This window comes from Carassius auratus, chromosome 21 (genome assembly GCF_003368295.1).
Source record: "Carassius auratus strain Wakin chromosome 21, ASM336829v1, whole genome shotgun sequence".
Taxonomy (NCBI): Eukaryota; Metazoa; Chordata; class Actinopteri; order Cypriniformes; family Cyprinidae; genus Carassius; species Carassius auratus.
The window spans coordinates 25,956,302-26,027,428 of record NC_039263.1 but is presented as its reverse complement, the minus strand read 5'-3'; the positions used below and the strand labels follow the sequence as shown (position 1 = coordinate 26,027,428).

Sequence of the window (71,127 nt, the reverse complement as noted above, 5' to 3'; positions counted from 1 at the left end):
ATGTAAAAACATTTTTTAAAGACTTTATTTTATTTCATTTCTCAAATTGAAAAATGTTTTACTAGTTAAAAATTAAAGCATGTAAATTCTGAGGAACAATTCAAGAACATGCAAGAATATGTGCCATTTATTAATTGTTAACAGTAATCTTTTGCAAAATTTCCTCTATAATTTTATAACACTGTGAGGCTTTGGCCACTTTGTAGGTTAAAGTCATTTTTCAGTTTACAAATGTATTTTCATCATTTTAATGCAATCATAGTCATTACGTGATCAGACATAAGGTTTAAACTGAATGAGCTAGTTGTTTTGCAGTAATTATTTATTTGCTGTTTTAAAAACACCGAGTACTGTAACAGAAGAAATGCTGCTTTTGAATTGGTTTTATTACTGATGCCTCAAATAGAGATGTATAGAAAATGTATTTCTATTGTAAAAAATGCAAATATCAAGAAATTAATGTGTTCTTGTTCTACAATTCACAACATTAGTGGAACTTGATTTTATATGAAGAATTATTTTTCATATTTAGGAAAAAAGCTTGTGTCAGCTGTCTTCTCTGAGCAGCGGTCTTGTGATCACCGGTCTCAGTATAATAAAGGTGAGATATTTCAACAGCAGTAGAGCAGTTTTTGACTCAATCATGTGCTATGCTTTATTTGCAATTTCAAATAATTTATTGCAGTTCAAGAATACCTGTGACCGTATTTCCGTATTTGTAACTGTGTTTCTTTTCACATATCTAAGAGTACACTTCACATCCTAGAACCCATAAAATGTATGATGCTACCTTAAATGTTTAATAGTTTTATTATATTTATTAATAATATTTAAAATAAACAGCGCTTATTGACTTCAATGACTTCTTTATTGACACTTTGAAAAACATGTTTCTATTGTAATTTTTACATTTCTTAAACTTAGTTTTTCTTTTTAAACTAATTAAAAATGCAGATTTGACAGAACTACACACCCATCTGATGCCTACCTGTTTTAATTCATGATCCCCCCGGATACTTCTACAACTAACCCGCCTTGGTAAGTTCCCATAGTTAGTGACACCATTTTAGAAAACATGCCTGTGTATTTGCTGGTATATTACTGAGATACATTTATAAATATTAATGTTGATTACATACCTAGTTCAATCAAAAATGAAAAATGTGCCATTTAATCTCCCTCCTGTCAATCTATTCCATAAAAAACTGTGCATCTTCATGACACGAATGAAGATATTTATCCCAAATCTCTGACACCCAAGAAACCATCAAATCAATCCATATGAATGGAGCCAATTAATCTACTTTTTGGGCCAAACTGTTCAATGAATTGTAAGGAGCAGTTTCAGTTATATTTCCACTTGAACTCCGTTAGGCATGGTCTGATGAACTGTTCTTGATCCAGAACTCTTAGCTGAACACACTGAACGTGCTGTAGAAAGCCTAGATGGTAGTCACTGCTCAGGGTTCGTCGTTTGTTTTTGCCTAGCCACCAGTTTCTCTGCAGCTGGGCAACATGCTATTTGAGTTAAGTAAACTAGGTAATATTAAAATCAAAAGTAATATTTAATCTTTCGTAACGTGGGTGCTATTTACATCAGGTTCGATATCTTAACTATTGCATTACTAAGGCAACGACTGACACATTTATGTTGCATTCAAAAGAGCTCTGTTGACAGCCCAACAGTGAAAAATTAAACCATATCCATATTAGCACAGAATGGAATGGTTAAGCATTGAGAATTAAGAATGGTTTGGCCTGACAGTGGAAAAGAGGCTCAAATCTTCGAAAGAGACGTAATTGCTATATGATCACGTGTCTAAAATTTTGGGTAAATAGACATTCAGTTAAAGGACAGAAATTTATTTAACTGAAAATGTCTTTATTTGTGTTCTGAAAATAACTAAAAGTCATGGGTGAGTAAATGATGATGTGAATTTAAAGTTTGGGTGAACTAACCCAATGTTATGGCAGTGTAGGCAAGACAGAAAACACTGAAAACTGATCATCCACATTTCCATGCTAATATTGTTTTTATTTGGTTTTATACAGGTGTCTGATGCTGATGCAGTCTGGGCACTAGTATCTGTTGGCTTGCTGACTATCACTGACGATGAAGTACTTCTCCAAATCTTGACCCAGTGTCTTCTGCCATCATTGTTCAGGGTAGTACTGCAAAGAATAGTCTCCAGGGTCTGCCTCCAACATTTGCTTCCCGACCACCAAGTGCTACGTTTGCATCACTACATGTGGGTTACCCTGATACTGTGAAGAGCACCTACAATATGATGCTTGACTTGGGACAGAAAAAAAAACATTGGCAACTTGTGTGGCCAACTCATTGCCGTATTTAAAATCATTGTACTGCTACCTCCATTGTTTAACATAACTAAAAGCAGATTGTTTTTGCTTTGTTTCAAAATTTTTGTAATACGAGTTAAAACTACATTGAAAAAAATATATCATCTTTAACTTTGAACTGTCACTACATTTGATTTAGGGTAATGTGTGTGAAGAATAGAACATTAAAGGCAATTGGTCAACTAGATTTCTGTTCAAGTAAATACAACTTAGAAATTCCAAGTTGCAGGAAATGTTTCTTGATTTAGCTAAATTTAAATTAGTTGTTTGAAATACGTACATAGTATAATGTACTTAATTTAGTTGTTGAAAATAGTAATTCTGAGTTACACGTTTACAACACTTATAAATAAACCTTTGTTAGTACAAATTACTATTCTTATTTCACTTGTTTTTTTCAAGGCAATCGGTTTGCATGCTTTTTTTTAAATAAGGTTTACTCATTATAATTTACAGTGCAGACAACCTCCCTGCTCAGTGCACACTAGTGAGATAAAATCAAAACACTGTAATTGTAATAAAGTACTGTTACTATACTGTACTACACTGTGTGATTCTTTCAGCTCTCTCTCCAGTGCTAGGATGCATTTTTAAAGCAGTCACCTGTGCTCCTGTTCATAATTTCCTGAGATGCTACTGAATGCTTGCTTATGGATAATTGTGTGTAATTTGAGTTCATACTGTGACAACAGAGTTAACTATTTGATGTGTTTGTGTTTTATGAATGATACTTTGGAGAAATCATTAAAAAAATTGTAATGTGTGTGTATATATGAATTATATATGAATATTATAGAATATTATAATTTCTAAACTACTAAATTATTAAAACATTACATGATTGAAGTGTTTACTCATGGCCCATGGTCCATTGTTAATTTCGAATTTGGCCTTTGGATTTAACTATTAGTGCATTAAGCCATTTTTCAATTTATGTTTTCTGGTGGACAAAACACTTAAACCTATACAAATGTTGTCTTTTTGGTTTATACTGTCCTTATCTTGGTGCCATTAGTTATATATGATGCTTACAAGAAAGCTGTGAATTGGTTGTTCCTGGATGTTGTTCTACATGTGCACTTCTAAATAACATTGTAAGTTCATTGATTAGATATACTGCAGTTTAATTTTAATTTTACTCATCATAGTTTCGTCAGCATCCTGAAGATTATGAAATATTTGGGGATTTGGAGGAGCTAATTGTTATAACATGCAGGTTTTTCTTTCTTTTTGCTCCCAACAAAAAAAAACGGGAAAAAAAAAAACAACTACAACACTAAACGCATTTGACAAAATCACACACACAAATGGGAAAAAAAAAAGATATTAAAAATGACAAGGCGCTTGATGTCACGTAGCTTCTCACGCGAGAAGGGGGGCGACGAAAGTGTCGCGCTTCTTATCACACGTCTTTGGTCACGGCAAGGTACGCGACGATCGACACGATGATTGCTTAGTTTGCAAATCAAATGCATAAACCACACCCCATACAGAACTGTCAGATTCAAACAGCTTTCGCGCGTCGGCTGGCCCTGAGCCAGAGACGGACGCGCTCAGCGTCATATGTTGGCGCTGCCATCTCAATTAGAGCTAGGTTACCGGTTCATGACGAAGGATTACAAGACTCACAACTCAGACATTATCTGGCGTTTAGCCTGCACTCTCAAACAAGAGAGCAGCGGCCTTTTTATTAGTGATTGCACACCTGTGTATGTTTACTCCACCCACTTCTTGATTACAGTCAATTAGAGAACATATACAAATTACATAAGTCAACACCCCCACTTGTTCTTAAATTGACAGAATATAAACACAGTGCATCACATACATGCATTTAGATAAATATTCATACTCCAAATAAAAAACACAGAAATTTATCCATTTTAGCTTTAGACACAGATTTTGTTAAAATGTCTGCCACCATATCAACTGTAGGACAATAATGAAGAATTATTTTGCCATCATTCAGTACAGATCGAACAAAATGATACCTGATGTCAATATGCTTACTCCTTTGTCGACACACCGGATTCTTTGTAAGTGCAATAGCACCCTGATTGTCCTCAAAAATAGTCACTGGTGAATATTCAAGTACATTGTCCATTCCATTGATTAGATTGGTCAGATACAAGCTTTCTTGCGCAGTAGCTGATAAAGCCATATATTCGGCTTCACATGTGGATAAAGCAACAGTTTGTTGTTTCTTAGACTTCCAAGAAATAACAGGCCCATTCTTAGACAAACTGAAACAGTATCCAGTAATACTATGCCTGTCATTCAAGTCTGCTGCCCAGTCTGCGTCGCTATAAGCCACAAGTTCAAGATCTACATCACTTCTATTATAACATAATTCCAAGTCTGCTGTACCTTTCAAATACCTCAACACATGTTTAGCAGCCACCCAATGTTGTTCTTTTGGTGCCCTTAGATATTGTGACAATTTACTAACGATGAAGCTCAAATCAGAACGAGTACTTGTCATCATATAGATTAAACTGCCAATCACTTCTCGATACCTCTTTAGGTCGACAGGTTCACCATCATTGTCAAATTTTACTTTCATTTCACATGGGGTTGTTCTTGGTTTGCAGTGAGTCATATCAAATCTCTCCAAAATTTTTTAAATGTATCTTTCCTGATTCATTTTTACTTTACCATGTTCTTGCGTAAAGTCAATGCCTAAGAAATGTTGAAGTTTTCCTAGATCTTTAATTCTGAATTTAATTCCCAACATTTCCTTCACATCTCTGAGTATTTGATCATTACTCGCTGCAATGAGAAGATCATCAACCCAAATAATCAGTATGACTCTTTCTTTATCAGTTTGTTTACTGTAAACACAATAATCTGCTGAATTTTGAACAAAGTCATTTTCAGTTAAGAAATCATGCAACATCTTGTTCCAATTTCATCCTGATTGTTTCAGACCATACAGTGATTTATTGAGCTTACATACCAATTCTTCTCCTGTTTTTGACTCAACTTCAAATCCTTCAGGTTGCTTCATATAAATTTCACAATCTATAGGAGCATGCAGATATGCAGTTTTAAATCCATCTGATGTAAATTCAAATCATATTGAGCTGCAAGCTGCATTAAAACACGCACTGAAGTCATATCGGCAGTAGGTGAAAAGGTCTCATTATAATGCAATAGTCAATAGTCAATGGCTGATCTGCATCATCTTTAACTTCATAATCATAATCTGCAAAGTACTGAGGGGGTCTTCTTTCTCTTTTTGGATATCTAGTACCTGGATCACTCTCTTTTTCACCCTTTGCACTGACTTCACCTTCAACTTTCATTTCTTGTGGAACTACTTTAGCCCTGTCTAGTTTTGGTAATAAGGTTTCAACCTCCTTCCGGTATTGCAAATATTCATCCACATCCTCCACTGTCTGAGTATCCCTTTCATTTGTACTTTTTGTGACAAACTTCACCAGTCTACTCTTAAGTACTCTCCCTGTGTCTGGATAGAAAACAAGATAAGCAGGGCTATTTTTGTCATAACCAACAAATATACCCTTGTCACATCGCACATCCAACTTTTTCTTTACTTTTACTTGTATGCATAGCACTCTAACCCAAACGCTCTCATTTTGGATAGATCAGGCTTCTTTCCAGTTATCAGGTAGTATGGAGTTTGTCCCAGACGTCTATTATAACATCTGTTTCTAATTATAGCAGTGGTTTGTACCACATATGTCCACAACTCCTTTGGTAATTTACTCTCAATGAGCATACATCTTGCCATTTCAAACAAAGTCCTCCAAGCTCTTTCAGCTGTCCCATTTTGATGGGGTGAATAAGGAGCTGAGGTTTCATGTCTAATGGCATTCTTGCGGAGCAATGACTGAAATACGGAAGATGTAAATTCTGTTCCATTATCTGATCTTATACATGTAATCTTACCATACGGTGTAATATCAGCAATGAATTTCTCGGTGGCTACGGCAGTGTCACTTTTGTTCTTCAAAAAATAGGTAAAGACAGCTCCTGAATAGTCATCTGTGAATGCTAAGGCAAATCTGAAACCATCTTTTCCTGCTGGTTCTATAGGACCAGCCAGATCTGCATGAACAAGTGCAAACACATCTTTTGCCTTCTCATCTGGATCTCTATTTCTGTTCTGAGCAAATTTGCCTTTTACACACACTTCACATTTCAAATTGGATCTGTCAATTTTACCTCTAATTTTCATCCCTTCTGTAACATTCTCCAACTTTAACACATCCTCATAATTACAATGACCCAGTATTTCATGCCATGTCTGAATATCATAGCACGCGTTACACTCATCAATCTCATTAACAACAGTACTCAAATAAAACAATCTGTCATACATATGAATATCAAAAATTGTACCATTTTTGTGAATGAGTCGGTTCTGTCCCTCTTTGAAGATTACTGTTGCTCCGTGTGAAATTGCCGCTTTGACAGAAAAGATGTCTTGAGAAAATGATGGCACATAAAGTGCCTCCGTCAACATCATGTCCACAATGCGACCATTACTATTTCTCAAACGCAATTTAGCGGTACCCTTCTTCATCGCGATTCCACTGGCCCGTTTTCCATCAGCCAGCTCCAGAATGTGGCTCTGTGGCTTGAAACTTAAATCGAAATCAACGAACTTCTCAATGTCCGTAACGATATGTTTAGTAGCTCCAGAATCCACCATGAGACCTTTCATTTCCACGCCACCATCTGGGACTTTATTCACCTGCTCCACCATAAACGCAAATGTGTGATCCTCCTCTTCGTCCACCGTTTGCTTCACTTTATCCCGCTTTCTTCGACGACAATGCACGTCTATATGTGAGGTGCTTTTACAGAAACTACACCATTCCGGGCGCAATTGTAACAGGTGAGTCTCATACACCAATTATCCCTTCCTTTAATTTTCATTATGCTGTCCTCTCCCGAACTAGCAATGCCGAACTTCTCGGTGCTTTCATAGCTCCTCAGTTTCGCTTTAAAGTCAGCAAATGTTAGTTTTTCATCACTCTGCGTAATAAAAATAGAGAATGGTTTGAAAGTATCGGGCAAACCCTTTAGAATCATGGCAGTCAATAAATCATCGCTCAAAGTCTCTCCCGCATTCCGCAATGCTGTAATTGCAGTCTCTGAACGAATAATGTAATCTGTAACGGTTTCATTTACACCTTTCTGAAGAGATGTCAAATCCGTATACAAACTTATCACACGTGGCTTCCCCTTACCAGCGTAGTGATCTCTCAAAATCTGTAATGCCTTTCTGCCATCATCCGCAGCCTCTCTCATCACAAGCGACATACTCTTATCATCTAATAATTGGATCAGAACTGCATATACCTCTTCATTTTTACTGTCGTCTCTCTCCTCCGCACCCTCATCATTCACGGCCGGTGCTTCACTCAATATGATGGATTTCAAACCCAGAAGACGCAAATGTGCCAGGAACTTGGTTTCCCATAGTTCGTAATTATTTTCCTCTCCGTCGAAACATAAACGATTCCATCGGTTCCCAAACTCTTTACTGGGCCCATAACCTGTTGGCGCTGCCATCTCAATTAGAGCTAGGTTACCGGTTCATGACGATGGATTACAAGACTCACAACTCAGACATTATCTGGCGTTTAGCCTGCACACTCAAACAAGAGAGCAGCGGCCTTTTTATTAGTGATTGCACACCTGTGATCCACCCACTTCTTGATTACAGTCAATTAGAGAACATATACAATTACATAAGTCAACAGAAACCTTCTCTGCCCTCAAGGTTTTTTCATAGAAACATCTATTTAATACATTTCTCCCAACTTATGTTTGTGAAGGGAATGGTGGGTCCACCACTTCCCTCAAATATACGCATACAGCACTTCATGTTTTGCCATTTCATCCACGTTAACATGGGCGGGGAAAAGAGTATTGTCTCGTTCTTTCATGATGTTGTGTTTCCAAGCAATAACATTGTCAAATGTGTTAAATCAGAAGGGTGTATTAAAGATTACAAAGAAATGACAGGACATCGTATGACAAAAGGTGGTTACATAAAATAAAAACAGTACAAATGGATAACGTTACCTCTAAATTCTCATTTTGTGTCAAACTGAATATGTAGCAGAATTTGGTAAAATAGTTATCTTAAATAGTATAATCTTAAATCGCGCCCCGGTGTGTTCACAAACGCGTCACCAGCACCGACACTTTCCACGCACGCTATTGGATAGATACAGACGGTTGGTCTGGGAACGCCCCCGGGAACGCCCCGTCACGTGATGTGAATTTAGCCCGGAAAACAATGCCTTGGCGACAATTGAAATAAACGGGACAATCACGCTGAAGAGTTGCTGTGTCGTTTTCTGTACCTCCAATAAACTAACAAATTATGAAATGAAGTTCTACATCCTTCCTAATAAACATACAGAGCCGGAAAGGATGACAAAATGGCTACAAGCAATAAATTGTGAGGATGATCAAGGGAAGTTGTGGAGTCCCAAGACTAAGCATGTGTGTGTGTGGAGTCGGCATTCATCACAGGCAGGCTATATTAACATCGTGTTCATTATTAACGTTATCATAACTGTGTAAGGTTGTTTCAGAAAGTGTAATGCATATATAATTAGCCTTATCATTCTACCTTAAGCAAAACTAACGTTAGCCTAGTGTCGAACATAAACCCACTTAAAAAAGCATGTGGACATGTAACAACTTAGTTTTGTGAAATAACTTTTACACTTTCATTCATAAATTCACCCCGTCTGTGTTTGCGAAACGACTGAAACGCGGAAGCCAGTCAATAATAGAACTTCCTGTATAAAGCAGAACGTCACGGGATTTGGCTATTTTTGAATGAATACATCTACATTAGGGCTGTAAAATGATTCAAATATCGATATGGACTAATGTATATGAATATTAAAGTTAAAAGAGACTACAATTGTACTACGTGTCTCTGGAAATGAGTGCTCAATATGTGCATTTTGCCATTCAGATACACACGATGCTAGCAGTGTTTTCCCCCACGCCGGCCACGCCCCCAGCTATGACTAGATGACGACTGTATCTATGAGGGCAACAAATACGTCAATCAGGTCGGACCCGCACGTAGCTGCTTGCTCTATTCGCAGGGAAAATAACCTGAAAAAAGTTACCAATATTATAGTACTGGACAAAGTGTGTGAGTGGCAACAATTTTTATTTGCTTTGTTGATAAACGTAGCGGTTACATATAAAAAACGGGGTTATCCTTCAACACAGATGGTTTGAAAACACGAAATCTCCTCTCGGCCCACAGCATTAACAAGGATATGTATGTATGTATATGTATATGTGTGTGTGTGTTAAGTGAAGTATTTTATATTTGGATATGCAATATCTGTACCTGAAAACGGTGCTATTTATGATCATATTTTCTTATTTTATTGCTGACTGTTCACTTGTCTTCATTAATGTTTGATCTTAATAGTTAGTTTTTTGTGGTATTGAAATTGGAATTGTGAAATGAGATTGCAGCTTATTTACAAAGAAAACAATAGCAATTTTATTTTTATGTATTTATTTTTGGCAGGGAAAGTAGTTTTGAACCCTAGCATTGAGCTCTGCATTTGAATATATAAGCCAGTAGCCTATACTTCAAGGATTTTTAAAGGCCTTTGATTATGTTAAGAAAAAATTAAAATAAAACACTACACAACGTTCTTTAATTACTCTTTTATTTTATTGTAGATCAGTGGTCTTTATAAATCACATTTACTGTAGATCATGGTCTTAATACTAGCCTACTATAAGCAGCCAACAGGTCCGAGGTAATTTGTGTAAATTAATAAAAAAAAACGTTATGTTGATGCACTATTAGATTAATAAGAAGCACATCAATTAAGACCTTAAGATATTTAAAATTAAGCCTGATAAAATCATTTGCATTTTCATATATTTCATATATTTTTACCATGCACAAACATTACAAACTAAACCTCCAGGGTCCTAGAACTGTGGTCCTGAAACTGTCCCATTTAAAATGGTCTAGACACGCCCCCTGTATGTCAGACATGCACAGCCCACAGCGTCAACCACTTCTAAAACACTCCGCAGAGACAGGGGTAATGGTCAGTAGAAGCGAAAGTATGGAAGAGATACACAGGAAATCTGCAGGTGAACATTCAGGTCAGTTAATGTTGTTAAACTAGAGGTGGGGGACTCGAGGCACATGACTTGACTCGTGTCAGACTTAAGTTGAAAATTTTAGGACTTGAGACTTGCTCTCAGCGCGCGCATTGTTGTGGAAACGAGCTAATCACTACTGTTTGCCGAAAGCATAGCACCTGTGTCGCAGATCCATCGTTCAAACTACGTTGGCTTGACTTGTCGTTCGTCGTCGTCTTCTTCGATCTAATGGCGGACTGGAGCCATCACCTACAGTAATTTGGTTTTATTTTCTTTTTTCTTCGACTCGAATTACGCTTTTGAAATGACGTTACGTAGGAGTCGAGTAATAACCGAGCGCCCACCTCGCGCTCTCTCTAGTGAGGCCAATAGAGTTGTGACGTTCGCGAACGAACCGATTCTTTTGAACGGCTCATAAACATGAACGATGGGAGCCGAGTCGCGACTGGAGAGGAGCCGTTCTTTCTATCGTTCTTTTTTCCTATGCGTTTTCATACAAATGAGCTCCGCCAGGAGACAGAACAGTTATAGGGGGAGGCGCGCACCCAGCGCAGGCCAACCCTTTATAGCGTGATGATATTAGTTATTAGTTGTGCATGCATTTACATTGCATTTTGTGTTCATTTAAAACTTATTTTAAAATCATTAAAAATGTTCTTTTGTGATACTGTACTTGTATAGAAATGTTTCACTAAAAGCTGTTTTCCACAGACATTCATTGCAGCCCACTTTGTTATTGTTCATTGACTTGAAGGGGCTGATGTCCTATTTGCAAAGTTTACAGTAGTAATAGTATGTAGTATGTAGACATTTCCATTTTATTTATTCTAATTTTATCTACTTAAAAAAAAAAATAGTTTTCTATCAAAATGTTCTTGTGTGATAACAATGTTCTTGTGTGGAAGTGTTTGTAGTAAAAGCTGTTTTGCACAGAAATTCATTGCAGCCGGCTTTGTTTTTTATGTTTATTTGTGAGTAGGTATTGTATGAATAACATAAGTCAACGTAGTTTTACACACACACACACACACACACACACACACACACACACACACACACACACACACACACACACACTTTGTACTAAAGGCAAATCAAAATAATGATGTCACTGTCTAAGCAGAGGGATTTGTGCAACCCTATGGAATATAGTCGACACATGAGAAATGAGGTAATAATCAATATTTCAGAATAATTCAAACTCAGATATTGGTGTGTGATATCTGAGCTTTAATTATTTGACTACAAATCTCACCTCATAATACCTCCCAGTGATTATTTCCAGGATAAACTGAGATGCTCCCAAGCTGGCTTCTTAAAACTGACTAAATATTTAAAAAGAGCCAAAAGAGCCATTCTTTTGAACGGCTCTTTGAAAGGAACGGATCGCGAAGATCCGGATCCCCTCAAAGAGCCATAAATCCCATCACTAGAGGCCAATACGGAAGTGACAAAAACTGCAATTCATCGGCTGGCAGCAAAAGGGAGTCAGTCCCATACAGGGTCGGCGCCACGAGGGGGGCCCCAGGGGGCCTGGCCCGGCCACCTAGGTTACTGTGCCCCCTCACCTCTAGTCAGCACACCACCCTCAGGCCGGCGACACACTGGATGCGTGGCGCAAGCATCCCAGAAGCGTGGCGTGTCGGTTTTTAATTCGGCTCCCATGTTAACAGGTTAGAGCTTATAGACCCCCTGCGTGAGACGCGCGGCTCAACTCGTGCATGCTAGAAATAGAACCGACGCCTATTTTTACCGGGACACGCGCGCGTGTTGGAAGTGTTTCCAGGCAAAATCTAATATGAAAATGTTTATATGTCATTTTGTACACAAATACATATGAATTCATGATATTTTGATATTTGAAAGTCTATAGGTTGACAAATTCAGATATAAATGTAATTAAAAAAAATAAATGAATAATTATCGATTTTCAAATATTGCACCTGTCAAACAATCTATTTCGCCGTCAGTACTTTTGACGGTGTCCTTTATCAGTAGGCGTAGGTGTAGGTGTGTAAAAAAAGTTGATATTGTTGTCATGAAGACAAGAGCCTGGTCCGTCAACGGTCTCCCTCCACAGCAGCAGCGCGCCAGCGCTACGTCACTGCTTGCCACCCTAGGTTCTTTTCTTGCTCAATCCTGCCAATATCACTCTGCAAGGAGAGGATAAAGACCTTTTAACTGAGATGAAACTTGTATCTTCACCTGCCGAATGTGTGCGCAATCTCCGCAGCGAAGATGAATTCTGCATTTCTCTGTGACAGTTACAGCAATCACTAAAAATACACCTGTTTCAGCAAAACGGAGGCGACAGGTAAACAAGAACCTGACTGAATATGTAGTTGAAGAAACAACTGGAGCCAACATCATTGATAAAGTTGAGCTACGCAGGCTGTACTTCAGTGCTTTGGATCAGTGGCGTAGCCACCTAAAAATAGATACAGAATTATTTTTTATAGTCTTAATAAAAATGTTTAATTAACTTGGATATTGTTGTTTACTTAGAAAATATAAATATTTCTAAAATCAACCCTTTTACGCGTAAGTTCAAATATTTTAAATGACCCCCTGTTTCCATGGCGACGCGTCATGATTGTCACGTGACACAGCAGCCAAAAGAACTAAGAGATGTATCGCTATTCGTTTTATTTATTTTTTCTTTTTTATTAAAATATATATGCAAACTTGCTTAACATGTCAACTATCTGATATTCCGATTCTTCTTGATCTATAATCTCTATATTTTGCTGCTTCCATAGACATATGTGTGTATTTTACAAACTACCAATGTATTATTTTACTAGTGATTATGCATATTTAAATATATGAAACCAAAATAAACATTATGTGGTTGAAAACACTGCATATAAATTGTGATAAATGACAAGCTCTGAGCGCGTCCGTCTCTGGCTCAGTGCCAGCCAACGCGGGAAAGCTGTTTGAATCTGGCAGTTCTGTGACGCCACTGAACATTCTTAATCATAACCTCAGGGGCACAGAAATAAGAATCCAGTAGGCCTATATGGTACAATAGATGCTAAAAATGTTAAAATGTAATTTACTTTTTTAAGTTATTTTTGTTAAAATATATCTGCTGTGGAGGTATGCCCCCCCCAGTGACACAACGAGGCCCCCTCGTTTCGTATGTCCTGGCGCCGATCCTGGTCCCATAGACTCCCCATGTTAAAATGCCCAACTTTACAGCAGGAAAAAACATGTTTACAGCCTGGTTAAAAAAATGATTTTGGTTTAAATCGCTAATTTTGCCCTTCATGACAACTGTGAGGGGGTGAATTTTTTTTATAACTCATCCGTTTAAATTATATGAAGACTTAAATTTCTGCATAATTAAGGGCGTAGCCACTTGAGTGACAGGTGGATTGCTGCTGCTGACACTGCCGTCTAGTGATTGGCATTTCGGCTCTTTTTCGTGAGCCGGCTCAAGTAGGTATCGCTGCAGCCCGGAGACCTCCAAGTGGGAGGAGCTTTTGCCGCAAGTGGGCTGGACTTCACGGAGAGCTCCAAGTGGGAGGAACTTTTGCCGCTAGTGGGCGGGACTTTACAAATGGGCGGGGTTTACGCGGAAATTTCACATTCCGTCATTGCCGGGGTGCGTGCGAATGAGGACGGCATAAAGTAGCGATACTAATGAAAAACAGATATTGTTTTTCATTGTAGTTTACATTTTATTAACAAGAGGTTAATAATTTTGTGACAGCTGCAAACATTCAAGTATATTAAATTATATAAATTTTATAATTATATCAGTATCAAGAAAATGAATGAGTAATTTAGAGCAATAAAATGTTTACTGTATGTTAATGTTTTTCTTTAATGCAAGTTTGAAATCTGAGGGAGAAATTATATTGTTTAGATTGTTACAACCCCGTTGGCTCTAGGTGAAACAACATTACAAAAAGCCACACGTGGAAGTAAATTTACAAATAAACATTTAATTTAAAAAAGAAAAAAAAAGAAAAAAAAAATCTAAATAGTAATACAAGAATTAATAATAATAAAAAACATTCCAAGACTTGAGAGGAAAATATTATTGGTACCAAAGTCCAATTTAAGACACTCTTTTCTCCATCTCCTTTTTATCACCAACTCAATCACAGGTAACACTCCACACCATTAAAAATTTAAGTTTTATTTGTTATATGACATGCAAAAAGCAGTGAAATGTAGGTCTGGCATACTCTTTTTAGACTGTGCAAAAAAAATAAAATAATGAAACAACAGGAAAAAATATACTGTATAAAATATACACAATATACTGTATTAAACTACTACACAGATGATTTGTAGAGAAGCTACACAGAAACTGCTACACAGATGATGTGCAGAGATGTAGACAATGTGCAGTGAGGAGGAGTTGCATAGTTAGGTTGTCAAAAAAGCAGTGTGCAGAGAGTTATTGGGTAGCCCTAAACAACCGGTCTATAAAGTTCAGTGTGTTTAATGTCCATGATTAGTAGTCTGATAGCATGAGGGAAGAAACTCCTCCTGAGCCTCTCCTTCTTTGCCATCAGACTGCAGAAGCGTCTGTCTGACTGTAGCAGATGACACAGTGGATTCCCAGGGTGGGTGGGGTCTTTAAGGATCTAAACAGCCTTAGATTTACATCTTCTGGTGTGGATGTCTTGCAGAGAGGGGAGAGATGTTCTGGACATGTGCTCAGCTACTCTTTGCAGGGCATTTGAAGGTATTTGAAGCTGCTCACTCTCTCCACTGTGGTCCCGTTAATGATGATTGGAGTAGATCCGCTGCTGCCTCAAATAGAAGAGTTATTGTAAAATATTATTACAATTTACAATATGACTGTTTCTACTGCATTTCTGAACAAATAAATGTAGGGCTGGTGAGCATCAGACTTCAAAACCATTACAAAATCTGTCCAACCCCAAACAGTCCTGTAGAACAGATATTTAAGGAACCTGAGGTTTTAACCTGCTTGATTTTTATCAGCATTGGAACACTTTGCTGCTGCTTTCACTCTAAGGCTATGGATTATATTTTTACTGGAATGAAGTGTCATTAGTCACTAAACATTCAGTCCAATGACATCGTAAAATAATTCACTGTTGACAAGTTAACATTAACTAAAGTACAATGCACATTTATGTGAGATGTCCACAGAATGTAATGTCATTTACATTCCAACATTTGTCATTTAGGACAGTCTCTGACCTTACTCCTGGAGCAATTTTAGGGACAAGCACTGTTGCAAATGTCCACCTTTAAAGTAACATAATTTATCCACACAAAGACCCACATACACACACATTAGTCAAAATTCTTCAGACACAATAAATGACACATCTTGATGCATAGAAAGAACAAAAACAGTTTACAGGAAGGTGATCCTTTGGGTTTGCAGAGAGAGGCGGTAACTAGGTCACTGAAATATAACTTTTGGCCACCCAGACTTGAACTTTCTGTAACACAATGTTTACACATAATGTTTTTGTTTGTTTGTGTTTCCTACAATGACAAAATTAATTCTATACCTGTTGATATGTAATGCATGGTAGTGGACACTGCAGTTATCCTCATATATCCACTGTTATGATTATTAAATTGAAAAATTAATTTGGTAATTAAACCAAATGTTTCAGTTGCATTACATTATTTGAATTAACGTTACACGTAAAAATAGATAACATTTTAAAAATATAAAAAAGGTTTTGAAACAATGACCAGCTTTGTTGAAGTCAAGCATAATCAGTTAGGAGTTTTAACTAAGACTCATTCTTATGGAACACTGTACTAAATCTATTAATAGTTATTGATCGCTTAAATATCAGTGCAGTTATAATACATAGGCCTACATATTTTACGTAACGTTAGTCACAATATGCTTATGGTCTTCAGTGTCCATAATCTGCAGCGTAAATCCTAAATATGTATTGCAGAAATATTTAGCACAAAAGGGTAACAGACAAAATAAAGATGTAATTTATCTGTGCTGCTAATGCTGTTTTAACGTGATCTCGATATAATCGTATATATGAGTTTTGAATGTAAAAACTGCACATGAATGTCCTCCCATTTTCAAACTTGAATGCAATGAGCTTGTAATCATGATTTAACTACGTCAAGACTAAAACATCTACCGCCAAGATACTGCACTTTTTCACAACTTGTAATACGTTGTACAACTCTAAACTTACCCCTTCAAATTCCTCTTTCTTGACGCTGAAAAGCCTTGGGAAGTTGACGTCGTCTTTTTTTTTTCTTTCTTTTTTCTTTTTTTTTTTTTTTGGTGGTGGTGGGGGGGGGGATTCGCAGCGTGCATTAACCCTCTGACATTAAATAAACCAATCAAAAGGCTCTGGAGGTTTGTACAGCCCACTTGGAGCTGAAGTCCCACCCATTTGGAGCTGACCCGCCCATTTGGAGCTGGCTCCGACCTCCGTTTATACCCATCTCAGTCGGCTCGTTTGACTCAGCTCACTGAAAAGAGCCGGCTCTTTTGGCTCACAAACGGCTCTTTAAAAAACAATAATGTTTTGAATTTGATAGGTGTGAAAACAATTCTAATTAAATTATTAAATGAAATCATACTCACAATTTCTCACAATTTCTTTAAAAATTAATTGATTTGTTATGAAAAAAGAATAGGTTAATATTAAACATTTGCATTTAAATTACAACTTTTGAATGTATAGAAACAGCAACATTACAAACAAATACAAACTGAATATGAAAAACATAATAGAACCCATATTAAAGAAAAATAAATAACTGAAAGGATTAAACTGGTCCCTCTTTTTTGGCATGTTACATAGTCAGCATGAACTATCTCACTAGTTATGTTTTGTATAACTAGCATGAACACACACAATGCTGATCATATTTTTATTTTATGAGAGATTTGCATTCGGAAATGCAAGCTGCCTTACTTTCGAGGGGCTGATGATCATTTCAATGATTCCAAATGCGGCTGTGCTTCCGACTCATTTTCCTGCTTTTGTTTTGTTTTCAAAAGCTGTTGTGTTTTTCCTCTCATCTCCTCCGTGTTTGACTGTGTGTGTGTGTGTGTGTGTGTGTGATGGCTTGGCCCCTCCCTCATCCCGTATAATTGGTTGACACCTTGTTTATGATTGACAGGAACAGAATGTGAGGCTGATCAGACATTCGAAATATAATATTTTTTTTTTTTGTTCTTTGAATGGGTGATGTCACAGACTCTACGTCCATGTTTTATACAGTCTATGGTAATAACGAGTAATTAATTTGCTTTATTTGTTCTGCAATACATTATACATATACATGCTGATCCCAAAATCAACTATTTCACAATTTCTTATAAATAATATTTCTTATTTAATACTGATAGGCTTACCACAATTGAAAAAAAGATGGGTTTTTAAAAAAACTGTGATGTAGCCTACTGTTGTTGACTCTATAGACCTGCACTCAGCGCAACCAAGTGCGGCGCAGAACAATATTTGATGGGTGAATAGGGATGCGGGCAGCAAGATATTATATGTGCTGGTTGCGGGAAAATAAAAAATTAAAATTGCGGGACTTCCGCAAAGTGGAAATATATAACAAAATAAAATTAATAGAAACAAATAAACCTTTATTTATAAAATACTAAAATAAAATAGACTTTGCGGAATGGGAAGACCATGGACAGCGACGTGTAATTCCAGTAGAAAATAACGAGATATTTAAAGGTCATGTTGGATGGATTAGAAGCACACAAACCGTATGATGTCCTCCAGTGGTGGAAAAGACCATGTCAAGAGTTTCGAGGAGCGTCTCGCTGCAGCCTGCGGTGGACATCCAACCCAGCCCACATCCAAGTGTGGCGTCACAGACCAAGCCCATGTCAAATATGTCACATTCTCATTCATTTTGAAACCGGAAGAAGCATCGATAAGAAGATAATTTGTATTGTTTGCCAACTGCTAAAAAAGAAGCTGTTGTCTGCCGTGTCGGTAAGTAAAAAATCTTTGGTCTTTACTAACACTTAAAACGTTGACAACTTTAAGAATGTGTGTGTCGTTTGTGTGCATGTTCATAAACAACAGTAAGTATTTTTAATTTCAACTTCACACAGGTACGTTATTGCTTAGCTAGCAAAATATATACTTATATGTGTGTGGGGGGGAGGGGGGAGATGAGTGTTTTTATGTTGGGGGGAGGTCTGTCTATCCACACATGTACAGTACAGACCAAAAGTTTGGACACACCTTCTCATTCAAAGAGTTTTCTTTATTTTCATGACTATGAGAATTGTAGAGTCACACTGAAGGCATCAAGAGCTATTTGAGCAAGAAGGAGAGTGATGGGGTGCTGCTCCAGATGACCTGGCCTCCACAGTCACCCGACCTGAACCCAATCCAGATGGTTTAGGGGTGAGCTGGACCGCAGACAGAAGGCAAAAGGTCCAATAAGTGCTAAGCATCTCTCGGGGAACTCCTTCAAGACTGTTGAAGACCATTTCAGGTGACTACCTCTTGAAGCTCATCAAGAGAAGCCAAGAGTGTGCAAAGCAGTAATCAAAGCAAAAGGTGGCTACTTTGAAGAACCTACAATATGACATATTTTCAGCTTCACACTTTTTTGTTATGTATATAATTCCACATATAATTCCACATGTGTTAATTCATAGTTTTGATGCCTTCAGTGTGAATCTACAATTTTCATAGTCATGAAAATAAAGAAAACTCTTTGAATGAGAAGGTGTGTCCAAACTTTTGGTCTGTACTGCATGTATGTATGTATTCGGGGCATGTATGCATACATACGCGTACACACACACACACACACATACACAAATACATACATATAGATAGATAGAGAGACAGATAGAAGGTACACATCTTACAACATGAATAAATTATGAATCAATGTGCAATATTTTTTATTCCCTGCCCCCCACACATAACACTCATCTCACCCGATCAGACACACACACTTCATCCCTCTCACACATAAGTACTTACCTTGTCTTGCTGGATAACTCTGTGTATGTCACAAATTATCTTTGTATTCTTCTATATTAATGGAAAGATCACATAATGTTTGTTTGTCATGTTTTACAGCATTCTACACATTTTCAGTCCAAGCCTGATGCAGGGCAGTTCTCCCGGTTAAGGGGTCCCTGCTGCAGTTTCACCAGTAAGGAAAATTACTTGTTACAATTCACTTGAAGGACCACGTAAGCCATGCAGTGGTGCATGGAGGTATGGTGAGAGCATTTCTTTAGATATTGATTCATTTTTGTGGTTTAAATCATAAATATGTTTATGTAGAATAATGAGGTAAATAATTTTTTGTGTAAGCATATACTCCCAACACATATGTATTCTCTATTTGTAACAGGAGTGCCAAGAGGACATAAAGTGGAAGTTTGTAAGGGACATTGGTCCAGCGTGGTACAGAGTCCTCTTGGGTTATTCTGTTGGGAGGTGACAGAGCCTGCCTTTATCCAGATGGACAGTAAAAATCAACAGAATGCCATCAAAAACTACCTGGAGGGAGAATATATTAAAGCAAGGAAACTCTTGGTGTGTACTGCATGTCAAGAACTGTTTATCTGATCATTCAGCTGTTCATTCAGCTGCTCAGACTTTATAATATTTGGAGCATACCTTTTGTTAAACACAACCAGTCCAAGATTTTTTATGTTTTTAAAGAAGTCTCTTCTGCTCATCAAGCCTGCATTTATTTAATCCGAAGTACAGCAAAAACAGTCCAATTTTAAAATATTTGTATAATATTTTTGCTATTTAAAATAAAAATTTTCTATATTTTTATTGAAATTAAATTTACTTCTGTGATTTCAAAGGTGACTTACTCCAGTCACATGATCCTTCAGAAATCATTCTAATATGCTGATTTGATGCTCAAAAAACATTTTATTATTATTATTATTATTATTATTATTATTATTTTGTTAATACACTGAAAACTGGAGTTATGATGCAGAAAATTCAGCTTTGATACATGAATAAACTGCATTTTTAAAATGCATTCAAATAGAAAGAAGTTCTTTTAAATTGTATAAATATTTCACATTACTGTTTTTGCTGTATTTTGGATAAAATAAATGCTAACTTGGTGAGCAGAAGAGATTTAAAGAGCCAGTAAGATGAAAATTCTAAGCTTCCTATCACTGTTTATAAGTCCTGTACAATAGGTTTAAATCCATCCAAGGTTAAAAAACATTGTAATTTTGTCAAAATATCATTTTAAAATTACCTCAATTCTCAGAGATCCCCAAACGGTTCGCGCGAAGCTGTTCAAAAGATTCAGTTTCCTTAAACCCCACCTTTCAGTAGCATACTGTGTTCTGATTGGTCAACTAACATAGTCAGGTTTGATTGGTTGTTCTGCACACACCTCCACGGTAAACTATGCGTTAGCATCTGTTTGGGGTGAATTATGTCTTATTCCTCTCACCGCGAAGCAAACAGTAAAATAAAAAACTTGAACAGTCTCGCTGCTTTTTCTTCTGTGTGTGTGTATTCAAGCTGCGCGCTTCAGTTTGAATCTGAATAGAGCGTTCAGCGCGGGGGCGTGGTCACATTAGATATAATGAAGGGAGACGTGAAAAACAGACATCGCGTTGTTTTCATATGGATTACTTTATCACAGAATATCTGTTTTCGGCAGCACTTGTTTAGTTTTAAAGTAGACATGTCAAGCTTTCTATAGATATCTCTCTCATGTCTCTTCGTTGAGTATTCACGGAGTTACACTTCATTTTAATGACGTGTTTGTACATGACGATCAGCGCAGACAAAGGCTGCAGACAGCACACATACTGATAAGACGCTCGGGAGAAAACAAACACATAACTTCATAATCATACTTCGCGTTTCGGAGATGCTCGTTGTTCTAAATATAGTTGGTAATGAACCCTCTTTTATAGCCAAACGCTTTGAAAGTCCCGCTGTACTCACCGAGATTAGAAAAGCAGTCATCAGTGAAATGTTGTGAACACAACAAAAGTGATTTGTTGTACTGCTCTGGTATTGTGGTGAAAATGAATTTTAGCCATTGGTTCTTCTGATCTTCATTCTTTGGCAGTGAAAAAAAACAAAATTGCCTTTACAATTAAAAACACACTGTCTCCTCGACATGATGCTCTCACACCAAGCAGATCGTCTGTGTCTGTGTGTGTGTGGGGTGGGGGGGGGGGGTCAGGTCAAGACGGTAAGCGGAGATTATTATGCAAAGTGTTCTAGTGACGTACATAGAGATGGGCAAAAGATTTGAAATCTATAACGACTTGTTTCAGCGATTCAGAGTCGACTCCTTACTTTAGAAGCCAATAACTTTATAAATCGTGTACTTTTTGGTTTAATTACTTTGCACATTGTTTACACTGATGGACAGCTACATTATACACTAATACAGGTAATTTTTGATTTCCCATCTGTGTGGCTCTTTAAAAAAATTAAATAAATCTTTTGACTGGAGGTGTATATTATTTTTTTGTAAAATTGTTTATGTTATTATTTTTATAAAATAGTAAATATAAAAATACCAAATGAAACAATGGATGATACGTGACATTTATGTCATCAAGCTCAGTTTGAGTCTGCGCAGTACGCTGGACCCCCAGGAAGTGTCTGCTTCTAATCGACTTCACTTGTCTCTGTTGAATCCAATGGGGTCGCTGTGTCCATTTCTTTTACTGTCTATGACCGCAGACTGCAGCGAGCCCTACTTGAGAGCTTCCGAGATTAAGCAAAGTAACACACCATGTGCTTTGCATTCCAGCTTCCAGCGCACCATCAGAGAGGGTTTTCAGTATTTGCGGTCACATACTGGAGCAGAGACAGATTAATCTGATGCCCTCATCAGTGAACGACATGCTATTCCTGGACGGGCACATTAAGTAGTTGCACAGATTTTTTTATTAATTCAGTTTATTTTTATTTATTTATTTATTTTGCTAAATATTTAAAATTGGTCTTTTGTTATTGAGAAAAAAATATTTGTTTAATGTTGCTTATAGCAACAGTGTGTGTGTGTTGCTTATAGCAAAAAAGGCAATAGGCTTATATTATAGCTACTTAAGCAGTAGGCCCTAGGCTAATTTTCCTTTAAACATGAAATAAATCCAGGTTTATTATTATTATATAATTGATTAGGCTATATGCTACTATAGCCTAATTATTATAGGTATATATTTTTTATTTACATTTCTCACTTTTTTTACTGTATTTCTATGTTCTAAGTTCCTTGTTTGTGTTCATCCATTAAATTAAACGCAAATAAAACAAAACATTTGTTTCTTTTCCGTTTTTTTTTTTAAATATATATTCAACAGGGGAGCAAGTAAAAAAAAAGGCAGGCAGAATATTCAATGTATAAAAAAAAACTTGTACGTTTACCTGCAGGATTTTGTGGGTGGGAGCGAGACGAATCTTGATGGTTTGCGGGCGGGAGTGGGAGAAAATAACAGATTTTTGCAGGAGCGGGACAAAATCTTGCGGTAGGGGAACAAAAAAATCCATCCTGCGCAGGGATGCATTTCCCATACAATGATTAAACTCGTTGATTAACCACTATAGTACGATGCATTGTTATGGAAACGAGCGAGCTAGTCACAACTGTTTTCCGAAACCATAGCACCTGTGTCACAGATCCATCGTTCAAATTACGTTGGTTTGAGCCATCGTTCTTCTTCTTCGATCTAATGGCGGACTGGAGCCGTGAGCACATACCACCACCTACAGTAATTTGGTTTTATTTTCTGTCTGAGTGACATTTCTAGCTGGATGAATGACCATCACCTTCAGCTTAACCTTATGAAGACAGAACTCCTGGTGATTCCAGCTAACCCATTGCTTCATCACAACTTCTCTATACAGCTGGGCTCGTCAACCATAACTCCTTCGAGGACAGCCAGAAACCTAGTAGTTGTGATGGATCATCAGTTAAGCTTCACTGACCACATTGCTACAACGACCCGGTCCTGCAGGTTTGCCTTATACAACATTAGGAAGATTAGACCCTTCCTGTCAGAGCAAGCCACCCAACTTCTTGTCCAAACTCTTGTTCTCTCCAGACTGGACTATTGTAATGCTCTCCTGGCAGGCCTTCCTGCATGTACTGTCGAGCCTCTGCAAATGATCCAGAATGCAGCAGTGAGGGTTGTCTTCAATGAGCCAAAAAAAGCCTCCCAGAAGTTTGTGCTCTGCAAGTGAACGACGCCTTGTGGTGCCATCCCAAAGAAGTTCAAAATCACTCTCACAGACCTTTTCCTGGACTGTGCCCAATTCGTATAGCTGAGTCTTTACTCATTTTCAAGAAACATCTAAAGACTTATCTTTTTCGTCAGCACTTAACCAACTAATACTAGCACTTTTGCTTTTCTAGTCTTTTCATTTATATATATATAAAAAAACCTGTCTATGTTCTGTACTAGTCTAACTGAGACTTGTGTTTAGTTAATTGATTGATCCCCACCTGTCTCCAGTTCCCTCATTACCTCCTGTGTGCTCAAATACCCTGTCTGTTCAGTTCTTCCTCGTCTGTGATTAATGCTGTTAAGTTAACCTGATGTAATGATGTTAATGTGTTGTATATTGTCTGTTATCTCCTTCGATGTTCAGTAAACTCCTCATTTGATCAAGATCCTCCTCGAGCGCTTTATTCCTAAGTTAGCATACACCCTTACTGTAACATGTGGACACCTGATGCTTATTTTGCTATTTTTTTCCTATTTTAGTCTCCTTGCCATTCAGTTATGTGTTAATGAAAATGACATGAAAACCCAATTTTTCAAAGCATGAAATTGCAGTTCTTTTGGAGGAGGTGGAAAATAATAAGCCATTTAGCTACACTCTAGAAAACTCTGGGTTGTTTGTTCAACCCAAATGCTGGGTTGAGACCGCTGCATAGGATTTTGGATTGTTTTAACCCAAGTTTGGATTGAAAATTGGTCTGGATTATAACCCAGCGGCGATGGGTTAGGAACGCGGACGTGAAGGAGAGCACGCACGTCATGTTTAGATCATATGTGCGATATCCTGTGCGAGAAGCTGCCATTTTATCAGCGTGAAAGAAGCTAGAAGCAAGTGAAAGACATTATGCTAAGTAAAGATTCAAAATGTAAAGTTATCGTTTATTGTTTACACTGTTGTATGGAAGGCGGTAACAAAAGAGTTTAATGTTATATAAAAACAGCCTTAACAGCCTCTTTTAACATTACTGAACGAAAGAGGTGCTGTTAACATAACATCCGTGATGTCATATGTCTTATGTCATATTTACTAGGGCTGGGTAAAAAAATTGATTTTTCGATTAATCGTTTTTTAAAATGTGGTCGATTCAAAATCGATTCTCAAAGGCCATGAATCGATTTTTTTTCCATATTTATTTCCGCAGACATTGAATGTAAGATTAGCGTTAATCTAATTACAAATATTCTCCACTAGATGTCACCCTCTTATGTGCCTTTTGCGATGTTACCAACGAACCTATCATTTATTCATTCAGTTTAAAGCAGTGGTTCCGTTACGAATTCAAATGGCTCACCATATAGTGAACACATTTTCTGCAATGTGCGTCAGGTCATGCTCCCGTTCGCGTCTTACAGACTGCATCTTAAAGCTTCTTATACTTTTCCGCTATGGACCGCTATGCAGGCTTGATGTAAACATCGCCATCGGAGAGTGTGTACCGAGTCTGAGCAGACAACCGCGCGGACAGGTGCGCGTGGTCAGTTGTCTTCAAAAGCACAATTACACATGTTCAGGCAGTGTGAAGAAGCCCATTGCTAATCGAACCAATCGCGCCGGGCTCGGGCTTGTGCAGTAAATGAGCGGTCATGTAATGTGTTTCGATTAGCGCGAGAAATATGCGAAAATGTATGCTGAGTAGTTGAAACGGAGGCTTGCTTCTAACGATTACGTTTTGGTAGCACCAGCAACTAAAGCAAAGTCTGAGGTTTGGAAAAGTTTTGACCTTGTTTATAATGAGAATAATGAGTGAATAATGACGCACCATCAGTGAGCGCAGGAGCGCGCTGAAGACATCTACAGTGGATTCAATCATTTTCCTCTCAAAACACTTAGGCCTTACCTAATCTTGGTGAGTAAATGTTTTACAAATAATAACTAAATATTGTTTGAGTCTTAAATGCATAATGTAGACAGAGTAGGCTATATAAGCTAATGTTGGCATTATTATTTTATTATGTCAGCTGCTATGGCGAAGCAAATCCGGCAGAGCCTTTATCTTAATTCATTTCGTTATTGCCAAATACCCATCTTAATTTATAATTTATCTTAAAGGGGGGGTGAAATGCTCGTTTTCACTCAATATCCTGTTAATCTTGAGTACCTATAGAGTAGTACTGCATCCTTCATAACTCCAAAAAGTCTTTAGTTTTATTATATTCATAAGAGAAAGATAGTCTGTACCGATTTTTCCCGGAAAAACACGAGTGCCTGGAGGCGTGACGTGTGGGCGGAGCTAAAGAATCACGCGTGCCAGTAGGCTTTTGTGTTGAGCACGTCTGGAAGCTGTGACACTGTGAGGACAAAACCAACCAAAACAAACCACAGCTAACAGTCAGATTCAGCGTATATTTATGATCCAGAATCAGATCCAGAGGCTGAAATTGAGAGCAGCATCAGCAATCAGTCTCTATGTGGTATGTACTGTATATATTTGCTTAGCGGTTTTGGAAAATGACTAAGTTCCACTTTCTTTGTCGTCTTTTTTTTTTCTTTTAAGCTGTAGATGTGGAAAGTGCAGTTTGATGACAACATCGCATGTTGTTTACTTGATGTGCTTACGCGCCGATAGCTAAGTTAACAACACAGAGATATTTGAAGCAGTTTTACTCACCGCATGCGGTTCCAACACACGATCGTGACCCTTTTTCGTTGGGACTGCATTATCCTTAAGAAATAAGCGATGTGCAAATCCATGGGTCAAATTGGACCATGTTGTAAAACAAGCATCTTCGAAATGCAGGGAACAAACAAAAACACTTGCACAACTCCGTTGATGCTCTGTAAAAATAAACTCCATCCACTGGTCCCTTAATGCTGTTTCTCTTTTGGTAATCTGTGCAGGGTTGTCTTGCCCTGGCAACCAAAAACACACTTCTTTTGTGACATTTCGCGTCGCTCTGATCAGTGAAGTCTGTTGTGCTCTCAGTGCTCTGCTATACGGGAGCGTGCTCTTCCGGCAGAAGTGCCTCAGGACCCATATAAGGAAATTCCGCTCCATCTAACGTCACACAGAGCCATACTCGAAAAAACTTTCCGATACTTGTGACAAACCGGAAGTAGTATTTTTGGAACAGAAATACTCCTTCAAACATACAACTTAATTTTTGAAACTTTGTCCATGTTTAGCATGAGAATCCAACTCTTTAACAGTGTAAAAAACTCAGTATGCATGAAATAGCATTTCACCCCCCCCCCCTTTAATAATTATTTTTAAGAAAGACTTGTTTTTATTGGTGCGTTGGCCTATTTATATGCTAAATGAGCCTATACCTAGGCCTATTTATAGAGTGCTGAGATGTTACGATGTTACAGAGGACTTATTTTATTTCTTTTTTCAAACTTCCATGTGGCCTATTACGTTAGTCATGTATAAATTATGTTAAACCATGTATAAATGACTCATTCCTGACAAAAAGCAAAAGAGCTGTGTGCTGCATACATTTGAATAAAGTCGGGTTGTAAATGGGTTTGGGCTTTTAAAAAGCTGTCAATCAAAATGTAAGTGTCGGGCTTAACTTTTAAGGCCCGATTACAGCTCTAATAGAAAATCGAAATCGAATCGATTTGAGAGCTTGTGAATTGAAATCGAATCGATCTGGAACATCTGAATCGATACCCAGGCCTAATATTTACAAGATTTACAATATTTACAAGATTTCACAAATCCTGCACTTTTTGAGGTGTTAATAGACGGTTGTGGTTACGGTTAGGATCATGTTAATTTGTTATCTTATTTTTCGCGGTTAAACTGAATGTACGTTAGTCCCCTTAAGGAAACGGCATTGTGTAGTAAAGACTTGCATGATTATTTTGATGCTGTTGAAGTGGTAAATGTTAAAAGTATGTTTTGCATGTAATAATTCAGACTTGTTGAGCTCGTGTCTTCATTGTCCTCTCACTGAGAGTTAAAGACACAGAAGCTGTTTCTGTGAGAGTCACAGACTGAGTGAGGAGTCTTCTTCAGAAGAGAGGGACAGACGGGCTTAAGGCAAGTAAACTTAATAATTTCATGTCAAGTCTGCTTTATTGTCAATTCCACATGTACAGTACATACATACAGTATGTACATACTGGTTCATAGTTCAGTGGTGCCTGGGGCAGAAGAGGGGAGGGGGGGCAAGTTCGGGAGGGAGTTCAGCTTCCTGACAGCCTGGTGGATGAAGCTGTCCTTCAGTCTGCTGGTCCTGGCCTGGAGACTCCGCAGTCTCCTCCCTGATGGTAGCAGGCTGAAGAAGCTGTGTGATGGGTGGGTGGGATCACCTGCAATGCAGAGGGCTTTATGAGAGAGAGACGGGTTCTGTAAATGTCCTGGAGGGAGGGGAGAGAGACAACAATGATCTTCTCAGCTGCTCTCACTATGCGTTGCAGGCGCCATACCACACAGTGATGCAGCTCGTCAGGAGGCTCTCGATGGTGCCTCTGTAGAAGGTGTACATGATGGGGGGTGGGGCTCTGGCTCTCCTCAGTTTGCGGAGGAAGTAGAGATGCTGTTGTGATTTCTTGGCCAGTGCTGCGGTGTTTTCAGTCCAGGAGAGGTCCTCTGTGATGTGCACACCCAGGAACTTGGTGCTGCTCACTCTCTCCACAGTCGCACCGTTGATGGTCAGAGGAACGTGCTGAGAGTGCGCTCTCCTGAAGTCTACAACAATCTCCTTTGTCTTCTTCACGTTCAGAGAGAGATTTTTGTTATCGGTTATCAGGTTTAGTTTTTTTACTAAGAGTAAAATAATGTTTGTTTTTTGTAGATGTTAAAAGCCAGAGACATGGGAGAGCATCATTCTTTTGAGATTTTATGTAAGTTATTTTTAGAAAATAAATGTTTCTGTTGTCTCTGTCTTGTTCTTCATTCATTATATGTTGCACAGGGCGTGCAAAATAAGGAGACGTACAGCGAGTACCGAACAAACTTTGAGCTTTACTGGCAAACGTGCAGCAGTATTCACGTCACATACAACTGGCGCCAAGCCCATAATCCAACAGCAACTTGCTGTCATGCCGTAAATCAGTGTCGCAAATATTCAGTGCTTACGTGAATATTACATCCCATTTCTTTTAAAGAAAAGCAAAACAAAACATTATACATATGTACCATACAGTACATATTCAAACTACTCAAACAGTACTCTATCATAAATAGAGGTCGTTGCATTTCACGAAACATCTCCATACATCTGACCCTTAACATAGCACATCATGTAACAATATTTAGGAACAAAATGTCTATGATTCTCAGACAGCCCATACCAGATCTTAGATTCCATTTTCTCTCATAGGGGCAGTGATCTGCCTACACCCCAGACGAATTACAAATCACAAATCAAGAATTTCAGGTAGGAGCTGTTTGTTGGTTGTTGGCAGTATGGATCGCAGTCTGCGACTCATGAGAAGCTGGGCAGGCGATTTGAAGTTGTCAGCAGGTGTATTCCTATACTCTAACAAACTGAGATAGGGATCTTTCCTGTCCATCTTGGCTTTTGTTAAGATTGACTTTGCGATCTGCACAGTCTTCTCAGCCAAGCCATTGCTCTGTGGAGAATGGGGGCTAGTGGTGGTGTGGGTGAAACCCCATGTCTTTGCAAAGTCTTCAAACTCCTTGCCTCGATATTGTGGACCGTTGTCAGAAACTTTTTTTTCTGGATGCCATGTCTCGCGAAGATGACTTTGAGTTTGCTGATGACAGTGGCAGCTGTGGTCGTGTTGAGTTTGTCCAATTAAAAAAAATGGCTATAATAGTCTTCTGTAACCATGCATTCTTCGTTGTTCCAGGTAAGGAGGTCTGAAGCGATTAACTGCCACGGTCTGGTTGGTATTTTGTGAGAAATCATAGGCTCCTTGGTGTTTGAACAACGTCGCTCCAGGCAAGTATCACATCACATCTGAGAATGATTCCGTTTGTCAATGACAGTTCATCTCGGAAATTCCAGAAGTCATTGCGGGGCATTTTCTCCTTTCTCCGGACCATCCATCCAGAATCACCTGTCTTAGCTGGACAAGCTGGCTGTCTGACTCAGTCTCGGCACGGATCTGTTGCAGCTTTGCATCACTAACAGGTAAGCTTTTGTTAACCATGTGAATCTGCATGTCCATTCCTTCGCTTAGACTGTCATGCCCTGTCATGTCTCGATGAACTTTCTAGAGAGGGTATCCGCAACAGGAATCTCCTTTCCTGGCCGGTGTGTGATGGTGATGTCATATTTCTGGATTTGTAGGATCATCCTTTGAAGTCGCGGCGGAGCTGTGGCTACTGGTTTTTTCATCACTGATTCAAGCGGCTTGTGATCGGACTCCAATATGACTTTCCGGCCATACACGTACTGATGAAAGCGCTTACAGCCGAATAAGACCGCTTAGAATTCCTTCTCTATTTGAGCGTAGCTAACTTCACATAGCTGAGCGGCTTCCCGTCCTGCAATAGGACAGCACCGAGGCCATATTTCGATGCGTCCACTTGAAGGTGCAGTTCTTTCTGTGGGTCATAGTATGCAAGAACTGGTCCCGGTTCCTTAGTTATGAGATCTTTCATTTTTTGGAATGCGGTGTCGTGCTGTTAATCCCATATGAAATCACTGGGCTGTTTGAGGAGTTGCCGAAGTGGTGCATTAATGTTCGATAAACAGAGTGCAAACTTGGACAGGTAATTTACCATTCCCAGGACTGTTTCGAGCTCCGCTTTGGTCTTTGGTGGCTCCATGTGCTTGATTGCTGAGACCTTTTCAGGGTCTGGTTTGACTCCTTAAGCCAATAAACAGTGACTGAAATAGCGAACTTCAGTAGCACTCACAATGCTTTTCTCAGGGTTGAGCTTCACACCTTTCTCACGAGACCTTTGCAACATTGCGTGTAAGTTGTCGTCATGTTCCATTTTGGTCTGTCCATAAACCAGAATGTCATCAACGATTGCAATGACACCATTTAGACCTTCGTATATCTCATCGATTTTGCGCTCATCCTGAGCTGAAATTATGCCAAATGGAAGATGCCGAAATCTGTATCGTCCAAATACAGTGTTGCATGTCGTCAGCTTGGAAGATTCTTCTGTAAGTTTTATTGCCCAGTCTTCCCACGGGACTGTAAGTTCGATCAAGATTATCTTCCTTGCCTCCTCAGATCATAAAACCATGTCTGGCCTCAGCAGTGTTTGCACAACCTGGGGGAAGACTAGTTTCTTTCCCAGGTCCACCCCCATCTCCCAGGATTGTGCTGCTTGCAAGAGGCTATTTTTTTATCTTCTTTGGGGCTGCTGGTTCCTCCCCTTCTCTGATTGAACTGAATGCATGTCCTCGGCTTTGTACTGGTCTGGCGCTTTTTCTGCCTCTCCCGCTCCAAGATGTCAGCCAGTGAAAAGAGAACCTTGTCGTGGTGCCACCTGTATCTTCCTTGGCTAAGGGCTGTTTTGCATCCTGCCAGTATGTGCGCCATTGTTCCCCTCCCTCCGCATAGCCTACACGATGGGTCCTCCCTCATACCCCATCTGTGGAGGTTTTTTGGTGATGGAAGGGTGTCGTACACTGAACGGAGCAGGAAGGAGATACGAAAGGGCTCCAGTCTCCAGATCTCAGGCCATGTGATCTTCCACTTCGGCAGGTCCCACTTCGTCCAGGCACCTTGTACACCTGCGCCTTTCTTCCTCCAGGTGTCAGACCTCGGCTTGAATCATGTCCCTCCTCTGCCTTGGGTCGGCTTTTCCCCACTGCTGGAAGTGGGTGGATCCGAATCCTTGCCCCCCTACGCATGGGTTCCCGATGATGTCCTTCAACTTCAATGCACTTTCGGCTTGTGCCACTGATGTGTCAGCCACCCACTTGCGTCGTGGTCTCGTAGTGACACCTGCTCTCCTGACTTTTTCATCAGTGGATAGGGGCAGCTGTACCTGACCAGACCTGGTGTATAGCCCTACTGACGTGAAGCTTGGTGGGATTCCGAGCCACTTGCGAAGGTGTTTGTTCACTCGCCTCTCGACTCCTTCCACTGCTGTCATAGTTACTTCGTAGATTGTCAGTAGCCACATAAGCCGTGGTAGCTGGCCGTGCTGGAGTGTTTCCCTGTCTTTGTTTCTGCACAACAGCGCACATGTCCCTTTTACTGCGAGCATTTGACCGCCATATCCTGTGAGGCTGTGCTTAGTTGGTGTGAGCTTGCTCTGAGCTTGTAGTTTATTAAATGTATGCAATGGAATTACATTTACCTGTGCTCCTGTGTCCAATTTGAAACTAACTTCATTTTTTTCTTTTCCCAACAGTATGTCTGCAACTGCTTGTTCAGTGTCACGTGACTTTTGCAAGACCGTATCCACGAAAAACTCTGTATTTGGGTCTTCCTAATCATAAGAGGTCTCATTTTTCACTGCATGTACATTCCTTTTGGAAGCAGAGCGACAGACTTTGGTGAAGTGTTGCAAATATTCTGTGCTTAAGTTAATATTACAGTCTCCTGCCTGTTTAGTCCACATTTTGATGCAACAACAGTGTGATTACGTGCTCATATTTAATTAAAACCATTAATGTCTGTGTTTTTTATTGCAGAACCCAAACCAACTTTGGAGTTGTCTGATTTGGAGAATCATCATTCTTGGTCTTCCCTCTTAAAGGAATAATTCACACAAAAAATAACTTACTTGCCCTCATGTCATTCCAAACCTAGACGTTTGTCTGACTGTACAACACAAATGAATATATTTTAAATTTTCAAAAAAAAATTGTTTATCCATTTATAGTCTAAATAATCAGTATTTTCAAGCCTCATAAATACAGAGTTATTGTAGAAGTAATTAATTCCGATATTTATATATGAATAAATCTTAAATTATATGATAGTGCACATGTATTTTCAAAATAACATATTGGTCTCCCAGACTAGCAACGGAGGACAAAAATTAAGAGAATATTAAATATATTTATTTGTGTTACAAAAATGAGCAGAGTTTGTGTGGGTCTGGAACAACATGGGGGGAGTAAATTATGACCATTTTCATTATTTGGTGAACTAACCCTTAGAAGAGCAGTCCTCCACGTACATGAACATTTGTGAGGTATGTGAATGTCATGTCTGTTTTAATGTTTCAGTAAAGAAGCTTTCTAAAAGCAGTATATTTATTCAAACAATATGACATGCCCTCACACTAGTGCTGCTGTTATAGCCTTTCTGGAGCTCTGTGGTAGACCGAGACATTAAACAACCACACAAAGTGTTTATTTACCTATCCTTACGGATGTGAATACACCTCTATCTGAAAATGGATAGAGTTCAATTAAATGTTTTCTTTTCAAAAGTGTTTCTCTTTCTAGGCCACTGATGAAGAGCAGGCGGTGACTGGGATGAAAGCTGGTCAAAGAAGAGAACGTTCTTTCCTCTAAACTGATGCAGCACTGGTTTTAAAGGAGGACGCTGCACTGGATGTAGAAGATGTCAAAAACTGTGCTGATTGGGCTTATTCATGACTACATCAATTATGCTAAAGATATCATGAAAGTTGACATTGATGCATTATCTGTATTCATGGACTATGAAAAAAACTGTAAGTGTATAATTTGTCAAAACAATGTTAAATGCTTGTTCTGTGTTGTTTAGTAGAAATGGAGATTACACTCTGTCATTCATACACCTGCTCACATTCTTTCACACACACGTCTGTTAAATGTTATAATATCAGTGTTAAATCTGTGGTTTATTTGTGTACTGTCGTGCCAGAATAGTTTAAGAACTTAACTGATTGTACATTTATTGTAGTGTTTTCGCATATTTTTATACAATATATAAAATATAACAAAGTTCAGTTTGATCTTTAAAGTTATATTTAAGAAATGTTCAATGCTTTAAGAATCCGGTAGCTGTTAATGCCATACTTTTCTGCATTTCTTCTTACATGCATGTAACTTTTTTTTTACTTTTCTCTTGTTTTTAATAAATATTTACCTTTCGATGGTTATTATTTGTGTGTATAAATGATTTTTAAAATAAAAACTATTTCTAGGGATTATACTTAGCTCAATTTGGGTTCATTTTAGCTTAGCAATGTAGTGTTTCCCACATCCTTGCACTCATTTCGTGGCGGGACTCCGCGAGTTCATTTTCGTCCAGCAGGAGGCGCTAAACGGGAGAGGTAGAGGTTTCTCTGGTAACGGCTGCACATCAGCGATGAGCTCACAAACGCTGCCTTATCAAGTATTACATGCAATATGAAATCAAGCATTTTCTAAATACAGTCGGTTTCCTTCTGAAATACAGTGATAAAAAACACCTGCTCTGGTTTTTGAAACCCTGCAATGTAGTAATTTTAAACCATAAAAAAATAACCCAGCACTAGGTTGCCAAAATAACCCAAATTGGGTGGTTTTCAACCCAGCAGTTTTTAGAGCGTATATAGCTGTTTTCAAAACTGAAAAACAGCATTACAATGGCTGACAAAAATAAAATTTGGCCAGGAATGAATAAAATGTTGCTGGTAGGGGTGCTCCGATCACGATCGGCCGATCGTTAATGCGCATCTCGTCAGTAAAGCCGGTTTTCTAATCAGCGGTTAATTCCATCAGGTGCCTGATTTCACATAGAGCAGCTGTTACTACACAGAGCCTTTGTTAACTGAGAAGATGCGCAAATCCACTTCATTTTCAGCGTTTATTGGCGCATCTTCTCAGTTAACAAAGGCTCTGTGTAGTAACAGCTGCTCTATGTGAAATCAGGCACCTGATGGAATTAACCGCTGATTAGAAAACCGGCTTTACTGACGAGATGCGCATTAACGATCGGCCGATCGTGATCGGAGCACCCCTAGTTGCTGGCTATGTATGAATGAAGCTAAGAAGTCAGGAATAAGTGGAGGGACTTTGCAAGTGTGACAAAACGGAGGGCTGTACAACATAAGAGGGAAGCAAACAAAACTGATGGGGCATCAATTCAGTTGCTCCTCTCCCTACAGAGGAAGAGAAAGCTTTGACCATCCAGGAGCCTGATGCATTGGAAGGGATCCTTGGATGTATAGATACATGTGCAACCAGACCTTTGCCTTCAAAATTCAGGCCCCCTCCAGCCTGGCCCTTCAAAATCACCAAAGGGTCCTCCTTATCTATTACTCTCTTCCCCTGATTCACCTCCATCTGAGTCCCCTGACAAAGAAGGTGATGCTGAAGTCAGGCAGTGTTTATAAATGCCTTCATTATATATATATATATATATATATATATATATATATGTATGTATGTATATATGCTCAAGTGATAGAGCATTGCGTTAGCAAGCACAAGGTTGTGGGTTTGATTCCCAAAGTGGTGGGCATAGATAATTTTTTTTTAAATCTAGATTAATCTCACTGTGATCTTGAAATTAATCTAGATTAAAATGACTCATTCGAATTCTGCCGAAGTCATTCAGAATATGTGTGTTACCCACATAAAATTGACAAACAGTAAGTCTTTAAGAAGGGGTTTATCAAGCTAGGTGGTGCATTAGAAAAGAGGCTCATCTCCTGTTTCCAAAATGCATCACAAACTGCTTGAAAAAGCTGTAAACTAATTCCACGTTGAACAAGGTGCAAACAACCGTTCGCCTGTTTCACACATACTCCGTCTGCAGTGCGTATGTGTTGTATATTGTTTTACGCACCCATGTTAACGGATTCCAGTTGCGTTCCAGGAGCGTTGCGTCTGCAGCAGTGCAGCGATCGTTTACGTACCGAGTAGCGAACTGCAAACATGTCCTGTGTGAAAGCACATCGAGTCCATGCTGCACCACATACGGACTGCATACACACTGAAGACGGAGTATGTGTGAAACAGGCGTGAGCCGTAGCTGGGGTCAGCGGGACCCGGTGAAGGTTGTACCAGTGGGCCCTGTTTGAAATTGTTTAATTTGTATGTTCATTTATTTTTATTTGTTTGTGCTATTTACACAATGTTTAAGTTTTTTTCAAGTTTGTTGGTGTCAAGGTACAGAAACCAAATAATTAAATGTAAAATAGCCCTGGATAGTCTTTAATGTTAAAATGAAATATACAATCAACCCTACATTTATTCACCTTCAACAATTCTCACATTATTACAGTTTTGCTATATATATAAAAAATTATACCTGGTGTCTGAATAATTTTTGGTTTGACTGTTAAAACTACAAAGTAATTCAGCAGTGAGTGATTTTCATTTTCATTTTCTTGGATTAACATTACAGCAGCCAGTCGCTAAATTAGGCACGGTCCCTTTAAGAGACGATGAACATATCCAATATAATACACATCCCATTTTTTTCATCAACTGTTTACTTTAACTTAAGAAATAACTGACAGTTTTTTCGAACATAATTTCCAAGGTGGATATTTTGAGAAATTTTTTATATGTATTTGTCAGCCCAAGAGCAAAAATAAGCAAATTCGATGTTCAAGTGTTTTGAGAGACGCCTCTTTCTGCGTGAGCCCTGAACACCAGAACACTGCGAGTACTGAATTGGGCTCTTTCACGTCTTTTTGTTTGTTCAAACTGCGATTTGTATTTGTTTGTTCAGGTGCAGGAGGGACTTCGAGGAGAACTTTGCAGAAGAGAGTGTCGCTGTCCGTGATACGCGGCTCTCTCTCTCGTGCGCACCGAACACAGCGCGCAAGTTACCAGCTACTCTGTTCAGCTTTTTTTTTATCGCCCGATAAGAGTCTCATGTTAATGCAGCATGTTAATGCCGATAACGGCCCACCACTAATATATATATATATATATATATATATATATATATATATATATATATATATATATATATCCCTTCATGAAATTCCTCAGGCCTCCACTGGCTTCACTCCCTTCGAACTGGTCTTCGGCCGACAGCCCCGCGGTCTGCTCGACGTGGTCCGAGAGGCCTAGGAGCAACAGCCGGCGGTACACTGGACCACCATCGAACACGTGTGTGAGATGTGGGAACGGATTGACAGAGCTGGACCGTTTGGGAAGGGCCCGTCATATCCACTCTCAGCCTCACCAAGGGCTACTGGCAGGTCCACTTGATGGATCAGGCAAAACCCAAAATGGCCTTCTCTACCTCAAGCGGCCACTGACAGTACCGGGTCCTTCCTTTCGGTTTTTATTTGAGCGCACCAGTCGTCCGTGAGGGGCTGGTGCGCTGTTTTGTGTTTATTTTAAATTATTTAAATCTTTATTTGATTGTGTGCCGGTTCCCGCCTCCTTCTTCCGGATGATTAGGAAGTTTAATATTATTACATCCTTATTCATACCTTAATTTATTTGGGTAGTGTACAGTCAATTACTATAAAAAAACTGTGATTTGACTATTAACATTTAATATAAGTGAAAATCAATAAACAAAAGCAATCAATTGTAGTATTAAAATAACTAAAAACCGATCTACCAATCTAAAAGTTATAACTTTTTAAATACTACTTATATACATTTCACAAATATTTAAGATCAAAAAGTAGAGTATAATAATGATTCTAACATAAAACTAAGCCAAACATAAAAAGAAAAAAAATTATGTTTAAATGATCTGGGTTACCACTGATGAAGATTCTCCAGCCTTTATTTAATTGTTTGTTAAAATATTTTAATAATACAATTATATCTTTTTAATTATAGGACATTATTTAACAGTAGACATTAGTCCTGATTGCAGTTGCAGTTATATACTGGAATCAGAAATACATAGCAATAATAATATATTTACTGCTAAGTAAAGTAGCATGTTCTCTTTCTTAGAGTCTGAAGAAGCTCCTGATTCGCAGGAGCTGAGGATTGTGCTGCTTGGAGTATCTGGAGCTGGAAAGAGTTCAACAGCAAATGCAATACTGGGTCGAGAGGCATTTGAAGAGACCAGAACCAGAGAGAGTGAGAAACAGAGAGGAAGAGTAGAAGACATAAACATCTCCATCATAGACAGTCCAGGATTCTTCAACACTCATCTGACTGATGAAGAGATGAAGAAACAGATGTTGAAGAGTTTGGATCTCTCTGATCCCGGTCCTCACGTGTTCCTGCTCATCATCAACCTGGAGACATTCAGAGAGGAGCAAAAGAACATTGTGGAGCAAACTCAGGAGAACTTTGGAGAAGAAGTTTTGAAGTTCACCATGGTGCTGTTTGTCGGCCGGGAAAAATTATCCACCAAAGAATGGGTTCGAATCACTGACAGCGAATATATGAAAGAGCTGCTGAACTACTTTGAGGGAAGATTACATGCAATAAACAGTAAAAATGAATGTGATCCCTGCCATATCAAAAAGCTCATTAAGTGTATTGATGAAATGGTGAAGAATAATGGAGGACAATACTACAGAAATGAGACCTACAAGAACAATCAGAGAAAACTCAGAGAAGACAATGAGACGAAACAAGAAGATTCCCGTAAGGCAAAAGAAGACTTTAGACAATCCGAAGAGACAGATTATAAACTCCTGAGTGATGAGGATGCTACTGTCCAAAAGGATCCCAGAAAACAAATAGAAGGTCAAAAAGAGAGCAAAGGAATGACACTTGAGTTTGCTAGAAAAATGGAACTAGACAATCGCTTAGTCGGTAAATATTGAGCTATTTTGGGGTTCATTCCTCATCTTGATAGATTATTAGTTAAAAGGGCTAATGATTAATTTGTAACCCATAGTGTGCATTACACAGTTTTAATTGCAAGGCATGGAGGCAAAGCTGTAGATAATCCCAATTATACTATCGTAATATGACAGCATGGACAAGTTAAATCTGCCATTAATGTTTGCAGCACAAATGTTTAATGAAATTGTTTTTGTAGGTTACTTTGGCTATGGGTCATTAGATTGAGCATTCTGCACTCTTTAAATGAGACACTGTGTGATACGATTACATTTATTTTAATTAATTTGCATTAATTAATGAGTAAGAAAAATAGAATTGCATGTATGATTCACCTGCATTTCTATTAATGAGTATTAATGGAATAATAGTGATTGCTTCTTTTAATTAGTGATATTTTATGATTAAAGCCGCAGGTCAGCAATAGCATGCTGTGTAGGCTGTGTCTTAATATACTGTAGACTTATTCACATTTATAACTGTTATTAAACTAAATGAAACAGCCATTTTAACACACACAACAGAACTGAGTAAATTTGAGTATTTTAAGAAATCAATATTGAATATGGTGTTCACCAGATCTTTGAAGCAAGATTTCAAAGATTTCCAAATTGTTTCATTTTAAAGTGTTCTTAACGTATGTTTCTCTCAGATCTAAGGATTGTTCTGCTGGGTAAAACGGGATCAGGAAAGAGTTCAGCAGGAAACACCTTCATCGGCAGCTTTGAGTTTGAGCAACGTCTTTCCTTGACGTCTGTTACTAGAGAGTGTAAAAAACATCTGACAATGGTGGAGGGCAGAAACATCTCAGTGATCGACACTCCAGGACTGTATGATACATCAACAAGTGAAGAAGAACTGCAGGCTGAGATTGAGAAGTGCATCTACATGTCAGCTCCTGGTCCTCATGCATTTCTGCTGGTCATCAGACTAGACGATAGATTCACAGAGGAACAAAAAAACACATTGAAATGGATTCAGAAAAACTTTGGCGAAGGAGCTGCTCGTTACACCATCATTCTGTTCACTCACGCTGATGTCCTAAAGAATAAAAAATTAGATGAGTATGTGAAAGAGAGTCCAGCTCATCAGATGCTGATTGACAGCAGCAGTGGCAGATTCCACTCATTTAACAATGAAGACATGAGGAATCGCTCTCAGGTCACTGAACTTCTGGTGAAGATAGAGAAGATGGTGGAGGAGAATGGAGGAAAGCACTACACCAGTGAGATTTATGAAAAAGCCCAGAAAAAAATTGAACGGGAGGCTTGGAAACAACAAATGAGAGATTGTAGGAAAAAAGCACTTACATACATAGGTGTAGGTACAGTAGGAGCATTAACAGCAGCAGCACTAGTAGCAGGAGGAGTTCAAGATGTACAAGCAGCAGGAGGACCAGCAGCAGTTGCAGCAAAGGCAATAGACTCAGCAGTAAAAGTAAAAATGAACATAAAGAAAGTTTTTTCTGGTTAGACATCAAAAGCCAGATCCCCCCCCCCCCCCCCCCCCCATGCCTTATTTCTGTGCAGGAGCCAGGTGAAGGTGATCTCCTGGAATGAAGGATGCTCGTTTGGGGAGTGGTCTTGTCGAAGTTTAAAAGCCTCATCGAGCTCAAGGGAAAAGAGTGCGTGGTTCTTTTGTTGTTTGGGGCTTTAGCTAATAGTTGGTTGTTTCTAAGCTTTGCTGTTGTTCAGTTGTGAATGAGTGTAAAACCTTTCTGCTTAATTCTTTGCCTTGCTGTTAACTTGTAAACATTGTTACATGGATATAGAGCCTTTGTTTCTTTCTGTATTTATTTTGATACCAATTGTGGAAACGTATCTTCTGATTTCAATATATACATTATAACATACAAAAACTGGAAGTTCTAGGGAGTGGGTGCCCTCTTTTTATTATTTTTGAATCATTTTCTCCTGTGTAAAACTAGAGAGGGAGTAAGGGAATTATATTGTTGTTTATTTACTTTTTATTTCTGTAAGGTAAGTGTAGACTTGGTCGCAATAGTTAGAGGCATTTTTTGTATTTTCAATTGTATTTTCTTTGGGATTTTCATCCACTCCTGAAGACTTAATACTTCCTTGTTTGTGTTACATCAAATAAATTGTTGAATCAGTTATGTTGTTTACTTTTTTTTTTACTTTAATGTTGCTTTCCCCTATCCTAGACTAGGTGGAAGGTAACAACTGTATGAAGAAAATAACCGTATTTAAAGACCATAGCAATTTCATCACCTCCAGCACACTTCTCCCCATATTAACGCTACACTGTAAAACTAAACACAGTAGTTTTAAAAGTACTGTAAAAAAAGAGTACATTTTTATACTATTATTTTCATTTTTTTTTTTTTTGTTGTTATTCAATTCAAGTTTTTTGTAGAGCACTTTTTACGATACAAATCAATGCAAAGCAACTTTACAGAATATTAAGTTTCTACAATATTTAGTATGTTTATTGACGAAGCAGGACAACCACCTAGAAGTGCATTACAATAGTCCAGTCTAGAGGTCATGAATGCATGAACTAGCTTTTCTGCATCAGAAACAGATAACGTTTCATAGCTTGGTAATGTTTCTAAGATTGGAGAATGCAGTTTTTTTTTTTGTACAACATTTGCAACTGCTTTTTATCACTTAATAAGAAGCATCACAGATTAATTAACACAGACATTTATACGTTGATTTTAAAATGAAAATTATGTTATCTCCAGTTTTTGGAGAGAAAAGTACTAATCCTGTACATAGTTCAGATATAATTATTTGACTTGAGACAACAAAACTGACACTGATACTTATGACTCTGTGAATATTTAAAACCACAAATAAACACCTTCATTCATTGAACAACACTCGTTAAAGCAATTAAACATATGAGTTAAAACAGTTAATAAGGGTGTCAGTCTAGAACACTGTATAAATGCATGGAAGACAGTTTCCTTTTGTGAACAAAAAGAACAGTTTTGATGAACATTCAGGTTAATTACAGGAACAAGAGTGTTCACTGTAATAGCAAAATCTCCAATTCTCTTAGATAATGCTGATTTATACAATACTCTCCTCTAAGGTTTTTCCATCTCTTTCTTTTTTTTTTTTTTTTTGTATTTTTTATTCTTTTATTATGTGTTTTATGTTCTGTCGCTGTCATTCTGTTGTACTGCGGAGCTTCTGTCACGAAAACAAATTCCTCGTATGTGTAAACATACCTGGCAATAAAGCTCATTCTGATTCTGATTCTGAAATGAATCAACCCACACCAAGGTGTATCAATTATTTTATTTAAGGCCTTCTTATTAAAGATTGTCCTGTACATTAGGTTTAAATCCATCCAAGGTTAAAAAACATTGTCATTTTGTCAAAATATCATTTTAAAATTACCTCAATTCTCAGAGATCCCCAAACGGTTCTTGTGAAGCTGTTCAAAAGATTCAGTTTCCTTAAACCCCACCTTTCGGTAGCATACTGTGTTCTGATTGGTCAACTAACATAGGCAGGTTTGATTGGTTGTTCCGCACACACCTCCACGGTAAACTATGCGTTAGCATCTGTTTGGGGTGAATTATGTCTTATTCTTTTTATCGCGAAACAAACAGTAAAATAAAAAACTTGAACAGTCTTGCTGCTTTTTCTTCTGTGTGTGTGTATTCAAGCCGCGCGCTTCAGTTTGAATCTGAATAGCGCGTTCAGCGCGGGGGCGTGGTCACGAAGGGAGACATGAAAAACAGACATCGCGTTGTTTTCGTATGGATTACTTTATCACAGAATATCTGTTTTCGGCAGCACTTGTTTAGTTTTAAAGTAGACATGTCAAGCTTTCTATAGATATCTCTCTCATAGTCATCTCTAGTGACGTACATAGAGATGGGCAAAAGATTTGAATTCTATAATGACTCGTTTCAGCGTTTCAGAGTCGACTCCATACTTTAGAAGCCACCCAGCAAACATTGGTCCGACGGCGACGTCGTGTGGCCGGCCAAAAATAGTCGCGGTAGGACGGCATAAATCGGTAGAAATATGTAACACAGAACATTTCCTTAAAATGCATTCAGATATGTTTGTACACGTTTATAATTCTATGGGGTTTCATGTATAATTGTTTCTTTGACTTTTAGATAAGTGTAGTTCAATATTTACCCGCTTTGTGAATCTGTTGTGAGAGGACGTCACCTAGTGACGTCATTTACACGTGCGTTACACGTCCATCATGACCCTCTGTGAAATCCTTGTGGAATATGCAAAAGCTGTGCTTACACCTTGATTAATACTGCAATAATTAATTAAAGTGCACCAAGTAGTTTTTAAGAGGTTTTAAAGATGTTGTGAGGTCCGTGTACGTTTTGATAGTTTGTTTTCCAATTTGAAATGAAATAAGCAGAAACGAGAAAACGGCCCCTTTATTCGTTTTTCGTTTTTTTGAAAAAAACGAAAACGAGATTTCGGCTTGATTTTTCGTTTTTTAGTTCAGAGGCATAAAACGAATAAATGACTTCAAAATTTGTTTTCCACATGTGGGCGGTCCTAAGACGCCCCCTTCCCCCGATTGGTCAAGCAAATCTGAGCATGTGACGTCATCAGTTGTCGCTCAGGTCTGTTCAACAAAATAATAGTCCTCTAACGTTACTATGGCTACCGATTCTTAAACTGTGCAGGGCAGGTCCTGTTGAGCTTTCTACAGAAGAGATTAACAAATAACTTTGGTGTTGACATAAGTTAACTAGGCCTAATCAATGGGAAATTTTCCTCACCGGCACAACTCTATTCTTAATGTTGGCTACATGTTACAGATTTAATGTTGAGCACATAATGTTAAAGGCTTCTTAAATACCATCACATTCAGTTGAAGAGTCAAGAAGGATGTGTTAATTTATTCAATCTTTCATTAGTTGGTGACCCAGTGTGATTATAATAGCATAAATAAAAACAAATATACATAATAGGCTATGTATGCCAATAGACAAAACACATCTGCTTTTCCTCTTAGATCACTTTACAGTGTGATGGAAATAAACTTTTCTTAAAGCTTGTTGTATATCACCACAGCTTTATTGGCACCCTTCTATATGTGTTGTATACTGTAATAGACAATTGTCCTTTAAAATGATGAGGTTTGGTAAAAAAAAATTGTGTTTTGAAATTTAAATCAACAAGGTAAGAGGCTTCAGGCTGTCTGATGAACTCTGTATGAACAAACACCCAGCTTTGCAGTACAGGTGGCACAGAAACAGCATCTGACCTGGCTTTAGATGTACTTTACACACTGTCTTTTGCAGCTCAAAGGAGGCACTGTGAATTTACATTGTAATTTCATTCTAAGAGGCTATTAAATGTGAAGTGACAACATGAAACACTACTTTTAATATATAAATAAAAAACACCAGCAGTTGGTGGCAAGTAACCCTGATAATGTTTAAATACCAATTTACTCATTTAGGCTCACAATAAGCGGATTACATAATTATACCATGAAAAAAATTAAATAAATATATATGTGTGTGTGTGTGTGTGTGTGTGTGTGTGTGTGTGTGTGTGTGTGTAAAAGCAAGAAGTCCAGTCCTGGCTGTATAATCAAACAATAAAACGAGAAACAATGAATGCCATCAAGAACATTTTTTATTCCACAGGAACTTGATCCAGTTCACTTGTTAAAGGATACTCCACTTTAAAATAATTCTGTCATCATATACTTGCTCTTATGTTTTTTCAATCCTTTATAAATTTCTTTCTACTCTCACTCCAGCCTCTCTCATTGTTAAACCATGGTTTATCACATGATCGACTACTGTAGCCCTAATCTCATTCGAGACCACTCTTCTTGTTCCTTGTCCTCCGTTTCTGACTCGTCCTCTTCCTTCCCTTGCTCCCCTTCCAACTCCTATTAGTCAAACACGTCCTCTTGTACTCTGTCTGCATTGTTTGCATCCATTATCCAAAACCTATTACTTGACCTTTGGCCTATTTATGGCCACTACTAAAGTTATGATTGGTTGTTGTTAAGTAAAGCTACAAGTGTTTGTACATGTGAGGAGTTAGTGTGAGGCGCTGATGAATTAGTGTGGCATTTTGATTGGTTGTGTTTATAAAAGGAAATCAAGAAACTTCCTGTCAGATTTTTGTGTGTTGTATAGAAAAGTGTGTGTTGTGTTTTGCAAAAAGTGTTTAACGAAATTGAAAACTGAATAAAAGGCCAAACATTTGTGTATGGTTTTGCTGATTTAGTGTGTGGTTCTGGTGTCTGAGTGTCTTTGGAAATTGGTTTTAGAAATTGTGTGACAAGTAATAATTTTGTGTGTAAGCAGTTGAAAAAAAAACTGTAAGCATTTTAGAATATTCCCTTGCTTTGATAATAAATTCTTTGCTGACAATATAGTGCAGACACGCAATAATGTGTCAGGTCATCTTCCATGTCCAGTTCCTCCTGGTTCACTAATTGCATCAGTGCCCCTTTCACTGGATAATTCACTCTGTTATTTACTTCAGGACATATTCTTTCAATTGTGTGATTCTGTTTATTTAAAAGGAAAAAAAGGAAAACAATTAGACTAGCACAACAGCTACATACAGTTAAGGAAGTTAGTTTATTACATACAATCTTGGACCTCTAGAGCAGTGGATCTTAAATCTGGTTGCTTTAAGGAGGTATTTCTACCTGATTCTACATATAAATTCTAATGTCGTCGTTGTGACCTACTTCAATCAGTTCGTTGAAACATAAAACAGGGAAAAGCTGTTATAACCTAATTGAGTTACATTGACTTAACATACAATTTCCATTAATGCTTGCTCAGGATGGACACATTCGGCACGTGCACCTGCTCATGAGTTCAATCAAAGTGAAAATCGCAATTGACAGCAATACTCTTCAGCACAATGGTAACCACAAAATTTTATGACAGAAAAAAATTGACAGAGTTGACACCCAATTAGATGTACAGTATCTGGAGTTGACCCTTTTCATTAACCATTTATGACAGTTAATGTGTCTGTCTCCCTTTTGCTATTTTTAGTTCAAGAACGTTTCCTCTAAAAATTGTAATGTTGAAAATCTTTGGATGTAAATTATTCTACAGCGCATTCAGGAAAATCTAACACTTTTGGCAAATATTATTTCATGATAGGCCCTGTTAATTATCGCAGTAAATCTTACAGAGTACAGGCATATGTAATTGAATCAATCGACTGCCAATGTAAATGCCACAGGCCGTGACTGTGTCAGAGTCAAGAATTCCTCCGATTTTGTAAATTACCTTCTATCATCTGTTAAAAGTCCCTTTCCTTATCAAATTACTGAAATTATGTTGATAAGATACATGTTCTTTTGTCTAATTAATATTATTATTATTATTATTAGAAAAGGGGGTTCCTAATGTTTTGGCTCATGGAGGATGCCAAAAGAGAGTGTCTGTGGATCTTTTGCCAAATGCAGTGGAGGCTGCAGGCAGGTATGACCGTGAAGCAAGATCTTCATTGACACCAGTTTCAACTTTTGGGCAGAATCCATTTCAGTCACCAGAGGACCAGGTTGCTGTGGAGAGGCAGTTCTCTATGCACTGTCCTGACATTGCATCTCTTTTTGAACGATGAGGGGGTGGTGTTGGCGCAGTAGATAAGACACATGCCTTTGGTGTGAGAGACCCGGGTTTGAATCCACTGTGAGACACCAATGTGTCCCTGAGCAAGACACTTTACCCCTAGTTGCTCCAGAGGCGTGCAACCTCTGATATATATAGCAATTGTAAGTCACTTTGAATAAAAGCGTCAGCTAAATGTAAATGTAAATGAACGTGTTGTCAATTTCCAACAAGAAGAGTTCCAAAATGCTTTGAAAATACTAATTGATCTTTTTTGAATTCATGCTTAAGAAAGAAATTCATAAAGGATTGAAAAAAACATAAGAGCAAGTATCCTTTAACAAGTGAACTGGATCAAGTTCCTGTGGAATAAAAAATGTTCTTGATGGCATTCATTGTTTCTCGTTTTATTGTTTGATTATACAGCCAGGACTAGACTTCCTGCTTTTACACACACACACACACACACACACACACACACACACACACACACACACACACACACACACACACACACACACACACACACACACACACACACATATAAATATTTATTTTAATTTTTTCATGGTATAATTATGTAATCTGCTTATTGTGAGCCTAAATGAGTAAATTGGTATTTAAACATTATCAGGGTGACTTGCTACCAACTGCTGGTGTTTTTTATTTATATATTAAAAGTAGTGTTTCATGTTGTCACTTCACATTTAATAGCCTCTTAGAATGAAATTACAATGTAAATTCACAGTGCCTCCTTTGAGCTGCAAAAGACAGTGTGTAAAGTACATCTAAAGCCAGGTCAGATGCTGTTTCTGTGCCACCTGTACTGCAAAGCTGGGTGTTTGTTCATACAGAGTTCATCAGACAGCCTGAAGCCTCTTACCTTGTTGATTTAAATTGCAAAACACAATTTTTTTTTACCAAACCTCATCATTTTGCAGGACAATTGTCTATTACATTATACAACACATAAAGAAGGGTGCCAATAAAGCTGTGGTGATATACAACAAGCTTTAAGAAAAGTTTATTTCCATCACACTGTAAAGTGATCTAGAGGAAAAGCAGATGTGTTTTGTCTATTGGCATACATAGCCTATTACGTGTTTTTTTATTTATGCTATTATAATCACACCGGGTCACCAACTAATGAAAGATTGAATAAATTAACACATCCTTCTTGACTCTTCAACTGAATGTGATGGTATTTAAGAAGCCTTTAACATTATGTGCTCAACATTAAATCTGTAACATGTAGCCAACATTAAGAATAGGGTTGTGCCAGTGAGGAAAATTTCCCATTGATTAGTTAACTTATGACAACACCAATGTTATTTGTTAATCTCTTCTGTAGATTTTGATCTTTTTAAGTTGTTATGATATATTGTTAATTAAAAAACAACAGTACAATAGTACAATAATAATAATAAAAAAATCGCGTATAGCCTACTATAATCAAACTAATAAGACGGGTGACATAAAATACCCTATATTATAACAAATAAATAAAATATATTTGGAAATCGCCCTTTAAAACGAAGGCTCGGTTTGTGGTTCACAATTATTTTATTAAAAACAAAGACAAAGTCGCTTATATTAATATATATATATATATATATATATATATATATATATATATATATATATATATATATATATATATATATATATATATATATTGTTAACAGACGTTATATTGCGCTTTTAATTGTCTCCGCTATCGTCCTGTCAATCATACTCGCGGGTCATTTTCAGTAAAAATGTATTTCACCAACATCGGTACCAAGTTCTGACTGCTGACCGAACACTGGTCATTGATCCTCTCCCGCTCGGCGCTGTCTAGCGCAGCTTCAACACACAGATTTAACTCCGCACCGCTAATTAAAACGGGCTGGTGGCAGACTAATATTTAATATTTCTGATGTAAAGATTTCTGTAAAACGCGTAAAGTTGCACAGAAGAAAGCCCAACAGGACCTGCCCTGCACAGTTTAAGAATCGGTAGCCATAGTAACGTTAGAGGACTATTATTTTGCCGAACAGACCTGAGCGACAACTGATGACGTCACATGCTCAGATTTGCTTGACCAATCGGCGGAAGGGGGCGTCTTAGCACCGCCCACATGTGGAAAACGAATTTTGAAGTCATTTATTCGTTTTATGCCTCTGAACTAAAAAACGAAAAATCAAGCCGAAATCTCGTTTTTCGTTTTTATAAAAAAAACGAAAAACGAATAAAGGGGCCGTTTTCTCGTTTCTGCTTATTTCATTTCAAATTGGAAAACAAACTATCAAAACGTACACGAACCTGAATCCAGAGATCATCTAGAGCTGCTTATGTGAAGATCGGTGGCGCGGTGGTTCGTGAGTATCGTCTCGCGGCGCGTCGTCTTTTAGCGCGTGTTCGAAACCCGTGCCAACACAGATTTACTTTATTTTATTTTTTGTTTATCCTACTTACTTCAGCCGGTACGGGCGATCATACATATAACTTGTTATCTCTGCAAGAATATAAAAATCATACAAGGAGCAAGTCTGCGTTTATTAGACACTTAATATCACGTCAGTTTGTGCTTTCAGAATCGGCGAATCTGCCGCCGTCGTTCCAGCACATCTGCATCGGAGACCTAAACAGGAAGTTGGTCACCAGATAACACGGTAACCAGTTAAACCGTAACACCTTTTCGAGGCCATGTCTGAGGTCGGTGTCTGCCAAATTTGACATTGATTGAGGCTAGGGGTGTCCATGGTTAACCGGTTAACCGATTAACCGTTAAAAATTGCGTAACCGAGTGAAACATTTTGCTCGGTTAAGTGACGTCAATGGCGTGCATTGAATTTAGTTGTACATTTTTGCACCACCAGAGACCGCCAGAGCGCTCCCAGACATTTGTAATGTCCACAAGAAGAAGTCATTTTTCTAATATGAAGCGGGCAAAAAAAAGTACAGCGTTGGAGCACTTTAAAATTGAGAGTGACGGGGCAAAATGCAAGTATTGCAATACAGTGCTTAGATATTCTTCAAGTACAACCTCGTTGTTGTAATCTCAACAGCCAACACCCGGGCATCATTAGGCCGGTCAGGACTCACTGGATGCATGGCGATGAGCGAAAGCATCTCAGCTGCGTGGCGTGTCTGTTTTTAATTCGGCTCCCATGTTAACAGGTTAGAGCTTGCCGACTGCCTGCGTGAGACGCGCGGCTCAGGCGCGGCTCGACGCGTGCATGCTAGAAATAGAACTGACGCCTTGTTGGAAGCGTTTCCAGGCAAAATATAATAGGAAAATATGTTTATATGTCATTTTGTACACAAATACATATTAATTCATGACATTTTGATATTTGAAAGTCTATAGGTTGACATAAATTCAGATATAAATGTAATAAAAAAAAATAATTATCGATTTTCAAATATTGTACCTGTCAAACATATCATAGTCATAGCCTTAGCGAGGCGGCCGCGGAGCCTGCTTGTTACCTTCGCTTAAACACGGAAAGTTACATAACCATTACTAGAGCCTGTTCCTTTATAACATAGCCAAAGGTGGGTGTATATTTGCTTTATACATTTTAGGCTTATTCTCAAATACAGATTGTGTTAGTGGGCGGGATTATTAGGTAGTTTTAATAGGACAATTTGACCGGAGAGATTAAATTTTGTCGGACATTTCTTTTTTTAATTTTTTTTGGCCAATGTCTGGAAATTACCGGACAACGGAAACCCTGGCGCACACTATGGTTAACCGATTATTAACCGCTAAGGGCCTCGGTTAACGGTTAATGAAAAACTTGAAAACGTGCAGCCCTAATTGAGGCATAATTGAACAGACCACTGGGAGGTGGGGAAGGGGGGGCACCAGAGGGAGACTGGCACAGAGAATAAAATTGACGACATATGGGCACTTGCAAGGTATTCTTTTGAATTTCGCGAGGCTGCTCTTCTCTGTTTCACTGAATCATGGCTGCACTCAGACGCTCCAGACTCACTTTATGACATCAGTGGTTTTTCACTCATAAGGGCGGATAGAAATGAAAACTCGGGGAAGAGTCGAGGAGGAGGGATTTGTGTTTACTTAAACGAACGATGGTGTCGTCAGTACACAATCAAGCATATGATATGTAACAGAGATTTTGAATTGCTGGGCATTGGATTGAGACCATTTTATATTCCCCGGGAGTTTGGCTGCATTTTGCTATTTGTTGTTTATGTTCCCCCAAGCAGCAAAATACACCATGCCGCTGCATCAATAGCTGACTGTACATAATCAACAACAGCAATTTCCAGATGCTCCTGCTATTGTTCTGGGTGATTTTAACAACTGCAATCTAGAGAAAACTTTGCCAGGATTTCAACAGGTTTTGAAATGTGAAACAAGAAAGGATAACATACTGGATAAATGCTACATTAACCTCCCCAATGTCTATCAATCTAGGAGCAAACCACCAATTTCTAACTCCGACCATAATGTAGTACATCTTATCCCGACGTACGCATCAAAATTAAAAAGTTGTAAACCAGAGAACAAGGTTGTTCGACAGTGGACTGATGCGAGTAGAGAGGAACTGGGAGCTTGTTTTGATTGCACAGACTGGCAAGTGCTGAGGGGGGATACATTGGAAGAAACTTGCACTGTAACAACAGACTATATAAACTTTTGCGTACAGTCTATTATACCTACAAAAATGGTTAAGGTGTATCCCAATAATAAAATGTATGTAACCAAAGACATTAAACAAGTAATGAATTTGAGGAAATTGGCTTTTAAAAATAAAGATAGAAGAGAGCTACCAAAAACAGACAAACAACTGAGAGAAAAATTGAGGAAGGCGAAGGAGGCACACAAGAAACACCTGGAGGAAGCCTTTAAGGCTGGCATCTCACGTAAAATGTGGGATACAATGAAAAGTATGACAGGTATGCAAAGTAAAAATAGGAGACCTATTGTGACAAATGATGAGTTAACCTCTGCTATGGAATTGAACACCTTCTTTACTAGGTCTGAAACCTCTGGGAGTATAGAAAGATGCAGGGAGGTGTTGGAGTCAGTCACGGTGGGCTCTGGGGATAGAGTGACAATTACAGTGGGTCAGGTGGAAAATGTCTTTCGTAAGCTGAATTCACGTAAGGCCACTGGCCCAGCTAACATCAGTGCCTCTATCCTGAAAACTTACTGTAAGGAGCTAGCCCCAGTGTGGCAACACATCTTCCAACAGTCCATGGATACACATACTGTCCCCATTGCCTGGAAGACATCGCACATCATCCCTCTACCAAAGAAATCATGCCCCAAGGAGTGTAATGATTTCAGACCGGTAGCATTAACATCAGTATTAATGAAGTCATTGGAAAAATAATATCCTCAGTACTCACTCAGTCTACACAGGACATACTGGATCCGTTCCAGTTTGCATACAGGCAACTGCGCAGCATGGAGCATGCTGTTGGCACGCTCATGCATTTGGTCTCAAAACACCTGGATGCTCCAAAAATAAAGCCATATGCCAGGGTGCTGTTCATCGACTTCTCATCTGCATTTATTTAATACAATAAAACCGGACATATTGTTATCTAAAATGGCTCACATGGGTATAAACCCATATCTTATTCATTGGTACTGTTCTTTCCTCACTAACAGGCAACAGCTGGTCAGGGTCAATAACACCTATTCCCCCATGGTTACAACCAGCTGCGGTGCCCCACAAGGTTGTGTTAGCTCTCCTTTGCTCTTCACGCTTTATACCAACGATTGTGTTACCTCTGCATCTAACCATCATATCATCAAGTTTTTCGATGATACTGCACTCGTAGCTCTGATAAAGGAGGGAGAGGGGGCCGATCTCTATGTGGAAACGGTGAATAACTTGGTAAAGTGGTGTGATCTAAATGCCCTCATCCTCAATACACAGAAAACTGAGGAGATTGTCTTTGGCACCTCTCAGGAGTGCAACATTACACCATTAATCATTCACAATCAAACCATAAAACAAAAATCATCGTTCAAATATCTTGGAGTGTACGTGGATAGTGACTTTTCCTGGACTTATCATGTAGACTATATCTGCAGCAAAGTACAGCAGAGAATTTATTTTTTAAGGAGACTTAGGTCTTTCGGAGTGAGCAGTGAAATTTTGTTCCTCTGTCCATATCTCTGCTGAATAAATACGGGAGAGTAAAGAAGTGTTAATTCCTACCCAACTTTATTTTTATTTTTATTTATATTTTTATGGATATTGAAGACCACTCTTGCAGGGCAGATGGGCAGATACCTTCATATTAACTATCTATTTTTGTTGTTCCTGATGCTTATATGTTTTTAGTTTGTTTTTGTAGGTTGTTGCATTGTAGTTGTTGGAGCTTGTAATGCAAGACAAATTTCCGTGTACACAGACAATAAAGTGCTATCAATCAATCAATCAATCAGAGATTCACCTTTTTCTCCACTAATTTGGTCTAGGCCTATATTACTTTTGTATTTCTTTTGTATATTAACATGCTTTTAGAAATATTTTATTTGTTATTTATACTAGTAGCCTATTGTGATGATTTTTTCACGACCCAGATTTTTTGGTGCCCCCCAAGCACTTGGTGCCCTACGCGCAGATGCGTGATGTGCGTGTGCGGAGCGCCGGCCCTGTTACAGAAGCCGCACAAACTCATTTCTTGTCATCTTGTCACCTGATCATTAAAAGAAGTATAAAAGTGAAGAATGTTGTTAATGAAGAAAGAAGAAAAAAAAACGTGTGTTTCTGAAGATGTTGATGTTCAGCTAAACTTTCAGGTAAAATGAACACAAGCTCATGCTGCATTAAAGCTGCAGTAGGTAACTTTTGTAAAAACATATTTTTTTACATATTTGTTAAACCTGTCATTATGTCCTGACAGTAGAATATGAGACAGATAATCTGTGAAAAAATCAAGCTCCTCTGGCTCCTCCTAGTGGTCCTATTGAAAAATGTATATAATTAGCGAGTACACCATGAATCCATTTTCCAAACCGTGTTTTTGGCTTGTCCTGAATCACTAGGGTGGACTTATAATAAGTGTTTATATTCGGACTATTTTAGATTGCTTCGGGGGTACCGCGGCGGAGTAACCCAGTACCTTTGTGATTCTTCATAGACATAAACAGAGAGAAGTAGTTCCGGCTACAATGTTCTTCCGCAAGACGCAAGCAGTTCTGTTTATTAACCGCTAGAGCGTCAAAAGTTCCCTACCGCAGCTTTAAGATGAATTAAATCTGAATCAGATCACGTTCATATGAACACAGAACTCATGGTTAATATAACAGAGCACATTAAGATTGTTGTGACAGATGGAAGAAAATCAGCTGAACCAGATCTCAGTTCAGAAGAGGAAGTAAAAGTCAAAGGGACTACATAAATGAAACTTAATAAAATAGATGTGTGTGTGTGTGTTTGTGAAGGTGTTCTCTGTGTGGTGTGTTGAAGGAGTGTGAGCTAATACATAAAATACAGTTAAATTAAGAAATAAAACTATTAGTTATTACCTCTATCCGGATCTTAATGTTCACACAAACATCTTCACAAATGATCCTAAAATGATCAGAACACACATGATAAGAACACGATCAGACTGTATTGTGTATAGATGTGATTTGTGTTGTGTTCTCTGAATCTTGTTCATGTAGAAGTCATTTAGTTTTCTCTGTTGAAGCTCGATGCTAATATAAGCTGCTTCAGGAGAATAAAATGATCTAAACATATTCATGATTTAAAAAAAAATAAAATAAAAAATAAATAAACATTTTTATCCATTTAATATATGAATGAATGAATGAACCCTTCTCTGTGGACACAGTTTAGATGCAGTGAGAAGACAATAAGTGTCATAGATTTGATATAATAATGATCAAATTAAATTCAAAGAGAAAATTGTGTTAAACACTTTCTATTATTAATCCCCCATAACATTTACAATGTAAAATATTTGTATTTTTAATCCTAATAGCAGTTACAGTTTCTGGACGTGTTGTCATGAGATATTGTGTTCAATTGTGTTCATCCAAACTGAATGTCTTCCACACCCCGTCTATATTTCATAACTGCATTATACTCGTGACTCAGTCTGTAGTGCCGCAGTGCGGCTGCATCAGTGCGCATGCGCGGAATTATTTCTGTTCGGGCTGTGTAATATAAATACAGAGAAGCAGTGCGCTGCAGATCACACGAGAGTGGACTGACGCTTTTACTGGAGATACTCTTGACTTGACACGTTTCTGATTCGGATTCCACATCGGATTATATTGTAAGTGTGTATGATTGTAATCGTTATATTGTAATGATTTATTGCGTGTATTATTATGATTGTAGCTGTTGACGCATTTTATGAAAAGCTATGAGTTATGATTTTTTTCTTCTTGCTGTTTTCTCATCATCTTAATTTTTCCGTGATCTCAAAATAAATATTTGACATTTTGTGCTGGTGAATCATCATCCTGAACATGCTGAACTTTTGTTAAAATTATAAAAGTAAATCCACATTGTTCTTGTTATCTTACTCTGAAACATGTCCAGATCTAAATTGAAGCAGGTTTTCAGTTCTATTAATAAAATATATTTTAACATTTTTATATTATTGTTATGGTACTTTTACCTCCATCGTCAGTCTGATTAAAATGAACATCAGTCCTGTAATTGTAGATGTACAGTAGATATGGTGTGTCCTCTGTAACTCTGATGATCTCCTGGAGATGACTGGATTGTCTTGGTTTTAATGTCTGATCTTGTACAAGAACTCAAGACAGAACAGATCCCTGCTTTAATGATGTTCAGTCTGAACACATTTCTTACTCTTGCTGTTGTTTATTCACTGAACAATAAACTACTTCATGAAGCAAACACACATTTGAAGGAAAGACTTGATCTTCTTTTATTCATTATTACAAGTGTGAACCAGTTTTATTCCCTGGAGTAGTACAGATTTATTGCAGTACATTTATAATAAATACATTTGTATTCTAGTTCATATTTCTTGTAATGCAGTCATTAATTCATTATTAGAGACTCCCCAACTTTAAAAGCATGTGTCAGACTGTAAGGAGACATTAAAAGTGTACAGTATATGAGTTTGATAATCACTGCATTAAAGCTTTACATGTTTTCACTGAGAATCAGATCTATGACACTGGTGCTGCACAAGGCTATATTACACACAGAGCGCTGTCTTCATCAATCTCTCAGCTGTTTAAATGAGTTTAGATCTGGAGACTGAACCCTTCAGTGATCCTCGTGTCCTCATCCTGGAGGACAACACTCCCATCAGGAGAGAAATGTGTCCTCATCAGGATCAAGCTGATCAGATTTGTGTTGATCTTCAGAAAACTGAACTCTATCTGAAGATCAGGAATCAGCTGCTGGAGATGATGATGTGTGAGAGTCTGACACTTTTTCTGGAACATCTTGAGAAACTAGAAATGAAAAACACAAACATCTGATTACAGCAGTTCTGTACAAGAATGATGCTCGCAACACAAGATCACGGGTTCAGATCTGATTCAGATAAAAACTCTATCAGAGATTAGAGAAGGAGAAACAGTGTTGATGATTAAAGACATGAAAGTGTGTTTGTCTTCAACATCATAAAAACTCACAGTTTGGTCTGAAGTCCTTTAAGCTGTTTCTTCTGACTAACATCAGCGTCTTTTCCTCTCCTGGTTCTTTAGGTTTAAACTTGTTATTTTTCTCTTTCATTCTCTTCTTGTCTTTCATCTGCAGATTGTTCCTTTAGTCATTTAGTCATGTCTCCTTAAAGATGATCTGTTACAAATAATATGGAAGAACAGTTTAGGACACATCCACACAAAGAGCTTTCACTTTCTGATCTTTTATTCTCCTGGTTCAGATTGTTTCCACTTTATAATAACTAGAAATCTGTCACTCATCTCACTTCAGTTCGCGATCTCACAAGTGGATAATAATAATAATAATGATAATTATAATAATAATAATGATATTGACTTCAGGAGAGCTGCTCAGAAATATTAATGTTTTAAAAAAATATGTATTGAATAAAGTGCTGTAGAAATCAATTATGACTTGACTTGAGCTCAACTGAGTCAACAGAATATAGCGTCTATATTAATAACAATACATCGTTTGATATGATCATAGACACTTACAGAATAATCCGGTGTTGATATCCGGATAAGAAAATTGCAAAATCAAGAGCAACTCCAGTAAAGGCGTCCGTTCATGTTCCACAGCTGAGCTTCTGTACATCTCCCTGCCTCCTCGCCTCCTCTGTTTGTGACGAAAGGACGGATGCAACCATGCAAGTGGGTGCAACCATCCGTCCTTTCGTCGGCAAAGCCGGTCCTGATCATCATCATCATTATTATTATTATTATTATTATTATTATTAGCCTATTCCACTTGTGAGATCGTGAACTGAAGTGAGATGAGTGACAGATTTCTAGTTATTATAAAGTGAGCAGTCTATCACACTTTCAGTGCAATATAATTATAATCTGTTGAATAAAAGTATTGTTTTTCATGCAGATCATTACAGTCTGTAAAGTTATGAGAGTGATATTATCTTCATATGAATGTGATTCAGATTGAAGCTGCAGCTGATAGAGTTATAATAGCACCAGACAAAAACATGACATGTCAAGAAAGATATGATCAATGTGAATGCAGACTAATAGATTAAAGATATTAGTGTCAATATAGTTCTGTGTAAAAGTCATGTCTTGTAAATAATCTTGTGTCCACTGTACATTGATATTCTTGTTATTCTTGCTGCTTAAACATTACATTTGCACTTTATTAAAAAACCTCAATAATTTCACATAGTTTTCCAAATCACAGTAAAATTAAAACGTGAAGTTTTAGTAAACTTGAAGCCAAAGTTCAGGTAAATATTTATTTGACCATCTGACAGTAAAATTAAAAAGTATGACATTGCCAATTCATTAAAATAAATTATAACATTTGTCTGCAAACAGAGGGGTTACCAGGATGTCATGTTTGGGGGGACAACATAAACATCTGAAAAAATGGGCGTAAAATTAAGCTATACTACACACAATCTGTTTTAGTGCATATCTTTTTCTGAGCCAGGAACCCAGAGATAGCCACAGGGCCCCTATTAGACTATAGGGCTGTCACATTAAAGTTCAACATTAATGATACGATGATGATATTATTACTATTATTGACAGATTCATATACATATATAACAGATCACAGTGATTGCCTGATGATGAGTGACAGGTGTTTGCTTGTGAGAAGGCGAGTAGGCTTTTTTAAATGAATCTGAAGTCATGTTTGTATGTAAGAGGTAAATTAATTTGTTTCTTCTAAACTGTTCCAGACTTAGATGCTACTTCTAGGGCTAAAAAGCTTCGTGAAATACTCTTAGTAAAACACATCAGGAGTCTAAAGTTATGAGTGACACGGCCATTATTTTTAGGAGTCTCTCTTAAATTCTCCAGTTAGGAGCTACTTGAAGCCTCTTATAAGTTTCTTTGTGAATGCGGCCCAAGGTAAAAATAAAATGATATGCTCATTTGAACAGTATGAGAACAGTATTTGAACGGTATTCTCTGATTGTAAGTGGCTTTGGATAAAAGAGTCTGCTAAATGAATAAATGTAAATGTAAACATGCAGGCCTAGATAAAAAGAAACATATTAGGCTACAGGGGGTCAGGAGATTTAGAGAGTTTAAATAAAAGCTATTTTTGTGAAACTATAAGAATTGAATTTCTGATATCATTAGCAGAGGCAACATAACTATTTTTAAAAATGGTTTTATTTATTATTTATTTTATTTAATTTTTTTATTTATTATTAGTGTTACTTGCCATAGGCAAATATTATAATTATTATACGGGGGTTTGGAGTCTGTATGGGTTTGTTCTCCCTCAGATAGAGGTGGGTGATATAATAAAAATGGAATACATTTTTTTTTTTTTTTTTAGAAATCATGATTTTATCCTGATTCTTTGTCATATTGGTTTTTCTATTTTGCAAGCTGTTTGAGCATTATAGCCCAACTAATTTCCCTATTATAAAGGTATTTATAATACTTGATTCACATTTTGCCAAGCCGAAGCAACATTGGCTGATGTCACATATTCTCGTTCTAATTTTGCTGCTGTTTTATACTGCGTTCAGACAGATGCTGGGTAATAAGTGGTTAAATGGCATGATGAAGCAGAGCTCACAGCAGAAACATCATTAGTTAACTTCCTTAGTACATGTTTTTAATAGCTTATATGTTTTTGTAAAGACTCAAATTTCCCCATTTTTTTTCTCTTTTGGTTGTGAACTACTGTATGAACATAAACACTAATACAACACTGACAAGATTTTGCTCCTCCATCCAATTTTTTTGGATGGGGATTTTGTGGGGATTAAAGATCAGGGCCACTATTGGCCTTTGTGTACTATTAAAATATTTGTTTAAGGTAAAGAGGTTAAGGTAATGGGGTGTTGTTGGTGCAATGGGTAAGACACATGTCTTTGGTGTGAGAGACCCGGGTTCGAATCCACTGTCAGACACCAGTGTGTCCCTGAGCAAGACACTTAACCCCTAGTTGCTCCAGAGGCGTGCGACCTCTGACATGTATAGCAATTGTAAGTCGCTTTGGATAAAAGCATCTGATAAATGTAGCAAAATATGAAAAAGTGTGGCAGATATTCAGGTCAAAGTGCATGGGTGAAGATAGAAATCTGTCATTATTTTATCTTTGTTATTAAAAAAATGAGAACAAAGATACACATTACCAATACAGATTTTATACAAATAAAGTGCTTTATTTTCAGGTACAAGAGGTGTATTTAGCAGGAGCATTAAAAACATTTAATGAACAAAAAATAAAACACTATATACACTGATTCCTATTAAAGCAACTGAATTCAAGTTTTTCAGTCAAGAGAATTGAGTGATTTTTCTCTGTGTGTTTTGTGTTTTATTAACATAAAAGGAATAATTCAACCAAGAATTAAAATAGTGAGAAAAAAAAAAAAACTTGAATGTGTTTCCTTCTTCTGCTAAACATAAGTTATTTTGAAGAAGGTGGAAAACCAAACTGGTTCACAGTGACTTCAGTATGTTTCGCTAGAACCAAAGTCAACGTGAACCAGCAACTGTCTGGTAACACAGATTCTTCAAAATATTATCTTTTGTGTTCAGCACAAGAAAGAAGTTAATATAGGTTTTGGACAACATGTGAGTGAATAAACAATGACAGAAATTAAATTTTAGGGTGAACTATCCCTTTAATTAACACGGCAGCATGTTCAGTGCTGTCCTTTTAAGACCTGCTCACATCTGATATAAAACCACACGTCAGAAAAGCACACGAATGAAACGTTTAAAGGGTTAGTTCACCCACAAATGGATAATTAATAACTCATTAATTAAGAACTCATTAATAACTCACCCTCATGTCGTTCCAAACCAGTAAGACCTCCGTTTATCTTCGGAACACAGTTTAAGATATTTTAGATTTAGTCCGAGAGCTCTCAGTCCCTCCATTGAAGCTGTGTGTACGGTCTACTGTCCATGTCCAGAAAGGTAAGAAAAACATCATCAAAGTAGTCCATGTGACATCATCACTGGAGGTCTTACTTACGACATAAGGGTAAGTTATTAATGACATAATTTTAATATTTGGGTGAACTAACCCGTTAAATAACCAGTAAGGATTTAAATGGATGCAAAAATTATTTTGTGAATAAGTGCAGTGTCCCATGAGAGTAACTCTACCACTGATGTTAATGTATGTCGCAGGATATAAATTCTGTGGCACCAGAACTGCAGCTGATACAATGTGCGCTGCAGCACAATACAACAATATTTCTTCAAAAGCAGATCGTGGAGACATTTTTATCGTCCACAACCAAAAATATTAATATACTACCCTTGGCAGAAATTGAGGACGGGGGCAGACCGGACCATGAGGGCACTTTAGTGTTTAACCCATAGACTGTATAAAAACAGGTTGGACCTCAAAGTCGCAGTCAAAGAATTCTCTGACTTTAAAACCTGTTTAAGTCAAAATCACGCTGTTCCGCTCTCAATGCACTTAGATCCCATACGCTGTTTTGGGGTGGCAGCTGTGGTGGCAAGGCTCATTTGTGCCACCCTTGTGTACACACCACTGCTCTAAAGCACTGCCTCCCGCAGCTTCCCCCTAGACATGCGCCTGATCTGCAAACAATTAATTAATTAACACTCATTTTTTAATTAATTGTTTTTCATCTCAACATGTTTATGAAGAGGAGACTCCCACCTTTAGAGAAAACATTATTAGGAAGAATATTCCTAAATGAAGCAGGATTTGTTAAATTTAAATGTACTCATTTAGCAGACGCTTTAAAGCGACTAACAATTTTCTCCTAACATGTGTTCCCTGGGATTCAAACCTCCAACCTTGTACTTTCTAATGCAATGCTCTACCACATGAGCTACAGGAACATTTATAAAATATTTAAAAGTATTATTTAAATAAGCATATTTATTTCAAAGAACAGACGTGTGCTTCCACAGAAAGTGAATAAGATTACATCAATATCTGCAGCACTGGTGTGTTCCTGTAGTTTTGTGAAGCGATGATGTCATCAGCTCAGCTCTTCTTCTCTGACAGAATCACAGACTGCTCTGGTGTGAACACCACATGCTTTCTTTCATGTGCACACTCATATTTCTGGAAACAATCTGAACCAGGAGAATAAAAGATCAGAAAGTGAAAGCTCTTTGTGTGGATGTGTCCTAAACTGTTCTTCCATATTATTTGTAAGAGATAATATTTAAGGAGACAAGACTAAATTACTAAAGGAGCGATCTGCAGATGAAAGACAGGAAGAGAATGACAGAGAAAAATGTCAAGTTAAAACCTAAAGAACCAGGAGAGGAAAAGACACTGATGTTAGTCAGAAGAAACAGCTTAGATGACATCAGACTAAGCTGTGAGTTTTTATGATGTTTAAGACAAACACACTTTCATGTCTTTAATCATCAACTCTGTTTCTCCTTCTCTAATCTCTGATAGAGTTTTTATCTGAATCAGATCTGAACCCGTGATCTTGTGTTGCGAGCATCATTCTTGTACAGAACTGCTGTAATCAGATGTTTGTGTTTTTCATTTCTAGTTTCTCAAGATGTTCCAGAAAAAGTGTCCGACTCTCACACATCATCATCTCCAGCAGCTGATTCCTGATCTTCAGATAGAGTTCAGTTTTCTGAAGATCAACACAAATCTGATCAGCTTGATCCTGATGAGGACACATTTCTCTCCTGATGGGAGTGTTGTCCTCCAGGATGAGGACACGAGGATCACTGAAGGGTTCAGTCTCCAGATCTAAACTCATTTAAACAGCTGAGAGATTGATGAAGACAGCACTCTGTGTGTAATATAGCCTTGTGCAGCACCAGTGTCATAGATCTGATTCTCAGTGAAAACATGTAAAGCTTTAATGCAGTGATTATCAAACTCATATACTGTACACTTTTAATGTCTCCTTACAGTCTGACACATGCTTTTAAAGTTGGGGAGTCTCTAATAATGAATTAATGACTGCATTGCAAGAAATATGAACTAGAATACAATTTTATTAATTATAAATGTACTGCAATAAATCTGTACTACTCCAGGGAATAAAACTGGTTCACACTTGTACAAATGAATAAAAGAAGAATAAGTCTTTCCTTCAAATGTTTGTTTGCTTCATGAAGTAGTTTATTGTTCAGTGAATAAACAACAGCAAGAGTAAGAAATGTGTTCAGACTGAACATCATTAAAGCAGGGATCTGTTCTGTCTTGAGTTCTTGTACAAGATCAGACATTAAAACAAAGACAATCCAGTCATCTCCAGGAGATCATCAGAGTTACAGAGGACACACCATATCTACTGTACATCTACAATTACAGGACTGATGTTCATTTTAATCAGACTGACGATGGAGGTAAAAGTACCATAACAATAATATAAAAATGTTAAAATATATTTTATTAATAGAACTGAAAACCTGCTTCAATTTAGATCTGGACATGTTTCAGAGTAAGATAACAAGAACAATGTGGATTTACTTTTATAATTTTAACAAAAGTTCAGCATGTTCAGGATGATGATTCACCAGCACAAAATGTCAAATATTTATTTTGAGATCACGGAAAAATTAAGATGATGAGAAAACAACAAGAAGAAAAAAAAAACATAACTCATGGCTGCATACAAATGCGTCAACAGAATATAGCTAGCTACAATCATAATAATACACGCAATAAATCATTACAATATAACGATTACAATCATACACACTTACAATATAATCCGATGTGGAATCCGAATCAGAAAAGTGTCAAATCAAAAATATATTTTTTTAGCTTTTATAGGGTACTGTAGACGAACAGAAATAAATCCGCGCATGCGCACTGATGCAGCCGCACTGCGGCACTACAGACTGAGTCACGAGTATAATGCAGTTATGAAATATAGACGGGGTGTGGAAGACATTCAGTTTGGATGAACACAATTGAACACAATATCTCATGACAACACGTCCAGAAACTGTAACTGCTATTAGGATTAAAAATAGAAATATTTTACATTGTAAATGTTATGGGGGATTAATAATAGAAAGTGTTTAACACAATTTTCTCTTTGAATTTAATTTGATCATTATTATATCAAATCTATGACACTTATTGTCTTCTCACTGCATCTAAACTGTGTCCACAGAGAAGTGTTCATTCATTCATTCATATATTAAATGGATAAAAATGTTTATTTATTTATAAATTTTTTTGTTAAATCATGAATATGTTTAGATCATTTTATTCTCCTGAAGCAGCTTATATTAGCATCGAGCTTCAACAGAGAAAACTAAATGACTTCTACATGAACAAGATTCAGAGAACACAACACAAATCATATCTATACACAATACAGTCTGATCGTGTTCTTATCATGTGTGTTCTGATCATTTTAGGATCATTTGTGAAGATGTTTGTGTGAACATTAAGATCCGGATAGAGGTAATAACTAATAGTTTTATTTCTTAATTTAACTGTATTTTAATGTCACTGTTTCATCAGCAGATGTGCAGCAGTCGTACTGTTCTGAGATCAGAGAAAACACATCATTTGAGTTATAATGATGATCATATTTTCTCACTTTATTTCTCTAGAATCAGTGATAAACAAGCACACACTCCTTCAACACACCACACAGAGAACACCTTCACACACACACACACACACACACACACACACACACACACACACACACACACACACACACACACACACACACACACACACACATCTATTTTATTAAGTTTCATTTATGGACAGCACACACTCTGTTAACCCTTTCTGTTCAGTGATTAATAACTCAAGTGTTGACTCAGTTTTGTGTAAAAATCTCAGAAACAGATGCGAGAGCTGCTCAAACGTTCAACAGCTTATAAACAGACAACTAGATCCTGTTTTACTGATTAGATACAGTGATTTGTTTCTGTTTCTTGGTCTGTTTGACTGTAATTTCTCTATTTCTAGTGATATGTTTGTGATTATTGTTGTGCTTCTGTGTCCAGGGTCTGTATGAAGCTGGTTTAGTTCACTAGACAGGAACGATTCAGTTTAGTTCGCCCCAGTCCTGGGCTTTAGGTTTCGTGAAAGTGTCTTGGCTTTTAGCTGCGTTCATTGCTTTAGAAACTTCTGTCCTGAGTTACAGATCTCAGACTGAAATCAGACCAATCAGATGAGAGCAAAGACTCGAGACTCAAACAAATCACTCCCAGTTTCTGCTCCTTCACATTAAAGATCACTAAAACTAAAACAATTGTGTGGCTTTAATAATGATTACTAATTATTAATGATAATTTATATAATTATTATATACTATTATTAATCATATAAAAATTATTAATAATTTGAGTTTAACAGTATTTAAATGATTATTCATATATACAGATATAAATAAGCTGTAGAATCAATAGATAACACTTTTTAAATGTCTACACGTGACCTCACATGTTCGAGTCTCTATCGCTGTGTATTTTCAACTATATAAACTAACTTAAGTTTCACTGATAGAGCAAGATCATTTCTTTTATTTGTCCTCTTTCATGGACAAGTACTTTTTCAGAGTGAATGTGTTTTAATTCCTCATATTAGTTTTGAATCTCTCTCTGGTGAGAAGTGAATCACACTCGCTCTGTGTGTCTCGTCGATTATACAGCATTACATCTGTTTAGATCAGACAATATCACACAACTCTTGATTGTGTTATGAACACAAAATCACTTCAGCAATCTGAGCAATGTCACACTTCTCCAGATATTAGCCACTAAATCATACATGAAGGGATGATCATACATGAAGAAAATCATGTTGTTAAATTCTGTTATATTTTCTGTTGTATTCTGTCAATAATTCTATTCTCCATACAATGACAGTTCAAAATGAGCATGTCTTGTTCACAAAAGGACATGGAAAGAATATTAATGTACACTGTAGAAACTGCAGCATGATGTGCACAAAAGAGTATAATGAGAAAAGAGACTTTAACCAGTTTAAACCAGTTCTTACAGACAGCTGTGCTTGATTCCTCTTTCTCTTTCTCTTTCTCTAAGCAACAACATTCTCACATCTACTGTTTAAAACACAAGACTTGTTTGGAGAAGGACATATCCAGAACATGTATACACATTCAGTTATTTTTATTAAAGTATTGTAATCTATTAAACTCAGAGACGGTTTGACCTGAAGCCTGCAGTAACATGAGGAGGTTATCTGATGTTCTTGATGAATTGCTCCTCAGTAGAAGCAGGTATATCCTCCTGAAGCTGATGAACACTGCTCCTGTAATCTAACCCGAGTCTCTCTGTGCTCATGAGACAGACACGTGATGATCTTCAGCTTCAGACGTCTGCTCACACTGTGTCTGATCTGAACTGAAGTCTCTTCTGTCATCTAGTGGACAAGAGGAGGACAAACATCATCTCCAGTGCATTACAATAATTATACAACACTGGTGCTTCATTAACAATGCCTTGAATTATATTTAATGCAAGTGTTCTATTTAGTCCAAGAGTTTTCTGCTTTTGAATAAAAGTTTACCATTTATTTTCAATACCGTTCATTTCTATTTTATTATTTAGTTTTATTTCTATTTTTTACATTTTTATAAATGTAATGGTTTTTGATTAATCTCTTTATTAGTGCTAATCAATCTAAGAACATAGTTTAGTATATATTCCTGCTGATCAGATTGAGATGACTCCTGGGTTTCTGTGCTGTAATCCTGATTATCACTTCACTGTAATCACACAATCATCCACTCTTCATGATCTCACACACACACAAACATCTCCTTGTGACATTCAGTCATACTCTTATTCTTCTGGAGTTTCTCTGAAAGCTACTGCACATTTGCTCCAGACCACCTTCACATTTCACCCACTTCAGACCAGTTTGAAATAAACTAAGATACAAGTATATTAACGTGCAGAAACCCTACAAGAGACCCTTTCATTCTACGCTTGTGAGGTATGTCTCAAATCTGTCTGTCTGTTTTATATGTGTGTGTGTGTGTGTGTGTGTGTACACACATTGATAAGAAATATTACAGTGATTTTCTTGATGAATTACTTTTTCCTTTAGTATTCTATAATTAAGATCCCAGTGATGTGACAGAAGTTGTGAAATGGCTCCATTACAACAGACATCTGTTTAGGGACCAGTGAAAGAGCCTTGTTCTCTTATAATGGAGGAAGAGGACGAGGAAAAGGCCCTCAGCAATCTCCTAAAACAATCCGACGCTTCCAGAGTGCTTCAGATTTCATCTTGTGTACAGGGGAGTTTTTTTTGTAGGATTGTCATGACAAATTGGGCTTAATAGTGAATTGTTCATTTTATAAACTTCAATTTAACTGTGTACATTTTGATCGTTACTTTTAAAATTATGCTACTGTTTGTGTGTGTGTGTGTGTGTGTTTGTGTGTGTGTGTGTGTGTATGTGTGTGTGTGTGTGTGTGTGTGTGTGTGTGTGTGTGTGTGTGTGTGTGTGTGTGTGTGTGTGTGTGTGTGTGTGTGTGTGTGTGTGTGTTTGAAATGTTTTAGATTTCATTCAGAAAAATATATGATGCATGTGTTTTTGACTTTGGAGTAAACATTTATTTTGAATCTTGTGATTAAAGTATGTTTCATAAATATACTTATAAAATGCCCAGAGGTTTAAACATTATTTTAAATATCACAAACAGTAAATAACTGTACAATACAATGAAACAAATAACTGTATAAGCCTACAACTAAATTACACAAGGTTAAAGTTTATAAAATGCTTACTCTATCATTAAACATGCATATGTACATAAAGTATGACATGTTGTGTTTAATAAAAGCATATTCCCCTTTATAAACCGTAAGGTGGAGCTACTCTGTTAAGCTCCGCCCCTCACTTCCGGTTTTGTGAATGTGGATCTGAAACTATTTCTTGGGCTTCAGCAGGGTTTCAGTGTCATAGAGTTAATCAGCCTGAGGGTGGCGCTATGTGCTAAATTTTATTATATTCTAAACAGCTGAAAATATCTGTAGAGTAAAGCTGAACACATCTGTGTCTCTGCAGCACAGAAGCAGTCCTCAGTAGCACAGGGATATTTGTAGAAACACACAACAATACACTTTATGGGTCAAAATGATACATTTTTATTTTTATACAATTGTATTTATAATTTATAATTTATTAAAAAATATTAATTATTAAAAATATTAAATATTAATTTATAATTAATATTTTATTTTATTTTTTATTTAACGACTGATCACAAGTTGTGTGCTAATAAAAATAGTCAAGAATTGTCAGCCTTGACACTTCCTCATCTCTAAAATAAATTTGATGCAACTATAATGCCACTATTTATAAAAGATCCAGAATCAGACACATCAATTCATTTCACATTGATCTGTCTAGTACTTTACATGATACAAATTGTTGCAAAGCAGCTTCACTGAAAATGTACATTTTATCATCACATTTAGGAGTAATCAGTGGTGACTATGTCAAGGTGATGTCCATACGGCAGTAATATACAGAGAAAACCATCCAGTTAGTTTATGACATGTACTCAAACAAACATTGAACAGTATTGTGGTAGTGTGTATACATACAGTATCATTTAATTACATTTTTATATAGTAAATAGTTTTATAATAACTAATCTAGAAGTCATCTCCTCCAGAAGAGGTTGACCAGCAGCGTGTTGTTTTTGAGGAGTTCATGTCTGATCTGGTCCAGAAACATTAGATCCCTGCAGAAGAGAAAGAGTGTGTGATTATGAGCAAAACACTTCTCCCCACTGAACATATTACAGGTTATATAGAAAGAGACATCATGAAACTAAACACAAACGCTGAAGAATATTTAATTACATATTTAATTATATATAAAATTGCAATATATATATATATATATATATATATCGATTGGTGCATGTGTATGCTGTAGGCCAAGCCTGCTGTTTAGAAACTGAGGTGTGGCTAGTTGTGGTTTTGTTTTAACGGTTAATGTTTGATAACGCTAATAAAAATACACACGCTGCGTTTGAAATCGCATACTTCCACACTATATAGTATTGACACACACCTACCACATGACACAAGTGTTCAGTTTCAATTTTTTCTATATGGAAATAAATAAATTAATTAATTAATGATGTGAAAAAAGCAAAAATAGTAATAATAATATTTATTTCCAGATTTATTTATGTATTCATTTACTTCTTTTTACTTTTCCATGTGCAACATGGAAATGAGGGAGGCGGTCCTTGTGGAGCGCTGGTGAATCATTGGGAGGAGGGAGGAGGTGTGACCGCTCCGCTTCTGTAACGTGTGAAAAGTCACTTCTCCATGAGCTTATAAGATCCGCGCAGCACGAGCACACAAAACTCCAGCTGCTGCAGCCTGAACCTCGCTGTCGAACATGAACAAACGCCTTTACTGGAGCTGCTCTTGATTTGCTCTTTTCTGATTTGAATGCAACACCGGATTATTCTGTAAGTGTCTATGATCTTATCAAACAATTTATTATTGTTACAATAATAATAAATACATTACAATGATGAACTCTCTAGGAGTGACAGCTTTATTATATTTATTCACAAATACTGAATAAGAATATAAGTAAACATCAGAATTTATTAATTGAGAAACTGGAATAATATTACTGACCCAATCTGAGAAAAATAAAGATTTCCAGATCAAATAACCGTGAGGACTAAAATTATGTTCATAAATTAGATGCCATGCCAGAAGCACTTATGAAAATGTGATGATTTAAGGGGCAATTTAGTGATATTATAATAACATAACAATAGAGGAGACACCCACCTTTAGAGAAAACATTATTATGAGGAATATTCCTAAATAAACCAGGATTAAATACTGGTTTAACCAGTTTATCTTAGAAGTATTATTTAAGGAGGTAAAATCTAAGATTCATATTTATATCTAAGAACAGACGTGTGCTTCCACAGAAAGTGAATAAGATTACATCAATATCTGCAGCACTGGTGTGTTCCTGTAGTTTTGTGAAGCGATGATGTCATCAGCTCAGCTCTTCTTCTCTGACAGAATCACAGACTGCTCTGGTGTGAACACCACATGCTTTCTTTCATGTGCACACTCATATTTCTGGAAACAATCTGAACCAGGAGAATAAAAGATCAGAAAGTGAAAGCTCTTTGTGCGGATGTGTCCTAAACTGTTCTTCCATATTATTTGTAACAGATCATCTTTAAGGAGACATGACTAAATTACTAAAGGAGCGATCTGCAGATGAAAGACAAGAAGAGAATGAAAGAGAAAAATAACAAGATACAACCTAAAGAACCAGGAGAGGAAAAGACACTGATGTTAGTCAGAAGAAACAGCTTTCATTACTTCAAACCAAACTGTGAGTTTTTATGATGTTTAAGACAAACACACTTTCATGTCTTTAATCATCAACTCTGTTTCTCCTTCTCTAATCTCTGATAGAGTTTTTATCTGAATCAGATCTGAACCCGTGATCTTGTGTTGCGAGCATCATTCTTGTACAGAACTGCTGTAATCAGATGTTTGTGTTTTTCATTTCTAGTTTCTCAAGATGTTCCAGAAAAAGTGTCCGACTCTCACACATCATCATCTCCAGCAGCTGATTCCTGATCTTCAGATAGAGTTCAGTTTTCTGAAGATCAACACAAATCTGATCAGCTTGATCCTGATGAGGACACATTTCTCTCCTGATGGGAGTGTTGTCCTCCAGGATGAGGACACGAGGATCACTGAAGGGTTCAGTCTCCAGATCTAAACTCATTTAAACAGCTGAGAGATTGATGAAGACAGCGCTCTGCGTCTCCATCAAAACACCAAACCAGGAACATCTTTAGGAAGAAGGAACGGTGAACGAGAATGTTCTGGAAAGTGGTTCTGTGTCTCTGGGATGATGAACATCGAGGCGTCTCTCAATTAAAGGACTGTTCACACCAAACACCATCATTCTCAGTATTAAAGAACATCAGAGTCCATACCACAACTATAATGATAAAGACACAGAGAAACAATATCATTGTCACTTTATGAACAATTTTTTACAGCTGATGAAAGATAGAAAGATTAACAGCCAATCAGAATCCATCCTGCTGTGTGTTTAGAATAAACAGACGATAGACTGCTGTGGACGCTAATATCTTTATCTTTATAGTTATCATTCTTGGCATGAATGGGGCTATAGAATGAGATTTTTATACAGGTTCATGTTCTTTGAATCACTGATTACTGTATGGACTACTGTAGTATGATATTAGATGTAATATAGTGTTGTGCAGCACCAGTGTCTCAGATTTGATTCTCAGTGAAAACACAAAAGTCATGAGATATACAGCTTTAATGCAGTGATTATCAAACACCTAAACTGTACACTTTCAATGTCTCCTCACAGTATGATGCAGGCATTTAAAGCTGGGGAGTGAACTAAATATGAATTATTTATATAAAACTGTATTGCAATAAATCTGTACTACAACAGAGAATAAAACTGGTTCACACTTGTAAAAATAAAAGAAGAAAAAGTATTTCCTTATATTGCTTGTTTATTTTCATGATGTCAAGTCACCTTTATTTATAAAGCGCTTTAAACAAAATACATTGCGTTAAAGCAACTGAACATTCATTAGGAAAACGCTGTGTCAATAATGCAAAATTACAGTTAAAGGCAGATGTACTTTATTGTTCAATGGATAAACAACAGCAAGAGTAAGAAATACTCTTTGACTGAACTGTTTTGATTGATTTGACTGAACATTGATACGTTTCCGTGATTGGTCTAGGGCAGAAATGATGAAACAGCAAAAATGGATTGTGGTTAGACCTCTCTGTTCTCAGTTTCTGAAGCGCTGCGACTGGAAAGAGCAATACTCATCTTACTGGACCTGTCTGCTGCTTTTGACACCGTTAATCACCAGATTCTCTCTTTAAGGACAGTTTTCTGTTCGAATTACCTCTTGGTTATTTCCTCTGCATCTGTGTTTGACCAATTTACTGAACATGTCAAAACATCAGACTTTATAAAAAGGTTTAACTAAAAACTACAAATTAAGGGAAGCTCAGGTGAAACTTTATAATTTGATCAGTCTCAAAATGTTTTTTCAAACAAAGATGATTCATCTGACAATATTATGATCGATTTCTAATTTAGGCTGATGTTAATAACATTGAAAGAAAAGAAAAAAACGATACAACAAATACCAACAGAGCATAAAAACTCTAGTAAAGTAAATCATTCAGATTACTGAGAACATAAAGGTCAAATATAATTATCATCTACTGCACACGAGATGAGCCCCACTAAAGAGTCTCACTAAATGTGGTATTTATGCTTTCTGAACTCAGGTGAAGCTTTCAGAGCCTTAAATGATGAGCAGTTTTACAGCACAATTACAGACACCTGTGGACAGGCCAGTGTTACCTCATGACTAAAGATCATGTCTGAAGACCATCACAAGCCATTAAAGATGACGTATCATCATTGTTTCTCTGTACATTACTGCCGTATGGACATCACCTTGACATAGTCATCACTGATAAGCTACTCCTAAATGTGATGTAAAAATGTACATTTTCAGTGAAGCTGCTTTGCAACAATTTATATCATGTAAAGTACTAGACAGATAAATATGAATTGAATTGATGTGTCTTATTCTGGATCTTTTGTAAATGGTAGCATTATGGTTGCATAATCAGTTTCATGAGGAAATTGATTTTAGAAATGAGGAAGTGTGTTGACAATGCTTGACTATTTCCTT

General features: G+C 37.4%; 1 protein-coding gene and 3 long non-coding RNA genes across 5 annotated transcripts in view; all 4 read left to right on the top strand.

The window, feature by feature from the left end:
• LOC113039116 (uncharacterized) overlaps positions 1 to 2,902 on the top strand; it is a 3,676-nt gene extending 774 nt beyond the window's left edge. Inside the window, exons 2-4 of the long non-coding RNA XR_003274867.1 lie at positions 533 to 601; positions 955 to 1,038; positions 2,053 to 2,902. This is a non-coding gene — a long non-coding RNA (uncharacterized LOC113039116). The remainder of the gene's footprint in view (positions 1 to 532; positions 602 to 954; positions 1,039 to 2,052) is intronic.
• A 7,494-nt stretch (positions 2,903 to 10,396) lies between these two features.
• LOC113039115 (GTPase IMAP family member 4-like) lies at positions 10,397 to 39,750 on the top strand. 2 transcript variants are annotated; one of them, XM_026197030.1, is made up of 3 exons: positions 10,397 to 10,503; positions 37,406 to 38,221; positions 38,904 to 39,750. In XM_026197030.1, exons 1-3 carry the CDS (start codon positions 10,443 to 10,445, stop codon positions 39,722 to 39,724), a joined length of 1,698 nt encoding a protein of 565 aa, XP_026052815.1. In that variant the 5' UTR covers positions 10,397 to 10,442; the 3' UTR covers positions 39,725 to 39,750. The 2 variants fall into 2 exon arrangements, with proteins under 2 accessions (XP_026052815.1, XP_026052816.1); XM_026197031.1 differs by having other exon boundaries at positions 10,420 to 10,491.
• On the top strand, positions 19,191 to 23,306 carry LOC113039119 (uncharacterized). Its single transcript, XR_003274870.1, has 3 exons — positions 19,191 to 19,703; positions 19,843 to 20,027; positions 22,249 to 23,306. It is a non-coding gene; the product is annotated as an uncharacterized LOC113039119 (long non-coding RNA).
• Positions 39,751 to 65,117: 25,367 nt separating the features above from the next.
• LOC113039117 (uncharacterized) lies at positions 65,118 to 69,897 on the top strand. Its single transcript, XR_003274868.1, has 4 exons — positions 65,118 to 65,332; positions 67,601 to 67,839; positions 68,573 to 68,738; positions 68,922 to 69,897. It is a non-coding gene; the product is annotated as an uncharacterized LOC113039117 (long non-coding RNA).
• Positions 69,898 to 71,127: the final 1,230 nt, after the last annotated feature.

Coding starts and splice junctions, on each gene's coding strand:
- LOC113039115 (XM_026197030.1), top strand. CDS start 10,443: ATGGTCAGTAGAAGCGAAAGTATGGAAGAGATACACAGGAAATCTGCA. Junction 10,504..37,405: donor ATCTGCAGGTGAACATTCAG/GTCAGTTAATGT, acceptor TCTCTTTCTTAG/AGTCTGAAGAAGCTCCTGAT. Junction 38,222..38,903: donor ACTAGACAATCGCTTAGTCG/GTAAATATTGAG, acceptor TGTTTCTCTCAG/ATCTAAGGATTGTTCTGCTG.